Source organism: Phyllostomus discolor, chromosome 4 (assembly GCF_004126475.2).
Source record: "Phyllostomus discolor isolate MPI-MPIP mPhyDis1 chromosome 4, mPhyDis1.pri.v3, whole genome shotgun sequence".
Classification (NCBI taxonomy): Eukaryota; Metazoa; Chordata; class Mammalia; order Chiroptera; family Phyllostomidae; genus Phyllostomus; species Phyllostomus discolor.
This window is the reverse complement of record NC_040906.2, coordinates 124,891,685-124,963,773: the sequence shown is the minus strand read 5'-3', so window position 1 is coordinate 124,963,773 and position 72,089 is coordinate 124,891,685. Positions and strand designations below refer to the sequence as shown.

The 72,089-nt window shown below is 40.4% G+C and overlaps 1 protein-coding gene and 1 pseudogene across 1 annotated transcript; one reads left to right on the top strand and one right to left on the bottom strand.

Annotated features, from left to right (window-relative positions):
* Positions 1-20,871: 20,871 nt before the first annotated feature.
* On the bottom strand, positions 20,872-22,050 carry LOC114495252 (annotated as a pseudogene).
* A 20,598-nt stretch (positions 22,051-42,648) lies between these two features.
* KLHL31 (kelch like family member 31) lies at positions 42,649-60,477 on the top strand. Its single transcript, XM_028510713.2, has 3 exons — positions 42,649-42,876; positions 55,847-57,049; positions 59,016-60,477. The coding sequence occupies exons 2-3, from the start codon at positions 55,878-55,880 to the stop codon at positions 59,746-59,748; spliced, it is 1,905 nt and encodes a 634-aa protein (XP_028366514.1). The 5' UTR covers positions 42,649-42,876; positions 55,847-55,877; the 3' UTR covers positions 59,749-60,477.
* The last annotated feature ends 11,612 nt before the right edge of the window (positions 60,478-72,089 follow it).

Genomic DNA, 72,089 nt, shown 5'->3' with positions numbered 1-72,089 from the left:
CAAAAATTTGGGCAAAAAATTGTGCATTATACAAGGCAAAATATGGCATATTCTACTTTAAAGGAGCTAATGCATTGAGACACAGGGGCAAGTGATGAGTCTCGTATATGGACCCTAATATTTTTTGCGTGCTCACTATGCGCTCTCACTCTGCTAAGCAACTTAGCCTATTTTAGCCCAGCTTCCCAACCACCCTGTGAAGTGGGTTGCTGGGAAAACACACAAGGGCAGAGAGAATCAAGAGGTTACCAGTAATTAAGTGACTTTTACAAACATGAAGTTTTATTTCTTCATTCCCAAGTCATAGACTATGTGAACCAATTTCAAATATGAGCTAAATGGAAACTCCAGGGAAAGGGGGACATGTGCTCTACTTGCTGGGTGTTTGGTGACTGACCCTGCCCCTCTCTGCCACCTGTGGCAGTTCCAGTGGACCCCCGTGTCTCTGCAGTCTGCCCATAGCATATGAGACCATTCTGGCACTTGTCTCCAATGGCCAGAACCAGCAGTGCCAGTGTGAGTTTCTGAGATGAGGACAGAAGAAAAGGGCCAGTCTGGAGTCAGAAAGGCAGGTAGCCACTGGAGCTTGCTTCATAAGAGGTAAAATATTTGGCCCCAACTCAAGTCCTTGGTAAGCTATTTTTACTCTAGTTGCCTTAAAGGAACCTTATTTCTTCCCAGGGAGTAACTCAGGCATGGAGAAATTGGCTCACATAATTTGACTCACATTGTATTAAAATACTTTCAACTCACAAAAGGCTTTAGGTCGGAGAATTGTCAAATGATGAACCTACCCATATGCCTCCTTGTTGTGGGTGGTAATGTTCAGATCACAGAAGCCTGAGCAATAAAATAGGGGTAAAGACTCTGCCTTCAGTCCTCGGTATCCCTCAAAGCCCATGGCAGTGCCAGGACATGTGGCTCCAATTTAATACATCGATATATCTTGGCTGGATTTATCAAGGCATAAACACTAATTCACCACAGTGTGTCCTATGTTAAGTGGGGAATCAAAGACACCAGCGTAGAGGATGTATTCTATTTTCCTGGTTGGCAGAGAGTGAGGTTTTCCATTTATACTCCCCCTTCATACTTACCCCTCCCCCAGTGCCTGCCATCTGTTCTGGACTATCATTGTTCATGCAGGGTTGCCCCTCGCAAGTCATGTGAGACTGTGTTTTGTCATGAACTATAAGTAGCAATGATCCAAAGGACAAACTAGAGATGAATTTATTCATCCCCTTCTTCCTCCCTGAGCAGTACTGTAAGGGAGCACAGTACTTAGAGAGCTGAAGAACACCCAAAAGAAGTGCTTGCTAGAATCTGTTGTGTAAATACTTCCTTGACATGAGCTCACATCACTCTTTCAACCAGCTTATGGTCTTCACTCACAAGAAAAGCCACACACATCACTCATGAAGTGTTACTGAGTATCCTCTGTAGGCAAGTAATGGTGGGGGGTACAGGATGATAAAACACAGACACTTCCCCGCAGAATTTAGAAAACAATGTGGAAAATAACATATGAAATTATAATACAAGCAGGAAGTGATTAAGTGCAGAAAGAAAGATACACGTAAGTGATATGGGAGTTCTTCCAAGAAACTAATTTCCTGTGTTTGAGAGTTGGGGAAGAGAATGCCTTGAAGGCATTTGAGCCAGTCCTTGTGAAAAACGCCTAGCGTTTAGTCAGGCACATTAAGGACCTGGCAGGGAACAGCAGAAGCAGAGGTATGAAGGCAGGGAATTGCATGGACATGTTCAGGAAATAACGAGTGAGTAATTTGGTTTTATCATCGTGAGGATACATAGTAACTGGAGATAAAGCTTACATGCCTATTAGATCAGCAAATACATTCAATTACAGGCTACAAATATAGATTTCTTCCATGTCCCTGTTTTCATGCATACCAGTGACATTTTCATAGCTGTGTTTGAAGAAGTTTGACCCAACGTGTGGCCTCCCGCGAGTCAGATGTGTGAACTGACCACTGGGTGCTCCCATATGGAAACCAGAGGGCAAGGGTGCTTGTTGATGACTTTTGGGGCACAGAACAGGATGGAGAAGGGTAGAGCAGCATCTGTTGGAGCACATACAAGATGTCTAGCACAGCAGATATTGCTGCCTAATTTGACAGATGAGCAAACTGAGGCATGGAGAGACTATGTTGTGTAAGTTCATGTAAGCTGTCAAATACCAGGGCCAGGATTTGAACCCAGGTCCATGTGACTCCATAGCTGGTACTCTCAAATACTATTTATTAGCCTAACATCATTGCAGAAATGTTCATGTTCCGTTTGACAACGTAGACGTTCAGTTTAATTATCACGGCACCCATTTCAGCAGCTAACATTTGGATCATGGTGGCAGATTCCAGAGTGTTGGAAGATGTTACTGCAAAATCAAAGCCTGAATGCCAAGTTTGCCAAGGAGAAAAGAGAACCCAGACAGGTGCTGAGAATCTATAAAAATAGTGAAGGGTCTAGGTAATGAAGGATAAAGAAAGAAATAACATTATGAATAATAATAGTTAGCATTCTAATAAGTGCTAGTCAATGGTGAAATGCCTCATGTAAATTATCTCCTTTCACAGCAGCTAAATGGGGTAGATGTTATTAATATCACCCGTGACACAAATAGGTTAATTAAATTGCCAGAGATCACAGAACTAAGAGCATGGCAGAATCAGCCTACAAACCTAGGTAGGCATTTCGATCTCAGGGTCTGTGCACTGAACCTCCACAAACCACCCATTTGAAAGATGTCAAGTAACAACAGGGAAAAGACAGACCCACCAATACAGGCATCTCCCCTTATCTGCAATTTCACTTTTCATAGTTTTAGTTACCCAGGGTCAACCGTGGTCCAGAATATTAAGTGGAAAATTTCATAAATTAAAAATTTGTACATTTTAAATTTAACGCCATTCTGAGAAGCATGATGAACGCCTGTGCCATGCTTCCGGAGAGGTGGAGCTTCGTCCAGAGTCTCCACACTGTGTATGGTCACTCATCCCTCAGGCACCTAGTAACTCTCTTGGTTTTCTGGTCCACTGCCCCATCACCGTGCTTGTGTTCGAGTCAACCTGTTTTATTTAATAATGGCCCCAAGGGGCAAGAGCAGTGGTGCTGGTAGTTTGGATATACCAAAGACAAACCATAGAGGGCTCGTTGCACATCGTCAGAAGGTCAGCAGCAGCCCAACACTGCGTCACCATGGCCACGCCATTCACCTCACTTCACCCCATCACGTAGGCTTTGAGTCTCCTCGTAGCACCACAAGAGGGGTGAGCACAGTAATATAAGATATTCTGAGAGAGTGTGATCACATTCACTTAAATTTTATTACATTATAGTCACAATTATTTTATCATTAGTTATTGTTGTGAATCTCTTCCTGTGTCTAATTTATAAGTTAAAATTTCTCATAGGTATGTACGTACAGAAAAACTTGGTATATACAGGGTTGGGTACAATCCCCGACTTCGGGCACCCACTGAGGGTCCTGAAATGTGTTCCTTGTGGTTAAGGAGGGACTACGGTTCAGAAGAAGACTCTTCGGGATGTTGGAGGCCTGTGTTTACTGGAAAATCATGGAGCCTGGCGCTATCTAGGGATGACTTCTTCTGAGATAACCATTCATCATTGCTGTCTAGTCAAAGTTTGCCTCTCTCAAACGTGCCTTATAGGGCACAAACTGTCCCCTAGAGCCCCCGCACCAGAATGACATCGTTAGCCCTGGCCACCTCTCCTACCCCCGTGCCTTCCTGGCTTCCTCCTTCCTCTCAGGCCCCAACACCGGTTATTCTCTTTCTATCACTTTTTGGCTAGCAGCAAAAGGATCAGGTTGCTCAGAGCAGGTATTTCAAGCATACGCTTAGACACTTCTTAAATAACAACATTTTTCTCCCAGTGGATTCAAGACATTTTAATTTGGAAAAATTCATCTCTTATGGTGTCTCTCTAAGACTAGATAGAGACAGTCTTAGAGTGTCTAAGACCCTCTATGGTGTGGCTAGAGGCAGTTGGCATTGTTTGGGGCATGTGGTGCATTAGCTCATTTAATTTCCATAAATAACTTGATGGGAGAATACTATTATTATCTCCAATTTGCAGTTAAAAAAACAGATTCGGAGAAGTTAATTTATCTCTCGTCTCCTGGTTAGGTATGTCTTGGAAGCAGGCAGAATCCATGCTGTTCAATTCTGGGGTTGAGTTAGGGCTCATCTATGGTTTGCTGGCACCCTGTTGAGACCCACGATGCTGAATGTTAACATAACTGTATCTGCTCTTAGCCCCAGTTCTTCAGAACATTGCAAAAAGCATGGAGCCCATTTAATCATGTTTAAAAAGTCGTATTTGTAGACCTGAAGGCTTAGAATCCATCTTCCAAAAGCACCATATTGTATGAGGCAGGAATCCTGGCCACTGTCACTGGCAGACATAAGCAGTATAGTGTCCAAGCTGCTGTGTTCCAAAGTCACATTACTTAGACCGGTTGCCATGGACAGGCAGTGAATTTATCTCTCGTCCCCTGGACAGTCACCTAAAATAACAAGATCCACTGAGACATGTAGTTCAGATTCATTTTTTAAATAAACATGTGCATTCTTGACAAATGATCTTATTTTTGGCACCACCTTCCTCAAGGAAGCCAAATCGTTCAGCATTACCTTTCCACGGGCATGAGGTTATGATTCTTTGATAAAGTGCAGGGAATGTGCCGTCCCCGCTCCCATCCTCCCCCACCCCCCCAAAATTGTGAGACTACAATACTTTGTTATGAATTTGGGCAGAAAAAAAATACATCTATTCAAATAAATAAATTTATTTGCATACTCAGAAAAATTAAGAGAAACTCCTTTAGAATAGAAGTAACAACTTTCCATTAATGAAATTATCTTCCATGCAAAGTCTAAATAACCCTGTCTTTGTGCTCTGTCTGACGGATTATTCCCTTAGTATAAGTTCCTAGAAGTAGAGCTGCTGTGTCAAAGAGAAAGGGCTATAATACGCTTTGCCTCATTGTCCTCTGGAAAGGTGACTGTAGCTCCACGAACTCATGAATTTTTTGTTATTCATTGTATTCTCAGCCTAAAGGTGGCTAGGACTTGCTAGACATCCAATAAATAATGTTTGAAAAAATATATCAGTGAATATTGAGAAATAAATAGAACTTGCTTTCAAGTTGCTATTGACACAGAAAGAGAAACACAAAAAAATTGATAATCAATGTAATAAATATACTACAATAGAAACAAACACATTTCAGCTCAGAGAAGGGGAGGGGCAAGTGACTAACATTATCTGGAGCAATCCAAGAAGGCATCATGGGTAAGGTCACCTGAGCTGACATGTGAAGGGTATGCTGCTAATAAACAGTCAGGGGCAGGTGGGGCGAGCACTTGAGACAGGAGGAAGTAGAGCTGGGACACAGCGAGAGAGCATAGAACAGAATGCACCGGCACTGAGAAATTTTCTGTGAGTGCAGTGCAGGGGCCCGCTGAAAACTGAGAGGTGGGAGAGACTGCCAAAACTTTATTGTGTAGTTTGCACAAGACAGAGGAGACAGCAGGAGAATCTGCATTTTTAAAGATTGCTTTTGCACAGTGGAAAAAGCATTGAGGTGGAAGGGCTTCAAGACAGGAAGCAGAGAGATGGTGAGGAGGCTGTTGAAATTGCCCATGAGGTTAACTTTGGGCTGGGACCAGGGAAGAAGCTATGGGGTTGGAGAAGAAAAGGCCAGGCCAGGATAGGAAACATAATTTACAGGTTCCCTTTTTCAAGGGAAAGTGACATGAAAGATACATATAAAGCTTTTTCCTTTCTTCCACCATCCCAGCACTCCCCCACACTTCTCATCTTGTGGTAGTATTTTTTTATTTGTTATTTAAAGCTTCCTCAGCTTAGAAAAACTAAATTCTACATGTTAGAATAAATTTTATCCCTCATTTTTAGATTGCACAGTGCCAGTTTTAAATGCAAATATAAGCATTTAATTCATATGCAGAATCACCAAACTGACACAATTTGAATTTCATGGTTTATTCAGAGAGTGCCTCAACCTGGCCAGAAGACAAATACAAGTCAGACTCAGTAAGGTGGGGGAAGGAGAAGAGGCTCCTGGAGGCACAAGATGTTCTTGGGAGCCCAGATACTTTGCAGAGCGCAGAAGCCCCCAGGTGCCCAGGGCTTTCATCCTAGAGGTGGGGTGAATGTTCACTTGGATCCGATGGCTGCTGGGTTCCCTCTCCCACCAGCCTAGTCAGGGTAGGATCTGGAAAAATCAAAGCAGGTGCTTATACCCAGCCTGCAGTCCCAGCCTCTGCCAGACAAGTAACTCCCAGGGATCTTACACGTCAGCAACAGGAGGTGCTCAGACTGGATGGTATCGGCAAGAAGCTGCCCTTGCCAACAGGCCACCTACAGCTATTCAACCCCCAGCCACACACCAAAGCCTCCAGCCTGAGACAGGCAAACAGCCAACATGCCCACCTCACACCACACTTCCCAATCCCAGGTTCCACAGGGTGCAGGTGACTGCCCCCCACACTCCCTCCCTATAACCACATTCTTATTGCTGCCGTCACCCCCACATATGCTCCCTTCACCTGACCCTTGCTTCCACTCTCATGCCAGGTTCCAGTGGAGGGTGGGAGCTCTTCTCACTCCACCTGGGCTTTGGCAGCCTATCCTGAGCCACTCACTGCATGGACACTCTCCTAATGCAGCTTGGGTGCTAATGCCCTGAGCCCCCTGCTCTTCCACATGATGCTCTCCTCCCTCCGCTTGAGCTCTGAGTCCCCAGGGTTATGAACTCCACAACAGACTACCTCTCCACGTGGACAACCTCCTCCCTGGGCTTGAGAGCCTGCACTCTTACCTGCATTGTCAAATAGGCAATCAAAGGAGGAACAAAGACCACCAAGCTAGCCTATGTATCATTTAAGAGAGTACAGTGGGAGACAAAATGTTGGCATGAGCAGCTCTTTTTGCCATAAAAGCAGTTGTAAGTCTAACTCTTTTCCTTCCCAGTTTATTAAAAGACATTCTTCTTCTGTGAACTGAATTGAAATTTTGCTAACAGCAGTGGCCATGGTCAACCAGTGCAATGAGTCAGAGGAAGTTCTATTGTACTCCAAACATTTTCCCACCCGAAATAGGCCAAGTCTGAGAATCTTGTGCTGCTATTCAGAACTTTTCTCTGAGGTCAAGCTGACCTGCAAAGAAAGCAAGTACTGCCCCAGTGGGTCCCTAGACAAGGCTTTTTGTGGTTGGTTTTGATTTATTTTTTATCCAGAACACCGGCTATTTTTTAACAGAACACTGTTATTTAGGGAGAATAAGCTATATTCCATTAAAGTTGACTGATCAATGAATCCCTGAGTAGACTTCTCACCTTCCAAAGATTCTTTCATTTAGAGCAGGGTTCTCCCTTTAATTAGTTGCTACCAGTCTGAGTCCTCTCACTACATCCATTCTTGATATTAATGCCTAAAACCCTTCCCTGACTACTTTTATTGCCCTCACTCTCCAGCCCAATCCTGGATTTCCTCCCTAACCCAATGGCAAATTCTGGGATCCCACCCCAGGGACCAGGAATGACCTCTTTCCAAAGCAGTTGGCAGTCTTCGTGGCTCATAAGTAGTCTGTCAGAGCCTGGAGTTCACATAGAGAAAGAGCGGTCTATGTGTGTGGAGTGCAGAGTGCACAGTACCAGCCAACAAGCCGACTCCCTCTTCTCTTCGCCATTTCCTGAGTCATTTTCTGCCTGAACAGTCACTTATTTTGTCAAACCCTGGACATGGGTTTGGGAGAGAGAAAAGATGACTTAGATGTAGAAGCAACCCAGTGGCCTTTTCTATCATTTCTCCTATTAGAGTAGATCTGCTTAGCACTGGACTATGGTCGAAGTTCATTATGAATTTAGTAATACCCAAGGACCAACCAGATTCTGAGAATTTATTTCAGGGAACTCAAACTGACTGCCCCTTGGCTGAATCCAAATTCATAACTAGCTTATATTCACCCAGAGAAGAGTTTAAAAAGTGAATAAGAATGCTTGCAGGCAGGGCATGCTCTCCAGTCTGTCAACACTGTCTCGAGGCAGCCGCTGCACACACCTTGCCTGTCGTGGGGCCCCTGGTAAAGAGCCCAGCAGACTGTACTCATTGCATCCACCGCTGAAATGAATAACTGTCCTTCCCCCACACGTATTTTCCCTTACTTGTTAATATGGGATCTTGTTACCTATCCCTGTTATTTTAAAAGGTCTTACAATATTTTCTTCCCAAGCACTCCTTCTACCTTTGATAATACATTCTTTTTCCTATTCACTGAACCACAAAATCCAGTTGGTTTGGAGCCTGGCCCGTACACAGTTTTTGCAGAGAAGCACCAGACTGGGTCCTGGGCCCTGGCCTTGTTCTGGACTCTGTCCCCGAGAAGCTGTGCACTGTCGGGCACGTCACCTTGGAACTCTGGCCTCCCTGTTCTCATCCCGAAGTGAAGGAATAGAAGTAAATGATCTCAGATTTCTTTCAGCTGTCACATGTTACACTTTTGTGATTTTTTGGTAACAATCCAAATAGAAAAAAATGGCAGGGCAAAAGCGGCATCCATTTCATTCACTCAACAATAATTAGTGGAGACGTGTAGGTGCTAGGGATACGGGGGCCAATAAGACACTTCAGGTCACTGCCTCTGTTAGAGGGAGACCGTAAGCAGATAAACAAAGAATGTCAGATTATGATAACTCTTATAGTGGGAAAGTCAACACAGAGTAAATAGTGACAAACGAGGCCAGGGAGGGCATCTCAAAGGAGCTGACATTTGAGCTGTGACCTGAGTGAGAAGCAGCAGCAAGTTGTGCGAGGAACATTCAGGGCAGAGGGACCAGCAAGTACAGAGGCCATGCAGCTTGTCCGATAAACAAAAAGCAGGCTGATGTGCCTGAAGTGTTCTGAGCAAGGTGGTAGAAAGTACAAGAAGAGGCGAGAGGAAGACGCAGAGGTCAGATCATAGAGGGCTATGCGGACTCTGATGAGGGAAGCCTGCTGAAGCGTTGGAAGCAGAGAAGTGGCACACTGTTAATGCGGCTGCTGAGTTGGGTGTGAGTGCAAGCAGTCAGCGGGAGACCAGTTAACAGCTACTGGAGCAGTCTGGGGCGGTGGCAATGGAGAAAGCAACAAAGGTGGTTATATTCTGGAAGCTGACCCAGCAAGACTTGCTGATAGATTGAAAGGAGGGTGGATGGGGTAGGGAGCAGAAATACCTACAACAGGAATTTCTGATCCCAGGAATTACCTGATTACCATATCACGTTTGGGTTTTTGGGTTGAGGAACTGAACGGATGCCGTGTCACAAGTGCTGTTGTTAACAGACCCTCAAATCATAAGCATTAAATCCAAAGCTTCCGATCTTCTCCTTACATATCCCTGTTCACCTTACAAACACCAGTCAGCGCAGCTTTGTTCTTTCATTCAGCATAGGCTTATGGATGGCCCACTACATGTTACTTTTAAAGTAACATGACCATTTGGTTAATTTTAGTATGGTTGTTTTAAACAGCTTAAGTTGGAGCTTACTTAATCGGTAATCTAAGCTACTGATGAAATAAATTATTTTTTTTAGCACTGGCAGGCTATTAGCAACAAATGAAGATAACTTAGCTTCATGACAACCATGAGCAAATAGTTTGGCTTCTCAGTTTGTAATATCCTAGAAATTCATAGGAGGTCGCCAGGGTAAGGCTTGGGAATGGCATGCCCTTGTCTGTCTGCACAGCCTCAATGCTCAGCTTCTCTCAATTGCAAATCTCATTTGAGGAAAGGCACCCATCCAAAGGACCCTTCTGGTGTCTGTCCTAGTGTCTGTAAGCTGGAGATTTATTCAGTCTGGTCAGCTCCTTTGAAATAATTGCCCTCATTGCTGCTTTTGTGGGTACGGGTCTGAGTATGCTCCGCACAGTGTTTTTAAATGTCCAAACCTGCTACTGAGATCCCCGCCTAATAAATATCTAGTCATATGGAGTTTTGCTATGAATTAAGTATAATTTATAGCATTTGCCCTTTATAACTAAGGCAAAAGAAGAGTGAAGCCTGTTTAACTGGCTTAAAGGAAAATCAAAATGAAAGCTTGACCAACACCTGACCATTACTGGCTCTAAAACTCACACATTTGATTATTTTATTCCACCCGTGTATACTGACTTACTCAAGTGTACAAACATTTCTGCTCCCTGGGGGTTATCACTTTGAGATTCTTCAGATAAACAAGTACAAAGCCATTCATTGAATGTGCTTGGCTCACTACCAAATGGCAAAAGCCTCCTCTAGACTTTGAACATTTTCAATTGCCATTTACAGATATTGCGGCTCATTTCCATCTGAGCAAGGGCAGAAGCCCAAGCCCATGTCCCAGGTTCACTCCCAGCACCGATCACTTGAGTGACTGCAGGTACACTAGAAAGTCATTTACTTTTTACGGTTCGAGTGACTCACCAAAGCTTCCTCACACCTTAGATCTCACCCTGCAATACTCCCAAGATGATAGCTGTTATATCAGAGTGACGAGGTAACAGAAATGCTTTTTTCCTGTGGTAGAGGATTCTGCTGAGGCCTAAAGAAGTGGGGAAAAGGTCAGCAGCTGGAGCCAGCGACTCCCCACAGGATTGATGGAGGAGTGCCAATCCAAGAACCAGCAATTCTGCTTCCCTACTGCCCACCCTACTCCTAGGCATTATAAGGCAATGACCAGGTGGGAGAGGGGAAAGGTGGTTTCTTCTGCTCAGACTCTGGACAAGAAAGAGTCTTGTCTCTCTTTTTGTCTGTTTAAATAGATCTTCCCTGGGCTGATCCAGGGAAAGGAGAATTGAGAGAGATGGCAAGCTGGAGGGTTCAGCAGAGGAGCACCCTAGACACCCACTACTTGGCATAAATATCCCCTAAAGGGAGGGCAACATGGAAGGTCACTGGTGGGGCTCACTGTCTTCTGGCAGGCCTCCCAGGAGAGAGCTACCTGCTGGACGAGGGGTTGCTGCTCCCTCTGCCTGGACTACCCCTTTCCACTAGACTCCTTCTCGTCATTCATTAATCACTTCAAATGTCATCTCCTCAGAGAGACCTTTGCCCTCTGGATCTCATGCTCCAGAACAAGAATATTCATTCAACTGGGACGGGGGGTGGGAATGGAGGATCAGAAAGTGCACCGAGTTATTCCTTTTATCACCACAGAGGTAGTCCTCAATAGCCTCAGTTTTCAGGCCTAGAAAACACACTTAGAATATGAGGCTTCCTCTAGGAAGTCTGGGAAGTAGGAGGTTAGATAGTGACTAGCATAAAGGAAGAACTTAATGATATTTCAATTACATGGTTCAAATATTTAAATACTAAAAGTGGAGAGGATTATTAGACAATTCGCAGGTAAGAACATCTCCATTCCCACTGCCAGTGATTTTCTATATGGGAACAGGCAGGTACTACTAGATGGTAAAATTTTTTATTGCCAAGAAACTGAAGTCAATTTTACTGTGACAAAATACTTCTTGAAGCTTGATATTTTGTTTAAATAAGTGAAGCATCTAGTATTTTTCATCTGACTCTTTACAAACACTCCAGGGTTAAAATTTGCACCTGAAAGGTAGGCTTTTCTGATCCAACTTCCAGGTGACAACAGCCTTGTGCTATTGTAATTTTAATGTTTGACATTAATTTAAGAATGACAAGTCTTACCGAAAAAGATCTTTTCCATAAACTTTTTCACCTCCCAACCATATGCATACAACTCTGCGTACATGCTGGTATTTTTTAATAGATCTTATTTATTTTTAGAGAGAAAGGAAGGGAGAGAGAGAAGCATTGATGTGTGAGAGAAACAGCTGCCTCTTACAGGCTCCCTACTGGGGACCTAACCCACAACCAGGCACGTGCCCTGACCAGGAATCAAACTGGTGAACTTTCAGTTTATGGGATGACACCCAACCCACTGAGCCACATCAGTCAGGGCTACATGTTGGTATTTTTTAGTATCTTATCACTGCCATCACATTCTTATTGCATTCCTCACATGCTAGTCACATTCACAGCATGATTTCTATGGATTATTTTAAATGGTTTGGATATCACTTAAATTGTTTTGAGTTAAAGGTAGGAAAGCAAGCCATGCTCAATATATAAAAATTGTATATGTGTGTATAAAAGTTTTTTATATTAATAGATTTTCTATGTATGTGCAAATATAAATTTGAAAATAATGCATATCAAGATGTTCAAATGTGAATCTTTCAGATGGACTTTTTCAGAGTCCAATATGTTGTTTACCTTACATATATTCTTTTGTGCAGACTAAAAGGTAACCATCAATGCTTGTAAAAAGGGCAGGAGTTAGTCAGCTGCATGAGATACTTAGAAGAAATAATTAGAGTTAAGACTATCGAGTGTGCCTACTTAAGTTTTTCAATGACTGGTTTCTTGGTTTGGCTCTTCTTAATTCATGTTAATTCAAAATTTAGTTTTTATTGTGAGTGTGACAGTCAATTTGTTGAGTAGGCTATTATTTTGATGCTGGAATTTAGATTTTTATTTGTAATTCAAGGGAGAACAAAAGATTTGGACAGTACACACATAACTAATTTATTTAATATATATTTAGAATCTACTACATTCTTTAAAAGCATGCTTAACTTCATTGCAGGTGAGTGGGGAAAGTGCTAAGTATCGCACTTTTTGTTAGTTGCATGACACCCATACAAGCATTTGCAAACGACTAATCTGTCTGACATTCCACAGGTTTGAGTCCATGAAGCATTCTCCCTCAGTCATAGGCCTGATTAAATCCTCTCCTGCCTTGAGCTCCCTTAGCCCTTTTGCAGTTTTCTCTTTTTACACAGTATTGAGCCCCATCTGGTGTATGATTGACATGTGTTTGTTTAATGCTTACTGTCTTTCTCTCCCCGCATGGTCCCCAGGAGAGCAGTCACTTTTACCGGTCCTGTTCATTGCTCCCCCTGTTCCTAGGATAGAGCCTGGCATGCAGCGGCGCAGACAGCCAGTAAAGAGTTGTTCAATTCAAGAGAGAAAGAATGAACCTGGGCTTTATTACCAGAGATAGGTTCAAAACCAACTTACTCCTCTTACTGAGTGTGACCTGAAAAAATTCTTATTTGTGAGTGGGGAAAGTTTATTTGTTTGATCACAAAAAAAGATACTTGTTCATTATGAAATATTCAGGTAATATACAAAAGTATGGAAAATGGTAAAAAAAAAATTCCAAACCCCAAAAGTTAACACGTTTAGTATACACCCTCTAACCTCTGACCTTAATTTCCATGCATGAGAAATTGTGAGAGGAGCAGCCATTTTGTAGAACTACCATGGAGATGAGAGATAATGTGCAGCCAGGCCTGCTATTATTTATCTCTGTGGAAGACAACCATGTATTTACCTTCAGACACGTAGGAAATACTTCATAATTTTAAGACACATTCAAAAATGTAACTCCAGTTTCAAAGTTTTATAGGAATGAATATTGCAGAAAAATAGTCATCATCAGAGATCCCCTCCTAAGAAATAACACCTAATGCTGCTGGAAACATTGAGGTATGTTCAGCTATCATTTTAAGTGTATGTGCCAGGCTTTGTACTAAGCATTGTTTTCAGGTGGCTTCTCATTTAAAAGCCTTACAATAACAATTATGTGCAGCAGTTGCTATTATTAACCCCATTTTACAGAATGAGGAGACAGGTTTAAAGAGATTAGGCAGTAATTTGTCCAGGTCACAGGGCTAGAAAGTAAGGAATCCAAAACATAAACCCTGGATCTGACTCCAGAGTCCTCATTCACTGAGCGTTTAGAACAACACCCAACGTGAATGTGCTACAGAAGCGTGGGAGTTACATCCATTCTGGGAGGATGCAGAATAGGAATAATGTCCAGACAATCAGGAGGATATGGATTGTGATCAATAAGCATGAACATTCTGTTCTCTTCTGCTATACATTTGCATAGGTCTAATCTGTCAGCTGGCTTTCATTAATATGAATCTGCCCATTAAATCCTAGTGATCACCACTAGGTAAACTCATGAAAATAGCATTCCTCAGACTCTGAAGTTCAGTTTCAGACCTTGCATTCATACTGACTTTATTTTTTAGAAGATTTTATGTATGTATGTATGTATGTATGTATGTGTTTTTATTATTTTGGGTAAAGTCATTTTATTATTATATCTATAGAATCAGTATACTTTTTTCTATTCATAACAATTTTATATTACAAAATTTCATTATAAATATTTTTTCTGGCTTAACCTATAAACACACACACACACACACCACACACACACACACACACACACACACACACACACACCTGAAAAGAAAATTCAGTTAGTTCCCTACCACCAAAAGAAAAACAATTTCATCATTGTATACACATATGAAGCTATTAAAATATATTATATGAAATGTGTGTCATAATCTATACAGAGTTTTAGATCACATCTTTTTACTTAATATTACATGCTAATATCTGAGCATTACTTATCTGCTATCAATGAAAGCATAAAAGGGCAATTCCTTCAGTAAGATGATTTGGGTGTTTGTTTTATTGAGAGCTTTAAAATATGTAGTTTCTGCTGTTCAAATAATTTTTATATGAGAATTTATCTTCTAAAAGCATTAGACATACTCAGAATATTTTATGTATTCAAATTTTGAGAGAAGAAAATGTTAAAGTATAACATAACTGTTAAAGTCATGGTTTTATTTATTTATTTTAATAAGAGAGGGGAAGGGAGGGAGAAAGATAGGGAGAGAAACATCAATGTGTGGTTGCCTCTCACTAGCCCCCCACTGGGGACCTGGCCTGCAACACAGTCATGTGCACTGACTGGGAATCGAACCAGTGACCCTTTGATTTGCAGGCCTGTGCTCATTCTACTGACTCACACCAGCTAGGGCTCATAGTGACTTTATTAAGAAAAAGGTCCACATTGTGGCCAAGACAGAGCAGTTGCCCTGTCTCAGCAGCAGTGTTAGTGACAATGATACCACTTCCCATATTGTCTAGCTGGTTGGCTTTTGCTATCTGAGTGAAAGCAAGAAAAGTGATTTGAAAATACATAGCTATGGTCAAAAAAACGTTTTTATGCAGTGTTTAGAATTGAATTCCTGACATGTCAATTCCCCCTTACAGCCTAATGGAAGGATCCTTTGGACCTGCAGAGGTCATATTGATGAACTGTCTGGTTAGAAGCTGGAATATCCCAAGAGAGCTTCCAGTATCCTCTGCCTGCCATGCACCCTCAGGCCCCTGAACTCACATCCTATTGATTGCCTCCTGCTTTCCAAGATTCTAGAATCCTTATTTCTGACATCGGTCCAAGACCTTGTCTTCAATTCTTCATGGCTCTCTTTGCTTGAATGCTTGCTATTCATGTTCTTAAGCTTGGCTACACATCTCATTGTACATAAACACAGAAATTTGACTCTATTTTTTTTGCATAGCACACCCACAAGGATGATATGTAGCTGAAAGAAATAAAAGAACTTTGGCATGAGACTGACTTGGACTGTAATTCAAGCCCCATATTGACTAGCCATGTAAGCGTGACCTAGTCTTGAAAAACAATTTTTTTCCTGCATGCATACTTATTGGAGTGAATGAAATGATGAATCAGCAAGGGTCTGTGGCAGTGCTGAGACATTTTAGGCCCTCAATAATCTGAGCCTTTTTTTCAGAGCTTCCTGCATGAGTTTCTAGACCAGGGGCCAGCAGCTGATTTCAGTGAGGGATCAGCGGGTAAAGAGTTTTTCTGTGCAGACTCTGTCATAGCTACTCACTCACACCACTAAAGCGCATTGGCTATGGAAATTTGGACCAGAGTTGTACGTGGATACTGCATTCCAAATCATATTGCAACCCCATACTAGAGTTCCTATAATTCAGCCACTAAGAAGGTCTTAAATCATTCTGTCTCTCCTGTAAGTTCTATGTACAAATGTAATTTAAGCAGTTCCCTTCTACCTTACTCTGCTTTTAATTTAGAGGAAAATCCACGATGGCTCTGGGATAGCATCAACTTTCCTCAACTCTACCCAGCTTTACAGTCTTAGGACTGAATTGCTGACATGTACTAGTTTTCTACTACTCACAGAATAACTCTGCTTTGTTGCATCATGGGGGAAAAACTTACCGTAGGCATATTTTAGCTATGAATTCAAACTAACCAGAAAAGTAATCAGAGAAGGGAAAGCCTGTCTACATGCCTTAAAAAATTTGTATACAGGCTTTTACAAAAAAAATAGAGATCACAGGTGTGTCACTTGACTTGCACCCTTACAGAGGCTGCACACAGCAAAGCGTGGTTACACGGAGCCTCCGCAGTGCTCAGCTGCAGGGCAGTCCCAGCTGACCCGAGGTCAGCAGCAGCCACTGCCGCATCCCTTCTTCTTCCTTGGTGACACAGTTTGCCATGGCTACTGGCTAGTCCTGGAGATACGACTGCAGAAAGAAAAAACAAATGTATTAAGTTTAATATAATTCTAAACAAGAAGCAGTGCAATCAATCTCATGAAAACTCTACCACATACTCAGTGCCAATTAAGCTATAAAAGAATCCTTTAAGGTAGTCTGTCCCCAGTTCATGTTTAAAGATACCAAGGCTCAGAGAGTTTAGGCATCTGTCCACATTTGTTTAAATGGCAGTTAATCAAGCTGGACTTAAAATCATGGACTTCTCAGCTCTTAATGATCATTCTGCTTATACCACACTAAGATGACCCCTTCAAAGACCAGGAAAATAATTATATTGTGAAGTACCTTGGAAAACTCAACTCTCTTTACCCCTTCGCTTTTTCATTAAAACTGCTTTTACTTTATCATCAGCCTTCAAGAAAACAAACCATGTCTTTAATTCAATTGTGTCTAATAAGTTCTGTTTAAATAAACCTTTCAGCTCCATTGTGATTACATAGGCTTTCCCAGACTAGCCTGAAAAATCTACGCTCCTTTTAAATTTCTTTTCCCGATGATAAATTGGCCAAATTCCTGAGGAAATGGACATAAATATACATTTAGAATAACATTCAGTTACATATTATAGATTTCCAATGTCAGTGAGTAAATATTGCCAGACAATTACATAAAGTATTAAAAGTCTACATTACATTTACATCCATTCACTTTTATTATACTTTTAGCAGTTCTGAACAGCTGCAGTTTATGGTTAGGAGAGATGGGACAGAGAGTTAAAATCAATTTGAATCTCAATCTTGGCTGTACCTTGGAATCACCTGGGAGCTTTAAAATACCTGCTGTCTGGGTCACACGCCTGGGGATTCTGACATAATTGGTATGGGCCGGAGTCATGGCATCAGGTATCAGGCTTCCCAGGTAATTCTAAAGAGTAGCCAGGAGGAATAAAAAAGAAACAAAAATTCCACAGAGTGTACACCACCAAGAGTGAACCCTGGTGTAAACTATGGATTCTGGTGATTACATGTCCATGTAGATTCCTCATTTGTTAACAAGTGAACCAATATTCTGTTGTGGAATATTGATAATGGGGGAGGGTAAGGATGTGGGGGAGGGGAAATGTGGACAATCTCTATACCTCACTCTTGATTTTGCTTTGAATGTAAAGCTGCTCTAGAAAATCAAAGTCTTCAATGATAAAAATAAAGCATATAAAATAAATAAATAAATATTAGGAAAAAAGAAAATGTCTTCTTTAATTTGGTAATAAGAAAAGTAAATATGGAAATGTCACTAGGAAAATGTTTAGTCAAGGTAATATTAATTTAAGCAGTTCTTTTAATTTTAAAGACTTTTGTATGACATATGCATGCACACTTTATAAAGGGGGTACCTCTATGTGCCAGGACTTTTCTAAGAGCTTTACATCTTCTATCTTACATAGCCAAAGTCATACTTAAACTATAAGCTTTAACTGTGTATACTGGAAAATAAGAAAAACTGAAAATAAATTAATCCAGCACCCAAATTCAAGAAACTAAAAAACAACAATAAAATCAAAGAAAGAAGATAATGAAGGAAGGAAAAAATTAAAGGCAGAAACAAACCAAGTGGGAAATCAAAAGAAAAAATTAAGACCACTTAACAATCAAATGTTGAAAAGAGAAATAAAATAGACAAACGTAATCTGGCAAACGATCTAAACAAAAAAAAGAGAGAGATAATGTATAAACAACATTGGGAATAGAAAGGAGTGTAGCTACAGGAAAAAACAATTACAAGAGCATGCTACAGCCGTTAACTTAAAAAACTGTATAATTTTAAAGACAACTTTCTAGAAAAACATAAATAAAGACTGATTCAAAAAATTCTCAGAATACCTGACTAGAGAAAGCTAGTCTTCAGCAGAGAAAACAAGGTAGTTCATCGTTTACCTCCAGCAAGGGCATTCTCTTCAAAATGAAATGTGTTCCCTCCCTCTTTCCCTTTTAGGAAGGAGACTTCCTTGAAGTCCCACATCAAACATCCACTGCTGTCTCATCGGCCAGAACTTACTCATGTGGCCAAGGAATCTTGGAAAAAGTAATCTTTCAGCTGGAAAGGAAAAAAAGTGTGGAAAGGAAGAATGATGAGATATTGGGAGGTGACTAGAAATATCTATTACAACCGGTAATAATCACCTAGATAAAGTAATGGAAAATAAATCATTTAGTTTTTTTAAAAGCCACAAAAATAACACCCCCAGGATATCAGTGTATACAATTTTTTTAAATTATTGAAAGATAGAAAGGAGACCTAAGTGAACGCATTGAATGACTCACACGTATGTGCATGAAGCCCTGCTGGGCCTTTTAAATACTTGGACACACGAATGGGCCTCCATTCACACTCTTGCCCCAGCCCTGCATGTGTTAGGGGCACGTATGGCGGGGGAATAGGGTGGGGATTCCTGTTTTATGTAAGTAGGCCAAGGAAATCCTCTTTGGTAAGGTGAGTTAGTAGACAACTGAAGAAATGAAAGAGCAGTCCTTACAGGTAACAAAATAAACAAGTTCCTCAGATTTAAAGTCATGCAAAAGAAAATGCAAATCAGCCTGTCTAAACTCAAACCATACACACATTTCCTTGACTGAGAGCCACATGAAAAATGTCTTTTTAAAAATGTTTTTGAAAATTATGTCGATTGTACTCTAGTCAGCCTTTTAAATGGAGTGATAAACCAGCAACCTCTGCATCACCTGTGTGCTGCAAGAGTGACTCCAGGCAAGGCCTGAAAAGGAATGGCTGAGTGTGCAGTGAGGTCAGTAGCTGTGTGTGGTGCGAAGGCAGCAGGCTTTGTGACGCTGAACTATAATTGGGTGGTATAAAGGCCAACAAGTCAGGCTGGCTGCCGAAGAAGGGGCCGAACTGAACTCAATAATCTCAGCAACTGAGGTTATGTTAGCATTTCTGCCCATTGGTGAGAAGCACAGTGTTCCTTATCAAACACATAAACCTCAAGCAAAATGGTTTTGGCATATTGCATGCATCTATTACTTTAAAAAATACACTTAGCTAATCATACTGTGTGATTAACGTTATGTAGAAGAAGCTATGTAAATATAAAAAGAATGAAAACAGATATAAATAAAATGATTATAGTGGTTCTTGGTTGTTGATGTCATTTTTTCCTACATTTCTATTGAGTACTTACTAGTTTCATAGCTGAAAAAAGAAACTTTAAAATGCATTTTGTCAAATCAAAACTTTATAGCTTTATAGAAAATCAATTAAATTATTAGATCTTATAAGCTGGATAACTAGAAGGTAAATATATTTAAATCAGTAGCTGTTATATGTTGTTGGTAATCTATTAGAATGATGAGATTTGGAAAGATATGTACATATTACTCAGGAATAAACTTAACAAGAAATGTACCAGATTTATATCTGTGGTAGAGATATAAAATATATATCAATAAGTGAAGAGATAATACCTTGCTTCTGCATGGAACACTCAATACTATAAAAATGTCAACTCTTCCAATATCAGTGAACCATTAAAATAAAATTTCAGTAAAAATTCCAGTGATATTTGTTTTAGAACATGAAATGGGAATTCCAAATCCATCTGGAAAAAAAGTAGAGAAGAAATTTGTTTTGAAGAAGACGAAAAACTCAATAATGAGGAAATATTTGTCTTTCTAGAATTTCAATAAAACTGCAGCTATTGTAACAGCTTTAGACAGTCACAGATGAAAAAAAGAAAGATTAAAGGAGGCCAGGCTATATATGTATAATTGACTATATAATAAAGGAGGTATTTCAAATCCCAGAATAATAATGCTTGTTCAATAAGTAGTGCTGAGAATGGTATTTGGAAATAAAAGAAAAAAAAGAACTTCAATTAATAAATTAAATATATACTTTGCATATGGACTAATGATCATGTGTATTAATGAATGACAAATCCATATAAGCACTAGGTAGAAAAACCAGAGATATAATCTTGAGATGAGGAAGTCTTTCTTATATATGAAGTACAATTCCAAAATTGTGAATGAATACTGATAGCCTGAACTCTATAAAAATTGAAAACTTCTGTGAAATAAATTGAAAAATATAAAACAAATTGAAAAAATGAACAATAGGCTGGAAGGAAAACATTTGTAGCATATATAATTGATGAAAGATTAATACAAAAAGATAAGCAACCAAAAATGGCAAAGGATATAGACAGGCAGTCCATAAAAGAAGGAATACTTGTGTCTCACTAACAGGTAGGTCAGTCATCCTCATGCGTTCATCGTGACATGCAAACTATGACATCTATGAGAGCCGGTTTTTATACATTGGATGGGTGAATGTCAAAAAGGTTGATAATATGCAATAGTTGCAAGGTGTGGGAGAAAAATATTTTTTATGGACAACTCCCAGAGAATTCCTTTATTGAAACTTTCACTAAGTTTTATCATGAAATGTTACATACATGATGGAAAATGGAAGACATACCAATTACATGTCAGGAAAAAATACTTTAATGGTATTTTTATATAGTGTGTTGGCTAATTCCAGTGGATCCTCATCTCTTACTGCTGACATTATCTCCGGTATTTGAATTATACTGCAGGGTTCATTTCTGTCTTTCAAACAGTGTCCGTTTTCCCATTTCTTTTTGGTAGGAAATGAAGTTTTTACATATTTTGAACCAGCATGTGTATTTTGATTCCACACCAAGGTCCATCCATCTCAATCATTAATTCTTCTCTAGGTATTGACTTCAAAACTTCCAAATTAGCCTCAGTTTTCACCAAGCAGCCATTAAATCCTATATAGAGACCCAAGTCAATCAAAGCAGCTGCTGCTTCCTTGGTACCATCAAACAAATGCACTACTCCATCTACACACCAATGTCTATTTCTTTTCATTATATCCAAAAATTCAACATTTGCATTTTGACAGTGAAGAAACATGAGTTATTTTGTCTGTTCTGACAATTCAAATTGTTTTTCAAAATATTTGGGCTGAGTATCTTTGGGACAAAACTGTAGTTGGTCAAAATCAAGACCATATTCCCCTATTGTTACAACTTTCCCCTTGTTATTTTCAGCAAGATTTAGCAGTTCCATGAAGTAAAGATTGGGGTTATTCTTTTCAAAGTCATCACATCTTGTAGGATGACATCCAAATGTACTGAAAAACGTATCATTTGTTTGTGCTGAATGCAGTGCATTTTCACTGTCTTGTAGATTTCCACCTGTAATCATAAACTTTTTGACACCAGTTTGGACAGTTCTCTGTATTACATCTTGAAAGTTATCTTGATTCTTTTGAACGCCCCTATAAATTCCTCTGAACATAGGATCTGTCAAGTTGATACCAATACCTGTCTTTAAAATATCAGATGCAACAAGAAGCACTGATGGCTTTTAAGCAGAGGAGTAAGATTTGCAATCTGGACATCTCACTCTAGAGTCTTTGTGGAGGGTAGAATTTGAAGGGAGCAACTGGAGTCAGGATATTTCCTTTGGAAACAGGCAAGAGCTCACATCCACGAACTTGAAGCAATTCATGACTGCGGTGCCGGTCTACCTCGAGAAAGAAACATTTTTAAATGTGATGGTAGCAGTGTCAGTAATTTAGTGAGCCCTTTGGAGGGGAATTTGAGAATGGTTATTTAAATAACCTAGCAATCCCACATCTAGAAGTCTATCCTACAGGGCAATCTGTGCTCACACCCATGGGATGTGCACAAAATATTATTTGTAAACCAAAAATTAGAGTGGACTGAAGGTCCACCTATGAGGGACCGGTGAAGTAAATTACGGTTTAGCTGCACCATGGAATACAGTGTGGTGTCAACAAGGACACAGGTGAACTGTATGTGCTGACAGTGAAAGTTCACGCTGCATCATTAAGTTAGAATGTTGTTGTGTACAGGGACAGCTTGATCTGAATTTTTAAAATTCTTCATAAAATGAGAAGAATGGAAGATTTTTACCTTTTATTTTATAAACTTCTGTATTGTTTTAAATTGTATTAGTCCTGTGTCTTTAAAACATTTGTTTTAGCTTAAGTATTCAAAACCAAGTATCTAGCCCTGGCCAGTGTGACTCAATTGGCTGGAGTGTTATCCAGTAACTGAAAGGCTGTAGGTTCAATTCCCAGTCAGGGCACATACCTAGGTTGCAGGTTTGGTCCCCAGTCTGGATGGTTACAGGAGTCAATCAATCAATGTTCAATGTTTCTCTCTTTCCCCTCCTCTCTTTCTTCCTCTCTCTACACGCAATGAAAAAAACGTCCTCAGGCAAGGATTTAGAAAACCAAACAACTAAGTATCTATATATCAGTCTACTTCTCAACTTTCCTGCCCTCAATGGGGGCCAATCTACTCACCATCTCTCAGTTTATAAAAGATCCCTGGAGAACGTTTAGAAAACAGCAATGCCTGGGCTCCATCTCAGAACAAGTCAGATTCCCAGGCGGAGGCGGCCTCATCAGCATCAGAGGGCTTGTTAGAAATTCAGAATCTCAGGCCCCACCCCACACCCACTCCATCAAAATATGCCTTTTAAATCATATTCCCCATGTGGTTCATTCACACATTAGAGACTGAGAAGCACTGACTGTTTCACTTACTGACCTAGTGTAAGTTAACCTTGGCTTTACCCAACTGTGAAACAGGGAGCAGTATCTGTGAAAGCCAACTGACCTTATGTGTGTGTAGTGCCCAGTGTCCCACATGACACATAGTAGGTACTCAGTAAGTGACTCGGACACTGGCCTACAATGTCCAAGGCATTATGGATGAGATATGAGATAAATTCACATGGAGTACTGAGTCCTGTGGAGGAAAAGGGACGGCAGGGCTACTCTCTCAAGGGGAGAACATGCGTGCCCTTGCCTAGGTAGGCTTTTATTGGGTTTAATTTGCGCAGGAATATAGGTAAAGCTCATTAATCATTGTCAGGCAGTAAGTATCAAATGATAGATAGCATACAAAGAACTATTAGGACTCATTCTGAGTCAGGGTCTCTTAGCTAAAGGGCTACAAAAATTTGGGAAACAAACTCATTTCCTGCTTGGGCCTTTATCATTTAATTAAGAGCATTCTTAGCAAAGCAGGTTTCACAGGAATTTATGTATTCTTTCTTAGGCTTGATCACCAGGGAGACCTCCCCTTTCCAGCACTGGGCTGCACCACCCTCTGTCATTGTTTCAGACTTAAGTCAGGCAGAGGAGGCAAGATAGCCAAGAAATTAGGAGCCTTCTTGCAGACAGAATGAGGACTCAGACTTTGTCAAAGCCGAGGGGCGAGGGTCCATCACCCCCTTTCTCCATAGCCCCCCAAGTCCTTCCCTGGGGCCTCCACATGATCATGCCTGTCTTAGATCCCCCTTGGGGAATCTTCCCATCATTGGCTAACTGACCAAGCATTGGGAGGCAGTTATGGAAAAAGGAGCGGAAGTGGCGCTCCTGCCAGGGAGATAAGCTTTGTCTCCTTAGTGGCTTCTGGTCTGAAGGTCTCTCACTCAGCCTTAGCCATGGTGGGGTTATAGCTCCTGAAACCAGGCATGACAGTTCCCAACAAGTAAGTAGTAGCTTTTTCATGCTGGCTACTTTGAGCTTTACACCTCAAAAGTGGAGACTCACTTGAATGACCTCCACATACCAATTGCCAGAGAATCCCATGCTCTCCATTCTCTCTGAGAGATGTACAGACCGACAGACGCTTGTTATCTTTAAAGTCCCAGTGGTGGCTACTATCCCATACACCCATGGGCTTTAGCCCCCCAAAGTCCAACTGTGTGTTTACCCAGTGGGGTGTGTTCCAAATCTGTTTATGACAGTAGTAGTTGTACTTGTTGCTGAATTACATGATTTAATCAAATATTATGTAAACCAATGAAATAGGAGCACAAAAAGAAAGTTATTTGTATGAAACGCTGAATTGAATTCTATGAAAAGACACGATAAATACAAGTTTCTGAAAATGGGTGTGGGTGAAACAACTGTAAAACACAAGAAAAAAAGAAATCATATACATTTACAACTATATTCAGTTTGCTTTGCAAGTTCCTTAACATTTTTACTCTAATGCAAGAAAACCCAAATTGGAACTCATACTTGATGTTTCGTGGATGAGTTTAAGACAGACCCATTCACCTAGTTCACACAGAAGGCCATGGCTCTACATCGAAATAGTGGGGATGCACATACATTTGCATGTTTCAGGTCAAAGTAAAATGTTTCGGGTATGGATAGGTATTTCTTTCACAGATTTCCCATGTGGTCTGGTCACCGAAGCCTGGGCGCTCAATGGGCACAAAGAGAAGCTTGATCATCTTCTTTCCAACCGCTCCTCCTGTGCACCCACTGAGTGGGCTGATTCCTTCCCTGCCCCTCTGTGAAGTCTCAAATGGCTCCCCTAGTCACTCTTATTTGTGAAATGTTTTGAGCTCACCTTGGTCTTAAGGAAGTCGTGTTTTAGTAATTAAAATGTTCCATGTAGTGCAATCAACAAATTCCAATTTTCCCCCCTTTTCTGAGCGGAGGCCTCGTTCAGGCCTGGGAGGGGTTTGGGGAGTCAGAGGCTCAGGGGCCGTTAGAGCAGGTTGGCATCTTTCCTCTCCCAACACCTTCCCTCACTAGTTGCCTCTCCAACCCCTCCAGGGTTGGGCCCAGGGCAAGGGGGTTAGGACAAAGGGCACAGTCTTCCATGGATGGCTCCTCTGTGATCTGGCATTGCTGCTCATTGGACTTGGTGGGTGTTCAGAATTGACTTTCTCATGAGATATGGTTTCCCATTGAGAAGCCCCACTTCAAGCACGATCGGATGAGGGCAATTACTTCTCTCCTTGTTCACTTTCACTTCGAGTGCTCAACCCTCAGTCTTCAGCTTAAGGAACCCTCTAGAAGGCCCTTTTGCGGGGAGGTCCTTCTTAAGAAAGCTCCAAGCCAGCTCTTCCTCATGGACCCACACAACCACCAGAAACACCCTCAACTCCCTGTCCCGTTGCTCCGTGGCTATTATGTAACTGCAGCTCCAGCCACAGTCGATTGCTTGTTCGAGTCAGACACCCAGGGTCCCCAAATACAGTTGTTCAGACTGTAAACATTGCTGTCAATGTGAACATTGCCCTCTAGAGGTGTGCAGTGTGCAACCTGAACAGCCATCCTCAGAGTCCAGACACGGGACGGCTGAATTCCAGAGAACCCGGATCGAGCTCCTCAAGTGACCTCCTCAAAGCCTTTCACACTTGGGTTGAGAAGGGTCGAATCACCCCTTTCCACCAATGAAAATAAAAGTGGGAAATGCCATGGCTCTCCAAGAACTTTCTCCATATGAATCCTGTCTCTTTGATTTCTAGCCTTCTTCGCAACCTCCTAGCTCCATCTTAAATTACTTCTAAGGGTCACAAAAACAAGTTTTTGGCCATCTGATTTACCTAGGACACTTGAATTTATAGTTTGTTCTTATACCTCTTTCCAAATGAGACAGAAGCTGCTCCTGTTACACCTTGAAGTGACTTTACAATTAATTGACGAACAGTGGCCCCTGTTGCTACTGTACATGGGAACGTTGTATGTAGGAGGATGAACCATCAGAAGGAAGCCGTCCATGCAGATGTGTTTCATGGGAGTGCTATTTTCCGTCAACACAGTTGCAATTAGCCTTGAAACATCTGTCAGGACAAGTCTCAGTGGATGGATAAGGGAGCCAGACTGGGGGTCCTATTGGTGTAGAGAGTGACTTTGAATGTCCATATTCACTCAAATTGTTACCATGTCTATATAAACTTGGTCTGGCAAACATGGAAAAGACATAAGAATGGAATAGTATTAGCTTTTCTTACTGCTCTATATTTAGAGCAAGTGTTTAAGAGGTGTCAGGGCAAATATTTACTAATTTATGTCATGTAACAGCTTTGCACACTATCAGAGGGCCATGGCTGTTAAACCACTTAACATGTGGTGGCACACATTTTCAATCTTATGACTCCTGTCTCTTCAGGAGATTTTATACCATAATTAAAAATGCTTTTGATAAGATATAAAACAAATAGTAACTTCTTTATTCAGAGAAGAGAGAAAAGGAACGTATTACCTGCTCTATTATTTTTGCAAATCCCACACTGCAGGAAATGTTGACTCTGTTGCTCTACTGTTCTAGTTTTGGAGAGTACCTAGTTAATTTCCTTTGAGGTTTCACACTGATTGTTGACTTAAAATATAAATAGATAAAAACTATCAGCACCACTGAATTTTTTTAAGAAGTCAGTTTTCTCTGCCCTTTAAATGACACTTAGTTGCACAATGCACTTAGCTGCAAAGAAGCTGGGAAATGGAAACTTTATTCTAGGTGGCAGTGTCTACTTACAGGTTGGATATGTTACTACCAAGGAAAAGAAGGAAAACAGATGTTAAGGGAAGTAAGGAGTAGCCTCTGCTACAACCTAATTTCTCTCCCGTTAGTTTTCTCCTCATCCAAATTCCCAGATTTTCCAAATCCAGAGGGTTTTGTCACTCGTAAAGGCATCACTCCTACAAACTGGCAGAGAAAACTAGAAATTCCAGTCCACCACCATCACTGCCTTGGCTGTGGCCATGTGCTGTAGTGGAGCACATTCTGACGACATGCTGCTTAAGAATGCCCTGCTGGAGCCGTGAGGAGGTTGCTGTCTAGGTCCACACTCCCAGGCTCAGCCACAACTCCAAGGCAGAGCAAGCACCATATTGGCGTGGCTGGGTCCCAGTGCTGTCACCCCCAGGCCCACACTTCTCCAGAGCCAGCCTCCCCTGTCTAACCTGAGGTCAGCGGCCAGACCACCTCTTCTTCCTGTTGAGTTCCTCTTGGGCCCTAGTGGTTCTGTTTGGTCAGCTTTTTATGTTAGGATTGGCTTTGCAAGAAGCATATTTTCCTTTAAGCCCTGCCACCTGAAGTGGAACTATGTGGCCATTAGGTGGATACCTCATTAATGGCCCGAGGTCCAAAGATACTAGAGAGTAAGGAGTTGCAAACCTGTGGCCTATATTTTTGTTTTGGTGACATGGACAAGGTTAAAAAAAAAGCTTCCAACATTTAAATATTAGAATATTTCATGTGACAACTGAATTATCTACTTGTCTCAAAATTAGAACCCAGACATTAGTTGACTCTCTCCACACACTAGGCCCGAGTTCCTGCATTGCAACAGATAGTTGAATGCTGTTTCTTGGTGCCCTGTGATAAGAAACACATTTGAAAATGTAGGCCCTGAAATTGCACAGCGTGTCTATTGATAAGGCGGGTGGTGCAGATAATCCAGGTATGTTTAACTGACTTTAAAAAGGTTATTCTAAAAGTAAAAGGTAAATTACAATTCCCATGGACTCCCAAAAAATGCATTGCAATCTCCTCTGCTTATTAGAGAAACACTCACTAACAGTGTCCTTACCTGATTCACCTGGCTCAGTCCTCCCAAGGCTTCAGGACCTTCCCAAACGTTATCTCCTGAGTGGAAACATCTCTAGCATCCTCAGGCCAAGCCCCTGTGTTTGCACTGTACCTAATACTACTTAGCCTTTTTCTAATTACAAGGGGGGACCCCCAAATCCCAGAATTTATTTATTAAAAATATGCCTTTATTCTTATGTTTAAACTTCAGTCACCTTCAAAGTACTTGCCATTCGATGCCATATACCTATCGAGACAGTTTTTCCACTGCTCAAAACAGTTTTTGAACTTGTCTATTTTGATGCCTTTTAGTGCTTCAGCCATTTGTTGTTTCACCTATTCCACATCAGCAAAACGTTTCCCTTTGAGGACTTTTTCCATCCAGGAAAACAAAAAAAGCTGGGGATGACATCAGATGAACAGGGAGGGTGGGCACGGGGGTCTCAGTGATTTTTGGTCAAAACCCGTTGAACGCTCAGTGTGGTGTGGGCAGGTGTTCTTGTAAATTACTCATCAGGAAATGGGCAAATGGGTTGAGTCTTCAAAAAATTCACTGATGCTGAATGCAGCCTGTCACAACAATGCCAGCTGGTACACTGATACAGATGGGTCCCTAGAACACTCACCTAGCAGGGGAAGCCTGTACTACAAGGTGCCTGCCCTTCAGAATATAATTTCTGTTGTTTGGGAGTCATCCTCATATGTAGTAGTCATCATTCATTTGTCTACACAATTGAACTGTGAGTAATTTGAAGGGAAAAGATTATAATTAATAGTGTATTCCTAGTATCTGAGCCATAATAGCTGACTAATGCTTATTTTATAGCATATTATCCTTCGTGTCTCAGATTAAATATCATTTCTCTAAAGAAATGTTTCCTGACTAATTTGATTTACCAGAACCCCTCTCATGGCTTCCAAAAGATGGTGAACTTCCCATTCTCAGCACACATGTCAATGGTAGTTATTTGGGGGGGGGGGATTGTTTATCATTGCCTTTCCTGCCAGATCCATGAGGCCATGGTCTTTATCTTCCTGTTCCCCTATGTATTCCTCCATCTGTCTCCCTAGTACCAGTGCCCAGAAGCTACTCTCAAGTGGTTGGACTGCTCAATCATAACAGCCTGGGGTCCTGAGTTTCCAGCATAAACCCCTGTGATTCTCTTCTCCATCACCTATCTGTAAGTTCCATGAGGAGTGGCCTGTGCTCCTTTTGCTCACCACTGTGGGTCCTGTCCAGTGCCTAGTTCAGTGCCTTGTGATCACATCCTCTCAGCCCACCCCCCTACCCAAGCCACTTCCTCTGCCCCCAGTTCCGTGCAAACTTCCACCCGCTCTGTGCAGTACAATCTGTCAGTACCTTATCTGGGCCCAGGCCACTTAGCTCTCCCTTCCTGCCCTGGGGCTTCTTTGGCCCAAGGTGTGGATTCTTGGGAGAACCCACTTGACACACAAGCATGCACAAGCCGGAGTGCAGGATGTTGATGCTTGGGGGGAGAGGGAGTGCCCGGGGCCAATGTGGACAATTATAAGATCCACTTCAGAAAGCTTCTTAGGAGGTCCAGGGGGTTGGTGCACAGTAACACACTGTGCTGGCCAACACCCTAATGCATCCTTGAATTGTCTTTCCCTCTTTCCTTTTTCAGTCTGGCCTCCCATTCCTGACCCCTGGGATCACTTCCCCAATCAACTACTTGTCTCAAGCTCTGCTTTCAGGGAAATCCAGGCTAAAATATGATGCAATAATTTTTTGGCTGAATGAATGAATAAGTGAATGAATAAAACTTGAACTATTTTGGATACATGAGTATAATTGAGTCACCAAAAGCATCATAAATAATTACTTGCATTTGATTTAGCTTCTAAGAACAGAATTATCCTCAATAGGTAAAAGATTTTTATCCCAAAGGACACCTTTAAAAGAACTCACTTATTAAGTAAAGTGGTGGTTGTCAGGGGCAGTGGGGAGGAGGGATGGGGCGTTGTTCTTTAATGAGGACAGAGCTGCGGTTGGGGAAGATGTACAAGTTCTGAAGATGGATGGTGGTGATGGTTGCACACTGTGAATGTACTACATGCCACTAAAATGTGTACTTAAAAATGGTTAAAATGGTGAAAGTAACAAATTTGATGTTATGTGTATTTTAACAACAGTAAAGAATTATAAGTATAACATGATTAAAATGATAACAAACACAATAGACAAATATTGAGAAGAAATATAAATTTTGATAATACCTGTGGTATGAGGGTAAGATTTTGGAAAAATGCGCTTCCAAACTTTCTCTATCCCTGTTGTATTACATTCCTCACCTGATAGTGGTGATAACAATGCTATTGTTCTTGAGACAGACCCAAACATTAATATACATATGTAGTTAGAAATCCCCACTAGCACATGTACTCAGTACACATACAACATACATATTTTAATATTAAACTCTCAGCAGAAAAGGAGGCTTATTAACTATCCAGTTTGTCTTTAATAATGCATTAATGATGATATTAGAGAATTTTGTTTTGTTCTATTCAATTTTCCATTAATTAGGACTTAACTTTGACAGGAGGTAGAAATCAGACTACAACCATTGTATGGCCCGTTCATATAAAGGGTCTACTTATAACATACATTATACTCTGATATAAAAATGTGAATATTAAAAGCAGTGCTTTCACTTTTTATGAAAATAAATCTCATCCCCATCAATTTCCCCCTTAATCTCCTTGTCACCTCCTGTTTTAATGACTGTTATGTATTTTGTTGTTATTGAGTCTATGCTAAGGTTGCTGTTTCTTTCTTAAGGGGATGATACTTTCTTCCTCCACTACTGTGATTTAACTAAGACTATTTATCTTTGAATATTTCCAAAAATTTAGTGATCCATGCATGATATACACTCTGAAATTGTCTACGCACATCCTGCTACTACTGGAAGACAGAAATCTGGGATTCCAACCCTATTTCATCACGGCCGCAATTTCTGTGTCTGGGGCAGGTTGCTTTACTTTGCTTATGAGTGACTTTTCAGAAATAGTACAAGAAAAAATAATAAAGTTAGAAATCCCTAAGAATTCCTACCGGCATTTTTCAAGGTTATTCTGTAGAACACTTGTATCAAGGGATAATCCCATAAAAATAGATTTGCAGTCAAATATATAGAAAAAAAGACTGCATATTAATCCTCCTCTGAGAGAGTAGTAATGCACAATAGTGTTTTAAAGGCTCTTCACTAAAAACAAAACAAAACAAAACAAAACAAAAAAACAATAGTTAATCTTTGTTGATAAACACATATATAACTGACTACTAAATCTTTAATTTATTTTTAATTTTTCTGAGTACTGAATTTTTTTAAATAATGATGTTAACATTTCTTGTAACAAAGGTACCACAGAACATACTTTTGGAGACACTGGGTTTTACATTTAAAAAAGTTGCCAGCTCTGGGGTCAGGGTTGGGGAAGCAAGACAGTCTTGGTGCTGCAGAGAATCCCTTATTACTACAAAACCAGAACTGCTAGGCAACTGCTTCCTGAGGAGGCTCTAGTCCAATCTTCTAATGAAAGCAGCCACTTTTATAAAGCTGCTTCTGATTTCAAAATGATATGGCAACTAGGAAATGGACCCTGATGTGAAGTTCTTCATGGCAAGCTCAGTTGCCTCTAGTGACTAGATAAAAATGAGCAAAGCCATTTAGGGGTAGATGTGGGGCAAACCACGTGTGGGCAGTGGCAGCTGCACAGTGGGGAGACACGCGTATGCTCTATTTAAAGGGTGCAGTTACACTCAGCTTCAGCTGTAGTACCTATGTAGATACACAGCCTGGTGTTGCTAGGTCATATGTTTGTTCATGAAAAGCTAAACACATATACTTCTATAGGAACTCCCTTATTTTAAAATATTAGCTTAATAAAATAATTTTAAAAAACACTGTAAAGGCCTAACAAAATACTTGGGTAGGCCAAATTCAGCCCACTGGACAATAGTTTTGAGTTGTCTGGTGTCCAGAAATGTGGACCCCTAACCTAAATAGCCTAAGACTGAGAGAGTTGTGAATTCTTGTGCCTCATTTTCATCAGCTGGCCTCCAGCCTAATCAATGGGTCACCTCTTACTGTGCCTGTCATCTTGACCACTTGAGACCCTGCCTGATTGGAATATGTGAAAAAAAAGAGGAAAAAATACATTTTCCAAGGACATGAAAGGGCCATCTCTGTAGAAAGAGCATGGAGTTTAGAATAAGGAACCTGCAATATTGGCTTTTTGCTCATTATATTCTGTCCAGCTGTTTTCCAGAGTCTCTGTGTTGCCTGAGAGAACTAATAGACAGCCATCAGGCTTTCAGAACATAATTTAAAATTTTTTCCTGTTTAGAAATAACTTGTGTGACTTAAAGCTAATTTAAGACAACACAAAATTAATCCCAACTTACCTAAACACAAGCTACTGTGGTTTCAAGGTTTTGTGATTTGCAGGCCTCCTTCAAAAAGAAGTAAAAGGAGCAGGAATATAAATGATTGCTAAAACTTTACCAAAGAGGATCACACCTTTCCTTTCAGCTTCTGCAAATCTTCCATAATGATAGTAGCTCTTGACTATGGTGAGGCAAAGGAGAAATATTTTAATGCAGTCAGAGCTCAGACAAATAACTGGGAGTGGGAGAAGGGAAAGTGTGGCAGGCGACACAGAATGGGACCATCGCTTATCTAGGGCAACCAGAGAAAGTGAATTTTTTAGTCTTTTAATTAACTTTTTAAGGTAATTTGACAATGCAACTAATGAGAAAGATGAGGAACTAATCTTTGGAGTCTTGTTTAATCTTGTTTCAATCTTGTTTAATTCCAAAGTTAGTGTCATTAATGCAAGCAAATGGGTCATTGGGAGAGTGACACAACCTCTTGAGCACCGCCCACACACAGTAGGCACCCTGTGTGTGTAGAATTTTTTTAAAGAACACTGCAAGGACTTTGTTTTCCAGGATCTCACAGGCCAGAGAGGAGAAGACCATGTTATTATGTGGTAAGTGCCATGAGAGACAGCTATACCCACAGCATTATAGGAACATGGGTACTTAACACAGTCTGGGAGGGGGGTGGGACAAGGGGAGGCCAAGAGGTCGGGAAAGGAACCTATGAGAAGCAGGTAATCGATGAAGAAGATGCATTGTTCAAAACCTGTCTATAAAGAAGGTTACATTATTTTAATTCAGTATGATCACATAAGCCAGTCTCTAATTTTTATTAAGCCAACCACTTTGCCAAGAAAGCAAGTCCTCCAAATAATAGGTTTCTGCATTTTAGAAAGGTTGACTTTGCGATGGTGCCACAGCAAATGAGAGTTAGTCCTCAGGTTTCATATGTGGATTGCTCTTATTTGATATCTAACTGCAACATTCAGTGAGTATACTCTCACAATCCACTGGAGAACCATGCTCTGTGTGTTGAAAACTGCATCATACTTTTCGACGTGCTTGCAATGAACATGTTTTCTCTTTTACAAGTGTATGTCTTATCCAAAACAGTATTGCCACCTTTAAAAGTCACAGCAGAGCATGTGGCTTTCAAGTATGCTCATACGTCAAGAACCTCTTAACTATGTTGAGCACAGCCCAAGCACAGTTGGCAGTTCTAGATGCTGTTGGAAGAGGCTGTATGGGTTCACTGAATTCACTGCAGTTTCCATGAGGTTTTTACTTCATTGATTGATCTCATTGTTTATTTTCCAAAAGTAAGAGTTTGGTGGGATCTTTGAACACATCTGTGCCATTGGGTTAGTCTTATCATTGTCAATCCTTCCTGTTTAAAATCTGTGCGTTTGAATAATAAAACATGTGTTTTTGCTTCACCTTGAAAAGGAAATGCTTCCAGTTTATCATCTGAAAATTCTTGGCACAGGGACTCTCCTAGCTCTGCCCATCCCATTTGTTCTGTGGAGTCACTAACAGTTCCACTCACAGGTGAAGATTACTACTTCCACAGTAAAGATGGAAACAACATTCATTGTCCCCTGTGACCAATCCCTGAGCCCACCCTGCTGAGTGAAGACAAAGAGATAATACTGGCATGACCCACGTGCCAGCTGTGGTCTCCAAGCCTTTTTGGATATTTAAAGAAAACAGGCTTGACCTTTCTAAGTCACAGCCATTGGGAAGCTTGATGCCCTCACCAAGATTTCAGGAAATTGTCCAGGGCTTTAGACCATAGCTGTCACCTCTGACTCCAAGTTACTATTTTGTTGAACTCTCTCTCACAGCCCATCTCTGTAGCTCTCCTGTCATCTCTATTCTGCACCAATCTGGGTAGCTTCATCGATTTCCACTCATAACACCTGTGTAGGGCATTTACATACAACAGACTTGACTGAAACTTTGTGCCATGAGAGGATTTACAGTGCAGAAATGCAAACAGATGAAAATGAATCACTAGGAACCTGTGTTATTACAAGTCCTCCAGACACCCAGCCATCAGAAATTCCTCACTAGCTCCTTTTTTAACATGGGCCACAGTTTCGTATCATGTAGGGAAGCCCTCTGTTTCCCTCAAGAACTCCACCATGTTTGTACTTCCCTATAATCCAGGCTGCCTCCTCCCAGCTTCTCTCCCTCAGTTCCTCTTATTTTGTTATGCAGAAGAGCTGAGCTCCAGAGCTACTCAACTGAGTAACTAAAGAGGAAAGGAACCTACTGAAAGGATACTGGCAGCTCACAGAACCATTACTAGGTGACCAAAGAAACATTCCAGGGGAACTTCAGTCAAGACGGTAGCATAGGTAAACATGGCTTACCTCCTTACACAACCACATCAAAATTACAGCTAAAATATAGAAACCATCAGAAATAGAGTTAAATGGAAATCTGACAACTACAGAATTAAAGAAACCACATCCATCCAGATTAGTAGGAGGGGAGGAGATGCAGAACAGGCTGGCCCATATCCACATGTGGTAGATAAAAAATTGGTAGGGATATCTCAGGAGTGAGGAGTCCCAGCCCCACACCAGGCTCCACAGCCCAGCGTTCTAGTGCCAGGAAGATAAGTCCCCACAACTTCCAGTTGCAAGAACCAGTGGGAATTGAGTCAGTGGAAGAAATTTTTGGAGCCCCAAGCAGTTCCTCTTAAAGAACGCACACATGAATTTACTCAGATTCACTCCCTCTGAGCTCCAGCACCAGGGAAGTAGCTTGAAAGGCATCAGTGGAGGAACTGAACTGTCTGGCATCAAGGCGAGAGGTGGGGAACATCTTTCTCCCAAACAGAAAGGTAGGCAGAGGCCATTGTCCTTTTTCTGAACCCTTCCCCATAGAGCCACAGAGCTGGCAGGCTGGTGCCATATCTGAGGCCTATCAGCCTGGCTAATACTGTTTGCCCAACCCTGTAGATCCCTTGAGGCTCTGTCCCACCCAAAGTTCAATAGTTAACAGTGGTATTTCCAGGTAAATGTCTGGTCTTAGCTCATGCTTCACAACTTCCTAAATTCTTTCAAACAAGCAACAGCCAGCCTCAGAGAGTCCCCAGCCCCTGTACCTCTTGCTAAATGGCCCCAGGCAATGGCACTAGCAGCAGTCAGCCTAGATTCACAGCTTGGCTTTGCCTGGGAATCTCTGAACCCAGCATAAGTAGTAGCCACCTCATATGGCTTTGTAGCTCAGGCAGGTAGCTCTGGGGAATGCAAAAATGGGTGCTGAGCTTGGCCTGCACCACCTGGGAAACCCCGGGGCCTATGTACCTAGTGGACAGCTACAGACCACATGAGTGCACCACCACCTTACCCATGCATAGCTGATCCTCCATGGAGGGCAGACATTGGTGGTTAGTGGTCACAGCCAGTCCTTGCAGCTGACTGGCTTGGGTAAATACCTCCCATTGACCTGCCAACAGTAATCAAAGCTCAACTAAAAGAGGAGGGTGTACTCAGCTCACACAAAGGCACACCTTAAGTATCCAGCTTGGGTGATAAGAAAAGTTGTGCCACTGGACCCTAAAGGACACTTATTACATTAGGCTACACTACTAAGATGGGGAGTCATAGCAGGTCTACCTAATACATAGAAACAAACACAGGCAGGCTTTTTTTTAAAGGGACAAACAAAATGAGGAGACAAAGAAACATGGCCCAAGTGAGAGAACAGATCAAAACTCCAGAAAAAATACAACTAAGCAATGAAGAGATAGCCAACCTATTAGATGCAGAGTTCAAAACACTGGTAATCAGGATGCCCACAGAAATGGTTGAGTATGACCACAAAACAGAGGAAGAAATGAAGGTTGTATAAAGTGAAATAAAGGAAAATACATAGGGAACCAACAGTGATGGGAAGGAAATTGGGACTCAAATCAATGGTTTGGATCGGAAGGAAGAAATAAACATTCAACTGGAATAGAATGAAGAAACAATAATTCAAAAAAGTGAGGAGAGGCTTAGGAAGCATTGGAACAACTTTAAATGTTCCAACATCTGAATCATAGGGGTGCCATAAGAAGAAGAAGAAGACCAAGAAATTGAAAACTTATTTGAAAACATAATGAAGGAGAACTTCCCCAATCTGGCAAAGGAAATAGATTTTCAGGAAATCCAGGAAGCTCAGAGAGTCCCAAATAAGTTGGGCCCAAAGAGGAACACACCAAGACACATCATAATTACATTAGCCAAGATTAAAGATAAGGAAGGAATCTAAAAGCAGCAAGAGAAAAGAAGGTAGTTACCAAACTACAAAGGAGTTCCCATAAGACAACCAGCTTATTTCTCGAAAGAGACCTTACAAGCAAGAAGGGGCTGGAAAGAAGTATTCCAAGTCATGAAAGGCAAGGACCTCCATCCAAGATTACTCTGTCCAGCAAAGCTCTCATTTAAAATGGAAGGGCAGATACAGTGCTTCCCAGATAAGGTCAAGTTAAAGGAGTTCATCATCATCAAGCCCCCTTTTTTTTTAGTTTATTTTTATTTATTTATTTTTTTAGAGAGAGTGGAAGGGAAGGAGAAAGAGAGGGAGACAAACATCAATGTATTGTTGCCTCTCACATGCCCCCAACTAGGGACCTGACCCAGAACTCTAGCATGTGCCCTGACTGGGAATTGAGCTGGCAACCCTATGGTTCACAGGCCTGCACTCAGTCCACTGAGCTACACCAGCCAGGGCAAACCCTTATTATATGAAATGCTAAAAGGACTTGTCTAAGAAAAAAAAAGAAGATCGAAAACTATGAACAGTAAAATGACAACAAACTCACAACTATAAACAACCGAACCTAAAAACACAAAAACAAAAATAAATTAAGCAAACAACTAGAACAGGAATAGAATCACAGAAATGAAGATCACATGGAGGATTATCAGTGTGGAGCAGGGGAGGGATAATGGGGGAAAAGGTACAGGGAACAAGAAACGTAATTGGTAGGAACAAAATAGACAGGGAGAGGTTAAGAATAGTATAGGAAATGTAGAAGTCAAAGAACTTATATGTATGACCCATGGACATGAACTAAGGGGAAAGAATGCAGGTAGGAGAAGGGTGGAGGGTGGAGGGGAATAAAAGGGGAAAATGGGACAATTGTAATAATATAATCAATAAAATATTTTTCAAAAAAAGAAGAAAAAAGCTCATAGAAGGGTATTATATTAGTTACCTATTGTTGTATAACTTAGTAGCTCAAAACAACATACACTTATTATCTCACAGTTTCTATGGGTCAGGCATCCAGGCAGAGCTTGACCAGGTCCTGTGCTGTAAGGCCTTTCACAAGGCTGCAATCAAGATGCTGGCTAGGGCTGACATTTTATCAGGGAGCTCATATGAGGAAGGCTCCATTTGCAAGTTCATGAAGTGGTGGTTGGAAGGATTCAGATCTTTGAAGGATTTTGGACTAAGGGCTTCATTTTTCTAGCTGACTTTTCCTTGCCTGGGCATCTCCAGCATGGCACTGGATTTCATCAAAGTCAATAAGGAAGAAAGTCTACTATGAAGATGGAAGTCAGAATCTTTTGTAATCTAACCCAGAAATCACATCCCCTCAACTTTGAGGTATTCTATCATTGAGAAACAAGTTACTGCCTATGACAAGATTATATAAAGTTATGAATCTCAGGAAGCAAAGATCATTTGGAGTCATCTTAGAAGTTACCTACCACAGGGACCTGGTACAGAATAAGTACCAATACATGCTAGCTTGTGTTATTTATGTCACTTATTGTCCAATGAGGAGTTGTTGAATTGTACCATGGAAAGGGAAACAGGAGGCACTCTGGAAGCACAGAACCTGGTATGAAAATTTAAGCAAGGACTTCTTGAGTAAGTGATATGTAAGCTAAGATTCAAAAGATGAGTGAGGAATCATTAAGCAAAATGAGGGAAAACACTACTCAGGCAGATGGAAGAGCAAGCATGAAGACCTTAAGGCAGAACAGTGAGGTTGGTATATTTGAAGCTCTTGGAGACAACTGTTTTTGCTAGACCATGAAGAGATCACACATAGACAAGGATCAGGTTGCTGAAAGTCACTGTAAGCCGGACAGGGTTTGGGGATCTTATCCTGAGGAAATGGAAAGCTTTTGAATTTCCTGGAGGAGACTTACATGATCCCATTTGAAAATATCAGTCTGGTTATACTGTGTAGAAAATGGACTACAGACAGGTAGGAGTGGACACGGAAGACCATTTAGGATGATTTCACACTGGTCCTGGTGAGAGGTGGTGATGTGTTGGGCCAGAATGATAGCAGTGGGAGAGAAACTACAGATTTGTAATAACAGAATGTGGTGATTAAGCAGATGTGGAGATGGGAGTACAGGGTAGTGAGGAAGAAGTAAATGATGGTCCCAGATTTACCCTTTAAGGAACGGGGTAAGTGATGGTTTATTTATTATCAAGGGGATTATTATGGGAAGACCATGTTTTGGGGGAAAGGATGCCTTTAATCTTGGAAATAAGGAGTTTAAGGAGCCTGTGAGACATTTAAGAGTGTATGAGTTCATCTGCCAGATGCAGTGTTGAGGACAGAAGAGAGTTTAGGACAGCTCTGAAGCATTTGATATTCAAGAGCTGGCTAGAAGGCTTTCCTTTAGAAAAGAGAATGAGGTGACACAACCAGGGCATCTGGAGAAAAATCAAAACCAGTGGGAAAAGAACATTTTTAGTAGGAGTGATTGGTCAGCTATGTGGAACACTTCTGAAAGGTCAAGCACTGGCACGTGACCAAAAAAAAAAAAACCCTAGTGACTCTGGGTTATTTATGACTTAGATCAACCCACTTTGGTTAAAGGGCAGAAAGGGAAGCCTGGCTGGGTTAAACTGAAGGGGAAATGGGAAGCAACAGGACAGAAGTAGCAAGAGTAGATACATATAACACATCTGAGCAGTTTCCCTACATATATGCGAGATATGTAGGCGAGATATATGACATTAACTAAATCAAAACTTTTGTTTATTGTATTTGTTTTAAATAGGATATTTTGAGTACCATCAATGGTGGAATTTGGCTGGCAGATATGGAGGGGTAGACACAGTGAGTGGGAAGAATTGATAAAGAAAGTTTCCTGAACTGTTTCTGTAATCAAAAGCACTAGTAGAAGGGCTAGGTTTAGAAGGAGGGCTGTTCCATTTTAACAACTCAAAGAAGAACAGTTGGAAACTTCTTCCAGTTAAATTTGAAGATTTGTGGTTGGAATATTGAGTGCATTCTGATGGAATGGCTTCTACTGCCTTTTTAATAAACCTTTTTCCTTCAAATGTTTAGTAGCCAAGCACTCTAAATTCAAGCACTCTAAGTGTGCTTTTAGACCAGCAATGCCAGCATTACCCGTGAGTTTATTAGAAGATCAGATCTTGGGCCCCCTCCAGACATACCTCATCAGAATTGATTTTGAACAAGGTCCAGAGGTAATTCCTGCGTACACTGAAGTTTGAGGAGCAGTATTCTAATTGGCTTTCTTGTGGTTGTATGAACTGAGAAACTGCTAGATTATCAGAGCTATCATCTATAGCAGATGGGTGTGTTTTGAGGACCATGGATTATTGTCCAACTGTTCTTTCAGCTATAGAAGCTTTTTGAAAAGACACTTGTTTTTGCTAGAGAATCCAGGTGAATTGCTATAAGAAACAACTAGAATAAACAAAAAGCAAAATATCACAATATTTTCCATCTTTGTATTTTACTGTATTGTTTTTTATTCAACAAATATTTATTGAGTACTTACTATATGCTAGGCATTGTCTTGGTTCTGGGGTTTCAGTCATTAACAAGAAGTTCCTGCCCTCAGGACCTCATTTCCCTTATTTACCTCACTTTTCTGCCTTCCACATAATACTTCTTGGTATACATCCTCAACTCGCTTGTCCCCTAACTTCATCTTATTCAGTAGTCATCCATTCATTCACTCATTTACTTGTCCAGTTAGTAACCAATTATTTATCATCTACTATGTGCCAGGCACTGTTTTGGGCATTTGGGATCCATCAGTGATCAAAATAGATAAAGATCCCTGTCCTCATGGAGCTGATATTTGAGCTGATCTCTGGCAGAGGGTAGGAGGATGCTGTTGAAGGAGAGATGGACGCTAACAATAAAAACAAATAAATTGCCCACCTTGCAAATCCCTTCTCCAGTTAAATCCAACTCTCTGGTTTCTCTGCAGCTGAGTTTGGCTTCAGAGAAACATACCAGCATGCTGACAGTTCTCAGACCAACATGGCCATTATCCTCAAGTGAGCCTCCTATCCTGCCTTGTAATTCAGGCCATGTTCTCCTTCACTCTTCCAGCCAATTTGATACATTTTCCTCCTCAAACCATTGATACCACCTACTCAACCCTAGATTTTGCTAATAACTCATCTAATATTTTAAACCGTTTTATGAAACTCTAAATTCTGCTGAGGTTATACTCCCCAAGTTCCAGAACATTCTTTCTAAAATGTCAATTTCATCATGGCACACTTTTTAAAAACATAAACTTAATAAGTATGCCCCCATTGCTTTAAGGATAAGAATGAAATTTCTTACTGTACATTATAGCCTATTGTCTGGGCTCCTTTTCTGCCCATGTTTCATAACCCCTGTATTTCCAGCATATTGACCATAGCAGTAGTTGAATGCTTGCATAGGGGAGCTACTCTGTAAATGTGTTTTTGATTGAAGTATTTCTTAGATTTTCCATTTTTGCCATTTATTCCTCCAATTGTGTTCATAACATTGCCTCAAATAATATTTTATTGAAAGGAGTTATCAGTGTCATTCCAGTAAAACTGACATTAATAATCTTGAACCCTTCAAGGCAATGGTGTTGGGTCTAACACCTACTTTTTTGAAGGCCCTTTCCATCGTCATTTATCATTTTCATAAACACTGAGATAAGGCTGATTTCTATCGTAGTAAGAATAGAGTTGAATGCTCTGGGCTTTCACTGGAGTGGAGGAGGTGGAACAAGAAGGATCACTGGGGAGTCACCCTTCATTAGCTTTATATAAACCATATAATTAAAACTCCTCTGATTTACTTCTGACACATTCTGGGCTGGAGATCCATGGGTAAAAGCAAAGAACTTAAAAAAAAAGGTTTTCCCTTCTAAAAAGCTGGTTGTAATTCAAATAGAAGTGGTAACTAAGATCCTATCCAATGAACTGAGAGGTGTCAGGGGAACTAGAAGCCAATACATAGTCTCAGAGTTGGAAAAATATCAGAGATGATCCAGTGTAACTGTCCAGGACAGAGCAAGAGTTTCTTTAATGTCACCTGAGTCCCATGGCTTCTTTTACTTCCATCCCTGGCTCCTTTTCATCATTAGAACCCACTTGTCATCAGTTTTCCTTCTTTTTTTTTTTAAATTAGTTCCCTGGAATTTCTACCCATTGGGCTAAATTTTTGACACCTTAAGATACAAAAATGTTAAATGAATTTCCTTGCTGCACTATAGCCTCCAAGACACTAGCACCCAGGAGTCTCATGTGTTCTAATTCCTCTCTTAGTCCTACCGTTCTGCAGGTGGTCCCAATATGCACAGCTCTGAAGTTCTCTTCAATCCAGCCACCCCCTTCAGGGTGCAGGGTAAGTTCTCAGTGTGCCACGGCATCAAAGAAATGCTTAACATGTGATCTGACTAATGAAGAATAACCAGAACATTCATTTTCCATGATCTATGTTTCTATTATTGCAGCCTAATATCAGGTTGACTTGTTCAGCAGCCATTTTGCACTCTTGGTGCCTATTAAAAGCTTGTGGTAAATTATAATCCTCTGAATTTTTTTTCACATGAGTGTTGCCAAAATAGGTAGTATCCCAGCCTGCATGTGTACTAGAGTATGTATTAATCCTAGACCTCCCTATGAATCACTGGATAATCAAGGACTGGCCATGAACTTCACTCTACTGAACTAGACGTTGACTTTAATAATGCTAGCGCCATATGTGAGGTGCTGTAGAAAGCACGTTGTTGTCCTAAACACCTGCTCTTCTATTTATAAACTTAGCCTTCCCAAAGGGCCTGGGGGACCAGGCTCTTTACCTTTCTAGAGGCTAATTTTTACCCACAACCTTCTCTTCCTTTTGCCAAGTACATGCATTCTAATCCCCACTCCCAACAATTTAACACCCACCTAATTAATTTTCTTTCCTCACATCCAGGTTGACTGAGCTCTTGATTTAAAAAAAATAAAAAATTTTTAAAAAGCAAAAAAAAAAAACTAGGCAGGTCAAGAAACCCAACCCCTCTCCTCTAACCAGAGCTCCTCCTTCTGCCCTGGGGTGTCCTGGAACTGAAGGCCAAAGAGGGAGAGGAGGGCTCACACTGCTTCTGGGCGACAGTGCAGGCTCAGCTGCTCTAGCCAGTGGGACTGCAAAGGGTCACTCTAAAAATTGCTGCTGGGACTTGTCAGGTGGCTGCTGGTGGCTCCCCACAGGATTTTCCTTCTCCCTCTCCTCTCTACAGATTGCTTCCCAAGAGGAGTCTGCTGCTGCCACTTCATCATCGCAAGTCGGGGACACACTCAACACAGAAGGGTAAGGAGCTTGGGCCACACTCTGCAATTCCTGTCTTCTAGATCCTGGGGTGTGTATGGCTCTGTGGGAGGGAGAGGGCGGCGAGTCTGAGTGTTCGCAGAGCCATTTCACTGAAGGCATGTGCAGCGGGGTCAGATTGCTCCTGCCCTTGATCTGAATTGGGGAGCCAGAATCATTTTCTTGAAATCAAAGGAAGGTGATGTGATTAGGTGAATATTATACATTGTCATAGAAATTCATGAGTGGATGCTTTAAAAAAGTAAAATTACTTGTAATTGCTAACAGTGATTTTAAGTCTCCAAAGTTTAATGTACACCTTTCTTCCTCTATTTTGTAGCAAAGAGAGGGGAATTCCTTCTCTATTGTGATCAGGAACCATACAAACATTTGGTACCCAATAACTTTAGATAAGATGTAATTAGCTTTAATGAAATTGGTAGAAACAAAAAAGCAGAGAACTCTTTAAATTCCCAGAAATACAACCTATTGACAAAACAGAAAACTCCCCTTTGTAATTTACAAACTATAAAACAAGTTTTTATTCTAAATGTGTACATATGTTTATAGGGACATAATATTTTATATTAGAAATCGTGTTGGAAAAGAAACAGTAAAGTGGACCCCCCCTTACACTGGACTTAACTTAAAATGGCAAGCTGCAGAGCGGAGCGTTTCTATTCTGGGAGTCAGAGCTGATGAGCCCTGACAGATGCAGTGCCTGGAATGTGGCAGGGACAGGGAGCGCGAGCAGCTGATTTGCCCCTTTGGCAGGAAGACATTCTGGGATCCCAGCTCATTCTGGCATGGAAGTGACAGTGACACTTCAGCACACATGGCTTTTCAGCTTGCCCTGTGTAGTGTCTCCCAGGAGGCAAGGGTGGACAGCAGCGGGAGAAAGAATGTTCTTAAATATAAAGGGGCAATTCTTCTCTATAATCAGTCCTAGGAGCTTTTCACCTGAGATCTGTTTCAGGCCTGGAGGAACTTGATGTAAGCGTGATGCTTTCTCACGGACTTGCCCACTCATAGAAGAGGGTAGAATTATGCTACTGTTTCAGTCCAATGGTTCTGGATCTGTTTAGGGTTATGGACCTTTGAGAACCTCATGAAAGCTCTGGGTCCACTCTATAAAAATGCACATAAACACACATGCACAACATGTTTCACAGTATTCCAGAAAATGTCATGAAATTCATGAATTTTCCAACCCAGAAGAAGTTTGCTAGATTAAATACAGGACACCCAGGTACATTTGAATTTCAGATGAATCACAAACCAGTCTTTAGTATAAGTATATCCCAAATATTGCATGGGATATACTGATACTAAAATATGATTTGTGGTTTATCTGAAATTCAAATTTAACTGGATATCTTGTACTTTTATTTGCTAAATCTGGCAACCCAGACTCAGGAGCATAACTTTCCTGTCTCAGATGGTTTATCCATGTCTGGTCATGAGTTGATTCCTGGGTTCTAAAAGGCTGCATTGCGGGGGAAAGTGATACAGGACCAGACTTTGACAGTTCTGATAGAAAAAACCAGCTGTTTGTTCTGAACTCTGTATAAAATTTTAGTACTGAAAGGTACACATCTCCTCATTTGACAAGTGATAATCCTAAAAAATTGGATGTTTTACTACAGGTCCATCAGCTGGTTAGAGCAAAAGAAAACTAAAGCCCAATTGCCAGTTCTATGACAACCAAGGAGATGGTAGTCTTAAAATCTAGATTTCCAATCCTCCTTCCCACCTACCCCCAACCCGCTAACCACCCCCCACCTTAACACACACAGCAGACTAGGAAAGAGAATGCTATTTTAGTAAAATTTTCAACTAAACCAAAACCAAAACCAAAAATTTTTAGCAGTGGGTCCTTGCCTCCTGTATCCAGGGTTGGGAAACAGACGTTAACTCAATGTATAGTCTGTATACTTTACTGATAAAAGTCAGGCACTGGCCTCTAGCTAAGTTGAAGCATAAGAAATGGGTAACAGTTGTCTTTAAACAAAAATTGATAATTACATATCCAGCCTAGCACTTACAAGGAAGTATTTGATTCTCTGGTCAACAAACTCAAGCAAGACCTCCTTGAACCCATTTCTATTTTTGGCTTACTGATCTATTAGAGTTTCATACCTTTACTGTCCTAATTGGATCAAGAAAGCCATGAACTCTGTTTATCCCCAAATAAATTATCTTACATTTAAAAGATCAACTCTTTCCTCTCAAATTTTACAAATTTTAAAACTGATACAAATGTTTAACCTACCCTGGATTTAAAGGAGACCATATAGGAGGTGGAGATTCATTCTGGGTTTGATTATGACCTTGTATGAACTTGGTTAAGTTTTTAAAACTTCCCCTGAATCTTAATTTCTCCATTTGTAAAATGAACTTAATATAACCTACATTTTAGGATGTTAGTGACGCTTAATTTTTTTAACAAATCATGTAAAATACTTACCCAGGGCTTAGCACACAGTAAGACCACAATTAATAAATGCTAGCCATATAATTATTATTTTAGGTAGAAATTTATATTTGATACATAATATAGACTCATGCTTGGTGTATTATATTTAAGAATTATTTATTAAAATTATTAAATTTTATAAATTATATTAAATTATTTACTGTATGCTTAAATTTGGAAAATACAAAGTATGATGAAAAATGTGATGAATCACATAACTGCCTAGCTGTTTATTAGGCATTGAATACATGACACTGTTGCCATAGAAACAACACAAAAGCCAAGATCTGCAGTAGGCAGTGGGAGGAGAGCATGGAATTGCATCTCTGTAACTTTCTGCTCAGTTTCTAATGGAGGAGACCCAAGGAGCTGCTTTGGGTGGTAGTGGATAGAACAGAGACGGGAGGAGGCTGTGGTGTCCATGACCAGAGAAGGAGAATTCTCTGGGTGACCACCACAGAATGAAGGAGTAGCTCTGGTAGCATAGGGAGCCTTCTACCACCCACTGCACCCTGTGTAAAGTCTCTTCTTTCACCCAAAAAAGGGAAGGGGCAGGAAGGGACTGGAAATATCTCCAAATGGCTGCTTATCCCGTTACACAATCTCAGCTGCTATGGCTAGACCTCCTCTTTCCACCATGCCCTACTATGGTAGGGGCCCTGTGAAAAGTGCAAACTGCTAATAGTCTGGGGTGGGGAAGGGGGAGAGGAGAGCTCTGCAGAGATATTCTCTTTGACCTCAAGGGACAACTCATTAAAGCCCCCATGGGTTAGGAAGGAAAATCAAGCCCTTTGTGCTTTAAATTTGGAAAATACAAAGCACAAAGTGCTTTGTGCTTTGTGCTTCAGAAAAAAACAGAGAAACAATCTTAAAACCCTCCCAACCACAGGCAGCTCAGCAAGGCTGTAAAGCTGTGCTCCATACTATCTGGACCAATCATAACTCCAGTCACAGCCAGTTCTTGCTGTATGATAACCATGGTGATTGCTTCCCCTCCACCAAGCCTGGCCATGAGTCACTCACTTGTAAATAAATAAATAAATAAATAAATAAATAAGCAAGCTTTAAAAAAAAAACAGTGTTAATTAAAACTTCCAACTTTGAGTTAATATATCATTGAATCAATAAGAATGGAATGCTTTCAAATTTTATTACTCAGTGTCTAAGCTATACTCTAAAAATTATATAAAAACATATACGCAACTCATTTTTGTAACCTATTTCTTCCAGCCACATTTTGACTGTCATTGTGACCACATCATTAGTGATCACTAATAATATGACCCTTGGGTACATAATGAGCATTTGTATAATTGTAGGAAAAACAGTGAGAGTTCCTGTACAAATTGCTTTTGACTACATGCTCACATATAACTTAATGACTGAGTAATACATTTTTGTAAATACTCATTTTTTTCTAATTGCCCTCTATTAGCCCATACAGTCAGCCTCAAAGCCCAGCACCATCACCAAATGGGTAAATGGAAATTAATTAAACTTAACTCCTTATTCTCCTTAACTTTTACACATCTACTTTTAGGCTGCCCTTTTCCAAGTTCTTCCTTTTAAGGTTGCCCTTGTTCTGCATTTAAATATGATTGTAGGAAAATGGTGGTTGATCAAGTGACATGGTGAATGTAAACGTGCATGCATGCGTGCATCCATGAGTGTGTGTGTGTACTGAGTGTGACATGCCTGTATGTGTACTCTCCAAAAAGATCCCAGTGTGAGAGGCCCAGAGAACTGTTGAAGGCTTCCCTGTGTGCTAGTGAGAATAGAGCCTTGGGTTTATGATCCCCCATAATAAAGAAGCTAGTCTTCTCTGCAATAGGGCCCAGAGCACACAAGGTAGCTGCCCTTATCATTCTTACTGGCTGGCTTGCAGTCCTCTTTCAACTGAGAAAAGCAGTGGCAGGATCCCCAAGCAGGGCTGGTGGAAACCGAAGAGCAGGGCCAGTGGTAGAGCACTGACTGGGCTGTCAGAGCCAGTGAACATCTCTGCAGCCTAGAGGACATTAGAGCTTTGCCCAGCTTCGAAGAAGGGGCCCCGATCCTCAGACTCCTCTGAGGAGTCTGCAGTGACCTTTTTGGAGAAACATGGCACAGACTGAGAACACCTGGGCAGGTGGATGAACAGCCTCGCCTTCAAGGTGCAAGCCTAGGACTGGAATGTCATGGCAGCTCTAGTAAAGAAAGACAATTTCTGAGCCTATCTGGGAAAATAGCCACTGGGAAAGGAAGTTGTCCTCAGGCTGTGATTTCAGTAGTCTCTCTAGTTTTTATTGTCGTACTTCAAATAAATTTATTTTACAAAGTGTTTGAGATCATACCTCACTTCTACTTACGGTGATTAATTAAAAATTAATCTAGAATCTGAAGTTGGTTAGGTTAGAACCTCACATCCTACTTACTCCTTTTATGTTTTATTTTTATGGTGATAGAGCAAGGTCTTTTCATGGTTTAATTGAATTTACTGGGGTTACATTGGTCAATAAAATTATATAGTTTCAGGTGTACCATTCTGTAACACCTCATCTCTACATTACACTGTGTGTCCACCATCCCAAGTCCAGTCTCCTTCTGGCACAACATTCTCCTGCCAATTTTCCTCCCTCCACCTCCCCTAGGGAGGGCTAAAGAAACCAGTTACTCCTATAAAGACATTTTGAGGGCTCTAAAAGCCCTCTCTTACTTTTAATAAATCGATATTAAAAATACTATTATAATATTAATTCATAATATTAGTAAAATTAAATATTATTTAAGAATAAAAAATACATGGGTATGGACAAAAGTAGGTTTACAGCTGTACATGAAATTATGATTCTTGTATTATTAATTATTATATTATTTACTATATGAACAACTGTAAACCTACTTTTGCCCGTGTGTGTGTGCGTGTGTGTGTGTGTTCCACAGTAGCTACTCTTAGAAATTTGTATGTGACTCATAGAAAGACACTGATAAAACATTAAAATATTCACCAAAAATCATGTATATCTGGGAGGAAGAGTATATATGCTCATTAACTACTTAGCTTGGATCAGTTGTCAGACTAGCTAATGTATTACTCAGCAGGGCCCTGGAGAAATGGGACACAGGCAAGAGAATTCAGATAGAGAGGGTCATGAGGGTTTCCATGGGAATGCCAAGGTCAGCTTGAAGGCCAGACAATACAGGAAAGAGAAGGTGGCAACAGGAAATAAGAGAAGGAATGCCATGAAAGAACTTGTACTGATTTCACTCAGGTTGCCCTCTTCCTTCCTGGAGATTTCTAAATCCTTCTCCATTACACACTGACACATCAAGTTCAATGCTTCCTGGCATACAACAAATAGCCTTTATATTAGCATTGGGCTAATATTATGTGCCCAATTGTCTTCCTCATGACTTCAGCCATCTCAGTCAGCACGTGTTATGCTGAGCCATGCCTTCCTGCTTCCAGGTGAGGTATTTTCTCCTCTTTTAAGGGCCTTCTGCTTCCTGTACCTATTCCCCTTAAAAACCCTTTGGTACCGTGACCAACAAGATTCTTGTTGTCTGCAAACCTTCCCATCCTAACACCACTCCATCAAAATAATTTCTTTAATTTGAATGAAGTTCAGGCTCATATATTCAGTCTTCCATGTAATCTGTTGTTTTGCTTATATGTATAACCTATAACCAAATGTCCTAGATTTTTCCACACTTCCAGGATTACTCTTATCATTTATATCAAAATAAAAACTATCTGTCCCTCATCTTATATAATTGCACAAATTCCATTTCTCTCCCTGGTATTTTAAAAAATCTCTTAGAAATGTTTACATATTCCAGAAATCTCCCCTCGTTGCTGTTTGCCAGTTCTCAGCCAGGGTCACTCTGCATGCTTGTCCCATATCATCTCCTGCTGTCCGTGACTGCTTCTCTATGATATGGTAACTTTCTCTGATTTGTTTCATCCCAAATTTTCAACAGGTTACCTAACTTCACTCCCAAAGTAACAGCTAATAAGAGTTGTTGATTTTAATGAAAATGATTCAAGTTTGTGTTTTTTAAATATTCACCTGAGGATATGTTTATTGATCCTAGAGAGAGAGAAAGGTGTCAGAGGGTGAGGTGGGGAGAGAGATAGACAGATAGACAGAAACATCAATGTGAGAAACATTGATCAGTTACCTCCCATTCACACCCAGACTGGGGATTGAACATGCAACCTAGATATGGACCCTGACTGGGGATGGAACCCCTGCAACCATTTTGGTTGGGATCACACTCCAACCAAATGAGCCACCCAGCAAGGGTTCAAGTTGTTTTGAACACTCACTTTTTGCCACATACTCTGCCAAATGCTGTACATGGATTTCCTCACTGAGCTTTCAGTGACAATCCTGTAGGTAGGCACTATTATTATCTTTCTTCATTATATTTTATTGGTCATGCTACTACAGTTGTCCCAATTTCTCTCCTTTTGCCTCCCTCCACCCAGCACCTCCCACTCCCTCCTCACCCTTGTTCATGTCCATGGTTCATACATAGGTTCCTTGGCTACTCCATTTCCTATACTGTAATTATTTTTACTTCTTAATCCCCTCACCTCTTCACCCATTCCCCCACACCACCCTCCCATCTGGCAACCATCAAAACCCTCTTGGTATTCATGATTATGTCTCTGTTCTTCTTGTTTGCTTAGTTTGTTTATTAGATTCAGTTGTTGATAGATATGTATTTATTGCCATTTTAGTAATCTTCTTAGTTTAATAGTTTTAATCTTCTTTTTCTTAAATAAGTCCCTTTAATTTATCATATAATAATGATTTGGTGATGATGAACTCCTTTAGGTTTTTCTTGTCTAGGAAGTTAGCTTTCTGCCTTTTGTTTCTAAATGACAGCTTTGCTGGGTAGGGCAATCTTGACCATAGGTCACTGCTTTTTATGAATTTGAATATTTCTTGCCAATCCCTTCTAGCCTGCAAAGTTTCTTCTGAAAAATCAGCAGTCTTATGGGAGCTCCCCTGTAGGTAACTGTTTTTCTCTTGCTGCTCTTAAAATAGTCTCTTTATCTTTAAACTTTGGCATTTTAATTATGATATGTCTGGGAGTGGGGCTCTTTGCATCCATCTTGTTTGGGACTTTCTGTGCTTCCTGGACTTGAATGTCTGTTTCCTTCACCAAATTAGGGAAGTTTTCTTTCATTATTTTTTTTCAAGTAGATTTCCAATTTCTTGTTCACTTCTCTTTCTGGTACCCCTAGATGCAAATGTTGGAATGCTTGAACTTGTCCCAGAGGCTACCTACATTATGCTTGTCTTTTTTGGATTCTTCTTTTCTTCATATTGTTATGATTGATTGTGTTTTGCTTCTTTATGTTCCAAATCACTGATTTGATTCTTGGTTTCATCCATTCTACTGTTGTTTCCCTGTAAATTGTTCTTTATTTCAATTAGTGTATCCTTCATTTCCAACTGGATCTTTTTCATGCTGTTGAGGTCCTCACTAAGTTCCTTGAGTATCCTTATAACGAGTGCTTTGAACTCTGCATCTGACGGATTGCTTATCTCCATGTTGTTTAGTTTTTTTCTGGATTTTTGATCTGTTCTTTCATTTGGACCATGTTTCTTTGTCTCCTTGTTTTGGCAGCCTCCCTGTGTTTGTTTCTATGTATTAGGTAGAGTTGCTATCTTCACTTTAGAGACAAGTCAATGGAGACTCTAAGAGGTTAGATTATCTATGGCAAAGTCACACTTCAGATAAGTAGGGGAACTGGTATTCATGTTGAAATTTCTTGATCATTCAGTCTCAAATATTATCTAATTTACCTTGTGATTTATTCTTTGACTCATGGATTATTTAGAAGTATATTGTTTAATTTGACTATCTTGGTGGTTTTCCTAGATAGTTTATTGTTATTAATTTTTAATTTAATTACCTATGATCAGAGAACAAACTCTGTATGACTTCAATCTTTTAAATTTACCAAGACATGTTTTGAGGTCCAGCACAGAATGTGTCTTGGTGAGTGTGCTACATAAACTTGAGAAGAATTTGTGTTCTGTAGTTGTTATGTGTGATGGTCTAGAAATATCAGTTAAGTTAGGGTGATCAATAATGTTGTTCAGCACTTGTTGGTGTGGCTCAGTGGACTGAGTGCCAGCCTGTGAACCAAAGGGTCGCTGTTTTGGTTCCCTGTTGGGGCATGTGCCTGGGTGCATGTGGCTGGGTCCCTGGTGGGGGACACATGGAAGGCAGCCACACATTGGTCTTTCTCTCCCTTTCTTTCTCCCTCTCTTCCCCTCTGTCTGAAGGTAAATAAAATCTAAACAAACAAACAAACAAACTAAGATCCATACTTGGAATCAGAGGAATACATCAATGGTGGCTTTAAAAAAAATAATGTTCAGATAATGTATCTTCTTACTGATTTTTTTCTAGTTATTCTATCAGTTGCTGAGGAGTTATTAACATTTCAAATATAACTGAGGAATTACCTATTTCTCCCTGCACATATGTTGAAGTTCTGTTATTTGCATATATATATATATATATATATATATATATATATATTAGGATTGTTATAAATTCTCTTTTTATCACAGGTAGTTGTTTTTTTCTTGACGTGTATTTTATCTGATATTAATATAGTCACTCCAGTTTTATTATCTCTACTATTTCTGTGGTAAGTCTTTTTCTACCCATGTATTTTTTACTTATCTGTGCCTTTCTATTTAAAGTGAGTCTCTTGTAGATAGTATGTATTTTGAGTTTGCTTTTCTTATCTGGTCTGACAATCTGTGCCTTTTAATTAGAATTTTTTTCAATTAACATTTAATATAATTATTAATATAATTGGATTTAGGCTTACCATTATTCTTCTGTTTCCTCCAATTTTGATTCCTCTGTTGCAACTTTCCTATACTCTTCAATTCCATCTAAATTTATCTATTGGTTTTTCAGATACACTTTGTATTCCCTAAGTGGTTGTTCTAGGGCCCTTTCATCCAATACCATGGTTGTTGGTCATTTGTGGCTATTAAACACTTGAAGTGTGGCTAGTCCCTTTGCCTCTTTGCCCACGCACTGTCTTGTTGAGGCTGCATTCTCTCTTTCTCCCAGAAACCTCCATTTTCACTAGAAGAAAAAAAACCTCTTAAAATCAAAATAATCTGAGAGGAATTGTACCCTATCCCTAGGACAACTTGTTTCAGTATAGTGTCAGTTGTTGAAATACTGAGATCCTTCTGTAATGAGTTGGTAAATAGCCATATGGTGGCTTATCTGATCCCCCACCCCCAAATACCTCACACCCCTGCAGCCCTCTCCTAGGACCCCCTCACTGTAATCCGGAAACTAAGGACTTACACAAGGTACGAAGGGGACCCTCTGGAACTCAGCTGTAGGACTGTGAATCCATACTAGTTAGTTAGTAGGTGTCCTCTTTTACCAGTTGTTGAAATACCCACTCCATAGGCTACCATTGAAATAATCAATTAATGATAGATAAACAGAATATTGAACATTTCGATCTGAAGCACTCAGGTTACTCTCTGGGTTCCAGACTTTTTCCAAAATAATGAGTAGTTATCAGCCCTACATCTACATGAATAGAAAAATGGCTAAAGGGATTCTTCCAGGGAAATATATAAGACTTCCCCAAAGATACATTTCTGCTTCTACTCTAGATGGTAGAAACTGCTGTTTGAAAAAAAATTACTCTGCTGTGCTTACTTATCTTTTTACTATCTTTTTGTCCTTGTCATTTTTGTGTCTCTAACATAAATTACTCCATCAGGCCCAGCACAGTGCCGCCAACACAGCAGTAGGTGTTTGATAAGTGCTTGCTGAACAACATTTTAAAAAATTTCCCCAGAGAACTCCAACATGGGGACACTTACCACATAAGTCAGGTACCTTTGAAGACTAAAATGATAGTGCGCTAAAAGTCTATTTTACAAGGTAAAGATGAATTTGGCACTGCTTGCAAGAAAGAATGAGGAAAGACAGATGTGCTCCAGTCTTACAAATAAATATAAAGGTGAATTTTGACAATTTGAGCTAAATGATGAAGACTAAAGCCCTGGCAAAGACAGGGACCTCCTCTGTTTCCCACCCACTCACTGCTCCTCTCCCACATAGAAAGGAACAGGACCAGACACAATAAAAAGGTCATAGAATGTATTAAATTGAAGTTTTAACCCTCAGAATGAACTCAACAGTAAGACTTAAAACACACACACACACACACACACACCCCAAGAAACTATAAAACACCTAAATACCTAAATGGCCAGGAACAGGAGAATAACTAACTTTTATATATTCTTACTATGGATCACTGTAGCTATTAGAGAGAATGGGGTAAATTTGTGTGTATACTGATACAGAAAGATATGCACGAGTTACTGCTGGGTGAAAAGAGCCAACTGCTGAATAATACGGTATAAACTTGTTCCGATATATGTTCTCTTATAGTGCTGTGCTGGAGCTTTTACTGGCTCTCAAGAACAAAATGTTACATTTTCAAGAACTGGGCAAGCTGGCTGTTAAACAGTGTGATATTTTAAAACCAGCCACAATGAGTGTATGTACAGTCCAGGGGTGTCAAACTCATTTTCACCAAGAGCCACATGAGCCTCATGGTTGCCTTCAAACAGCTGAATGTAGAGCTCCTTGCCCCTAGTTAAGGAGTAGTTACATTTATACAGTCCTGAAATTACATTCAGCCCTTTGAGGGCAACCACAAGGTTGATGTGGCCCCCGGTGAAAATGAGTTTGGCACCAAATAAATCAGCACCTTACAAATAAAGTCTTTTCCTCTCTAGAGACTTAGTTTACTAGCACATGGCTGCTCAAAAATATGCAGTTATAAGTTTGTGTAAGCATATACAATTATCTGGAATGGTATATAACAAAACTGTGAATTATTAATTTCACATTCTGATTTTGCAATTAAAAAAAAGCTAGGCCACACCAGTAATCTCACAAAAACGTGAATGCCACCGTGATGTAAGTGAAGTGCATGTAAAAGTCCAAGTACAGCATCTTCTGATGATTATCCTCATTTCTTTCCAAATAGGCTCAAGTAATTTAATCTATTTGGTAAACTTATTATTTCAAGGCTACGTTTATTACTAAAGCTGTCAGAGCTACATTATGGTGCTAAACCCACACTTCATACAGGTTTAACAACTGGTTCAAATATTTATAACATTGATAATGAAAAAAATAGTTACTATTCTTAATATGTGAGCATCCATACAAATATATCTCTGTGTGGATATATCTCATGTCTGAATTTAGAATTTTAGTGTTAAAACATAAATATAGTTTTTATTTCAGATAGACTCCCAAATTATCATTCAAAAGACTGTATTAATTCTACTTCCATTCACAGTGTCTAGAGACCACCACACTAATATTTGATACTATGAATATTTTAAAATATTTCGGCCATTGAACAAAATTTGACCCCCCAAAATAAAAAGGATCTCTGGATTTCAGTTGACAGTTTTCTGATCATTATTAGTGTACTTTTAAAAAATATTTATTAACTATCTGTGTTTTATCTTCTTTGAATGACCTAGTTACCTAAATCATAATCTTTGTCCATTTTTAATTGAATTTTACCTTTTTCTCATTGACTTTTACCTTTTTCTCATTGACTTTTAAGTGTTCTTTAAGTATTGTGCTAATTGACCATTTATCTATCAAAAATGTCACCAGTGTTTGTTTTCACAGTCTGTTCCTTATCTTTTAAACAGCTGGTAGTGTTTTGGAGAAGTTTTTTTTTATATATATTCATATATTTCAGTCTTTTCTTTTATGGCTTCTGAATTTTGTGTTATACTTAACAGGGCCTTTCTCACTCTAAGATGAAGGGAAAAAAGCTACTTTGCCCTAGTTCTTGTATAAATTTTGTATGTGTGAAGGAGAGAGATATTTGGATATATAATTCATCTGGGTATTATCTTAGTGAATTTGTACAGTAGAAATCAATTGAAGTAATGCAACCATTATAAGCCCTTACCCATTGATTTTTAAATGCCATATTTATTTATTTATATACACATAAACACACATATATACTTTATATTTTACATGGATTCCTGAATTTATATTATTGAGGAAAACTTCAGAATAGTTACAACTCATTTTTTCATGCAAGTGAACTAAGTCCTTCAAATGATGTTTAACTACTATTCCATAAATTTTTCAACTAAATCAGAGAATATTTGGTCATTTCCACAGCCAAAAATTACTTGGCCATACAGCTATGGAGTGGTCTCATTTGATAATATAAATCTCCTTAGAATTGTCTTCAATGCTTAATGCTGAAGTAAATTGGCAACAAAATGTGCATCTAAAAATATGTCCATTGTGATATAAATTTTTAAATATACTTTTGAGGATTAATCTACATTATGCCATTAAAAAATTATAAAATAGAAGTGCTTCTCAATGGAGCAGTTCAAAGAGCAAGGAACAATTAAGATAATACCATGCCTTTCTTTCTCTTTCTAGCAAGCTCTTACCTGTGACGGTGTTTGCCAACATGGCCCCCAAAAAGAAGACTGTCAGAAAAAACAAAGGAGATATCAATGAGATGACCATAATTGTAGAAGACAGCCCCCTAAACAAACTAAATGCTTTGAATGGGATCCTAGAGGGAGGCAATGGCCTTAGCTGCATTTCTTCTGAATTAACAGATGCCTCTTATGGCCCCAACCTCTTGGAAGGTTTAAGTAAAATGCGGCAAGAAAGCTTCCTTTGTGACTTAGTCATTGGCACCAAAACCAAATCCTTTGATGTTCACAAGTCAGTGATGGCTTCATGCAGTGAGTACTTTTACAACATCTTAAAAAAAGACCCATCTACTCAAAGGGTGGATCTCAATGATATCTCACCGCTGGGCCTGGCCACTGTCATTGCATATGCCTACACCGGAAAGCTGACCCTCTCCTTGTATACAATAGGAAGTATTATTTCTGCTGCTGTTTATCTTCAGATCCATACCCTTGTAAAGATGTGCAGTGATTTTTTGATACGAGAGATGAATGTTGAGAATTGCATGTACATTGTTAACATTGCTGAAACGTACTCTCTGAAAAATGCAAAAGCAGCGACCCAAAAATTTATCCGGGATAACTTTCTTGAATTTGCAGAGTCAGACCAGTTTATGAAACTTACATTTGAGCAAATTAATGAACTTCTTATAGATGATGACTTACAGTTGCCTTCTGAAATAGTAGCATTCCAGATTGCTATGAAATGGCTAGAATTTGACCAAAAGAGAATGAAATATGCTGCAGATCTGTTGAGCAATATTCGCTTTGGTACTATCTCTGCACAAGACCTGGTCAATTATGTTCAGTCTGTGCCAAGAATGATGCAAGATGCTGATTGTCACAAACTTCTTGTGGATGCTATGAACTACCATTTACTTCCATATCATCAAAACATACTGCAGTCTAGGCGTACAAGAATTCGAGGGGGCTGTCGAGTCCTCGTCACTGTTGGGGGGAGACCAGGCCTTACAGAGAAGTCCCTTAGTAGAGACATCTTGTATAGAGATCCTGAAAATGGATGGAGCAAGCTTACAGAAATGCCAGCCAAGAGTTTTAATCAGTGCGTGGCTGTGATGGATGGATTTCTTTACGTGGCTGGTGGTGAAGACCAGAATGATGCAAGAAATCAGGCCAAGCATGCAGTCAGCAATTTCTGCAGGTACTTGATCCTCTATTGGAAATGGTTCAATGTTATGAGGAAATTGCCCTGACAGAGAAGCAAATTAGTCATGCCTATTAGCTTAGTTCATTAGCTCAGTAAATTAATAATTATAATAATAATATATACAGGGTCTGGCAGAAGTAACACCTGCTTGAGTGTGGTTGGTAGGGTAATAATATGAGTGTAATCATTTATAGTTTTAATTTGAACATTTCACCTAAAATGTCATATGGTATGCTTGAGTGTGATATTGTTAAGCATGTAATCAGAATTACATGCTTATGATTTTATAATAAAAGATTTTGTAATAAAAAGGGCTGTTATTTGTACCAGACCCTGTATAATAATGCCCATAAATATGTATACAGAACACTTCACCTTATATAAAGTGCATTCACATAGTCTAGATTTCTAGATAAGTCTGTGAAGTGAGCAAGGAAAACAGGATTATTCTGATTTTACGTGTGAGAAATCTGATACCCAGAGAAGTTACACCACTAGTAAGTGGCAATTCACATTTTCTCATTTCTAGTCAGGTGCTCTTCACAACGTACAGCTTTTCTGAAAGACACCGGGAACAAATTTAGTTTCTAATACTAAGTGTAAGAAAAATGAAAATAATATAAAGTTTCTTTTAAGTGGCTTATTGATGACTGTCAGATTTATAGTTGGCAAATAAAATGAGATCATTAAAAATGTGGAAGCTAATTAATTTTAAGTACTTATTTGAAGACTAAATACCAGGGAAAATGTCAATATTTTTGAAGCATAAAGAAAAAAGTAAAAGACATAATAAATCCTTCAGAAAATGGAATCTAAGTACCATAATATTTTTGTATACTTATGATAAAAAATTAAGTTTCCATATATATGGAATGTTCAGAAAGCCATGCTTACAGAGTCAAACATACCATAACTAGTGAGCAAGATCTGAAAATGTGTACAGTATATGATAAAATATATTCTTAATTTCATTGTGTGTGTTATTTAAATGAATTCAAACAATTCATTGATTTTTAATAATTTATGACCTTAGTTAAGTTTTGACTTAGAGGTTAAATAGGACAAAGATGAATGAACATCATCAAACTGATGGAGCGAGTTCTGTGTTTATAATGCTTAAGAACTATGTAAACAGGAAAGCATATTTTACTATTACTGCTTGTTTTCCTCCCCTAATAAGTCAGCCATTAATACTCAAATCACTGTTTTTGCTATATTGATTTCAATGCCTATGATATAATTACTTATGGTAATATTGAACACTGAAAAATATATCCCTAAACTTAAAAAAAAATACCTGCTAAAAAGTGCTAGAAAATAGAGAAGTATAAGAAGTTAAAGCTTTGTTGATGCTTTTGGACATGAGTCTCATTGACCACATTCTAAACAGATGACAGAAGACTTAGTCGAGTAACTTAGCTTCGCTGTTGGCAATGGCCAGGATAGGTGTATGACTAAGACCAGAGTTATGAGAAATTAGGAAATCCAATTAGCCAACTGCTATCTTAATTAAGGAGTGAGAATGAGCTGGTGTCTGAGGATAAGTGGGATTGACTTTAATGTGGCAGTATTCCCTTTTCTGAGTGCCACAAATACACTGCTTCTGCCCCCTCCCCTGCACACAGTCTCATAGATCCTAACGGATGATGGATATCTGAATATGACACAAAGGGGCCTGGCAGACGTGTCTCTGTAGGGTCTTCTCTAAGTGGCCTGATAAAGGAAGTGAATTTATAAATAGGAAGAGGGGAGTCACCAATCAATACCTGCCTTGCTTTTTTCCAAGTGTCACACTTTTTTACTGGTTGAAAGAAAAACACCAACCTCCAAGTGAGGAGCTGTGCTGTCAGTAGCCTACTTGCGTGAACAGTGTTAACATTTTCTCGTTAGTGTTTGTGGAGTAACATGGGTTCCCTGGATGCCACCAACAAAGCTATCACACTTCCTCTGCCATTCCCAGATACGATCCCCGTTTCAACACCTGGATACACCTGGCTAGCATGAACCAGAAACGCACGCACTTCAGTCTGAGCGTGTTCAACGGGCTCCTTTATGCCGTGGGCGGCCGCAATACGGAAGGGAGCCTTGCCTCGTTGGAGTGCTACGTGCCTTCCACCAATCAGTGGCAGCCGAAGACACCCCTGGAAGTGGCGCGCTGCTGCCATGCCAGCGCGGTCACCGATGGCCAAGTGCTGGTGACCGGCGGCTACATCAGCAGTGGGTACTCACGCTCGGTGTGCGCGTACAACCCGGCCAGCGACTCCTGGCAGGAGCTGCCGGGGTTGAGCACGCCGCGAGGCTGGCACTGCGCCGTCACGCTGGGCGACAGGGTGTATGTGATGGGGGGTAGCCAGGTGGGGCCGCGCGGGGAGCGCGTTGATGTGCTGACCGTGGAGTGCTACAGCCCCGCTACCCGCCAGTGGAGCTACGCGGCGCCCCTGCTGGTGGGCGTGAGCACCGCAGGCGCCTCGGCGCTGCACGGCCGCGCCTACCTGGTGGGTGGCTGGAACGAGGGCGAGAAGAAGTACAAGAAGTGCATCCAGTGCTTCAACCCCGAGCTCAATGAGTGGACGGAGGAGGACGAGCTGCCCGAGGCCACCGTGGGCGTGTCGTGCTGTACCCTCTCGATGCCCAACAACGTGACCCGGGAGTCCCGAGCCAGCTCCGTGTCCTCTGTGCCAGTCAGTATCTGAACCCAGGTAGATGCAAAGACAAAGGAAGAACAAATATTTATTTGTGGTTAACCTTTGAGTTAGCGCAGAGGAAAATATATAACATTTACTACAATGATTGCATTTTAAAATATATCGAGACAAACGTCTTGATGGTTTTAAATTACTGGTATGGCATTATCTACCTCTGTCTTTAATTTTGTTTTGAAAAAACAAAGGGCCATAGGCAACAAAGAAAACTAGAATTTACTTCAGCGGCCACTGGGTGGCAGAGAGAAATCGTTGTAGGCACTCTCGTCACAGCAAGAATCCTAATTGTACAGCGGTTACACCCACATTTGAGACTTTCCCTCTACACGTTAGTCACATGACACTTATGTAAATGATTTCACATACAAAAGGTTTTCTCTCTTTTTTCTTTGGGAAGTTGAAAATGTTCATTGATAGGTTTTATTTTTAAATGGAACTCTATATCTATAAAGACTTAAGATTTAATTCTATTTTCCAATGCAGTTTCTTTTCCTGTGTAAAGGATTTTAAAGGGCAGCCCATGACACCGTTCTGAATCTTAAAACAAAGCCTGATGGGACAGCAGTGGGGATTCCACCAGGGGCTGTCCTTGGTTTATCCCGGAGCACTTCTTCCTCCCTACCTTAAGACCCACTGTATTTCCATCATAAAAATCTACTCTCAAAGAAGAAACTGATCTTAGTCATTTGGTTTATAGTGTAAGTTTAAATCATTTCTTCATTTCTCCTAGAAGGATTTGCACTTTAATCCATGTTCCCTATTACAGGAATTGCAAGTATCTTGAGAGCCTTGCTCTCACCCTAAAAAACTATACCAGGATTAAAAGCAACCTTGACCCTAATGGGAGCCCCAGGAAGAACACCAAATAAAACTATGTCCTCAAGGATCATTAACTTAAAGCTTATATAGCCTGAAGGTTATATAGCCAATAGCTATAATTTCATTTCTCCCATTCTCATATGGGTGAAATTGAAGGAAACATTTGAAATTCTTGGTTTGGAGATAATAGGATGAATGGGTTCTCCTATTGGCAAATGCCATTGTTTCCCATTTCACAGCAGTCCTCCTGAGCTCTCAATTAAATTCTAATACATTCATTTCACTTGGAAACATTAAAATAATATGTGCCTATTCTGGTACATATTTTTAACCTCATCTGCTCCAAATTAACTTTGCAAATTAATGTGTATCCACTTGATATCATTCTTTTACTTGTTTGTCAAGTTATGGAGCAAGGGAACAGTTGTAGTAAATGATACATATTTTCCTTTCTTATAATTTATCACTTTATTCTTTGACAGTTTGTTTTGAAGAGGAAGTTGCCCATCAATCATGGGTTATGTGTAATTGGATTTTGAAAATTAAAACAAACTAATTAAATGGTTAAACATGAGATACATGGAAATATAACTGGGTTTTCATTAATCTCATCCTCTCCCACCTTTTGTAGATAGTTTGTTGCTAGAGGTACAATATTTATATTTAAACTATTTTACTTGAACTGTGAAAAGTGGTTCATATAGTACACTGTGTGGAACAATTTTATATCATTGCCCCTTATGATAAGTTCAAACTCTGTGTATTAAATGGTAACACTCAGGTAAAGGCTAAAACACTAAGTACAAGACATTATTAATAAAAAAGAAAAACACTAGACTTTTCTTCACCCTACACAGAGCACGAGGAACTTCCCCAAGTGCAGGGCAGGTCTGTAGACGCCTGCTCCCATGACTTCTTGTCCACCTGGGCCAGAAAATGCACTGTGTGAGAAACTAATGTATGGAGCAAGTTAAATCACTGAGCCCTTAAATTATCAATGCACAAATATAGATAATCTTTTATCCTTGCAGCATCATTGGTAACATAAATTTTGTATTTAATAAATTATTTTGGCCACAACTTACAAAACTCATGTGAGGGTGACTGTAACATCTTTTAGTTAAGTATAAATATATATTCTTACAAAATTGAGAAGCCTATAGTATATTGTTAATTTTAAAAGGGGAAAAAGGTGACTTATTATGGATTACAGATTATAAGTGGCAAATAGATGTAATTCTCTGATGCACAATAATAGCTGTGTCTCCCACTGAGATCCTAGAAGTATTGTAAAGTGGAGGACCTAAGGCTTAGAATTAAGTAAGAATCAAGAAACTGTAACATTTTATCACAGAAGAATGAAAAGAGATGCTGAACATAGAGGATTTTTAATCTGTTGGATCTTGATAAGATAGCTTGTGCAAAAACTTGGCAGTGGCTTTCTGGATATGAAACTGGAGACATGTTAGAGCTGGAAAAATCATTTCAAATGATCATTTAATGTATTTTCTACATTGCTCATCTGAAGACTCAGAAAATACACATATCTGGGTTTACCAGGGGCTTGGGTACATGGCAGTTCTATCTTTTGCTTCAACAATTGTGTCAAATAAAGACCAATATGAATTTGGCATGCCAGAATTTCTGACACAACCAATTGGAATATAAGGAGCGTGGGACATAAGAGTTGATGAGTTTCCATCACCGACCACTGCAAGATGTGAAAGTATACAGAATCAAAATCTTTCATGTCACCTTTCATGTGTAAGTGAAATATACTCTGATCCAACTTCAAAAGGCAGTTGCTCCTAAAATCTTGACAGTTTCTCCATGTTGCCCAACTGGAGATTACTTCATTTTTATTATGTTTTAAGCTTACATTCAAGTATATTCCCCCGTTTTAGGCTCTAACCCTGTATCTCCTTTTATTTTTCTCAAAGAAAAAGACTTCTTATTTTGTAATGCCAGAGCCCTGTGATTAAATAAAAGCATCAGTTCAGTGTATCAGAAAAACGGCCTGTTACCCAGCTGCTGACATAATGAAACTCAAACTCTCATTTTCTGAATGGGCCAGAGACCTGATGTGAACGTCTCTGGGAAGCCAGAGCTTAATGTAGCCCATCGAGTCTTAGTTAGACCCTTAGTGCCGAGTTGTCATCCCTGCTGCCCTACTTGCGTTCAGTAGCATTGAGTGAGTTTTAGTTTCACTTCCTATGTTGTAAGAATGGTTATAAATAGAAAGTCAGTGATGGTACAGATTAATATAATTTTAAACAGTGATTTGATGGCAGTGGAGTGTTGAGTGAGGAGGTGTGTTTGAGCAATAAGGAGGTGACATTGTACTGAATGGCTCTATGATTTCAGGCAGAGAAGCAACTATAGTAAGTGTATTTCATAAACATGTGTGTAAGTAGAGGTTTTCCTGAAAATTCGTGTTACAAGGTCAATTTTTTGCGGTTATCCTGACCAAATATCTTCAGAATTCATTCAAGTTGCTAGACAAAACAAACTAAAATCACTTCATTCAATTAATTTTTCCCTGAGTTTCACATACATGAATTTCTCTAATTTCTCTGAATTCTTCTCTGAAGGAATTAGCTCCCCACCCTGGCCACAGATGGCTGTGTTCTCTAGCACAGCGCAGCATTGAAAGAAATTATTTTTCAGTATCTCTTTTCACACCAATAAAAACTATAGCATAGTGTCTGAAATGCTCCTCCATGGTAATTATGAGAAGTAAAGATTTTAAATATTAAAAACTTACCCTCCAGTATATTCAGAGGGTAAAGATCATTTCAATTCCCCTCTCAGGGAATTTGAAATAAAATGTTTGTCTTAGACACCCCTAAAAATGTTTTTATTCATCAAATTTTGAGAAAATTTTCTTTGTTTGCTTACAACATTCTGGTACTATATAAGAAACAACAAATTAAAATGTATGTAGTATTTATAAGCTCATCACTATCAATAAAGCTGCATTCAAAAAGAACTTATCGGTGATCAAATATGGGCATTTTCGAAGTGTCTTTTAGTGATGATCGGGGTGGGTTTTTTCTCCTCTATTTAGTTTTTATGGTGAGTCACCCCTACAAAATACAACGACAATAACAACAACAAAGACAAAACTGAAAATCTGTTTCAATATCTTGAAGAAAATGAAAGAAAAAGATGTAAAACATCAACAGAGACTTGTGGTTTCTAGTCTCATGTCCACCCTGACCACAGCCAGCCTGGCACAGACACGGGTTCAGCAACATTTGCCAGGAGACTACTTTTTAGGAGATGAAATTGTACAGACAAACCTTCACAGTCCTTCTCTTCTATCTCGCCTTCCAAATGAGCAAATGACAGGTAACCAAGGTAAAATTCTCAACTTTTGATCTTATTTAGTAGTTCAATAATAACATTTAGTTAAGGCCATCTTAGTCATTTCTAGAAAATCTTAAATGGCAGCCATACATTTTGGTAAACAACTTCAAGTCTTGTAACTATTGAAAGAGACAAGATTGTCCCCCAAACAGAAACTGGGGTGAGGGGCCACATTCCCAGTTTTGAGCATGCCTGCCAGCTACTCCAAAGACTCTGAGTTTTCTTTGAACTCCCACTAACTCCAAGCTTTGCTACAGGTTTGAATTCCCTCCCACACTGACACATAATCCATCCGTTCAATTCACAACATGTGAAATTACTTAATAACGCTAATTATACCCATGGCACTCTAGTATGTATCAAAGGAATAACCGTTTTGAACATCCTATATTTGGCAAAAGCTGGTGGAAAGGCTAGAGACTGAAGGATATTCAAACCCACCTCTAGGCTTTCCTCTCCTCAGAGTGGCAAGTGCACATGAAGGTCCATTTCGGGAGGAACAGGCCTTGGTGGAAAAAGGAAGTTCAACACATGGCACCTAGAACCACCCTAGTCAGCCCCTTTGTTTTCCTTTGTAGCCTCATTCACAGGTTGGTTTATGAACCTGGGCATAAGCTGTGTTACTTCTTTCACTAGTTTCAGACCAGACATGCCCCTTACGGAGTGGTGTGGGAGGAAAGCACTTTCCCCCGACATTTGGAGAAATGCATTAGCCTCTGATTAGCCTAAAGAGCCTATATGGCTTCTTTTCTCATATTTTTCAGGGAAGTGCCTTAAGAAGTCAGGCTGACTCATCCTGGAGAAACTACCATTCAGATTTTGCCTTGACATTCAACCATAGCTGTAGAAGTGATTGCAATTTTCAAACAAGAAAGCCTTTGAAGATTACTATTATTTAGTCTAGAAGGTATAGTATATTAAAATGGAAGAGGCAAGACCTTGATTATAGGAACAAACAATTCTCTTCACTCCACCCTCATCCCCACCGTAGCAACATGTACCCAGAGAAAGGGTGCGCCTGGTGATATGAATGAAGAACTTAGGCCTTTTTATCTGGCTGTTTCTTCTTGGTGCTCACATTTAGGTTATCGCCATAGGCTCTACATTCAGGAATTCTCTTTCAATGGAAATCGAAATGGGGGATATCTCTACCCTCAAGTAGAGGGGAACCTGAGCAGGATCTATTTTTGGTGGGCCAGGGACAGAAGCAGTCTATGTCAGCTCCCCTGACAACACTTTGACAAGCACTGGGCATAAGGTCTTACCTAGATGCAGAGGAGCTGGAGGAAAAAAGAAAAGTTTTCTGTTAGCATTTTCTCTGCACATGGGAAACCATGGCTTTCATCTTCCTCTCTGGTTCTCCAGGGAGCAAGGAGCTTCCCAGGCAAATAGCCTCCTCCCAGCCACACGGTCTGGATGCCCCCCATGCCACAGCAAGTGCTTTCCTTTCCTTCCTTTGCTGAGTCATAAGACTTGCACTCAGCTCCCTGTTGTATCTTGCCTTCTCCCTTCTGAAGGACAAGTCCAGACAACTCCTGCAGCCTTTTCTCAATTCAGAGCCCTTACGGTCTACAGCATACACTCAATGTGTTCTGCAAGCCTTGAGTGTTTGTATAAATCTGATTCCAACACACCATCAAGGAAGTCCATCTAATATCAGAATCACCCCTTCATTCCACCCTTCCTGGATTTCTTGTCCCTCTACTTCTAAAATGTTCTAAACTCTTCTTGATTTTACCTCATCTAAACAATACTGACTATAAATTGTACATCTGTGACTAAATTCCTCTCTAGTTTTATGAGGAGGTTCCCAGGACATGATGGTTTTGGAAGAAGAGAACACATTATATAGAGTTTATATATTAGAAGAGGAAATACATGCATCTGTTCTTAATCACCACAGGAAAGGACGCTTCCTCCAGAAGAAAGGGAGAAGGAAATTGAAATGGTTGTAATCTGTCCCCTGTCTTCTTCCTCAACCTTTATGAAGTCTTTCCATTTATAGCAGAGTTCCAAGTTGAGAAATGTTTTAATTTATCACAGTTCTGCGTGTGGGTAACAAAGAAAATTCTGCATTCAGAAAGAATTCTTCCTTTATTTAGCAAATGATCATTGGATATAACCATGCACCTAGCATCCTGCTGGAATACCATGGGGACAGTGAAGAACCAGAACACACACCCCCCCCCCCCACACCTGACACTCTGGGGAGACTCTGGTGCCTGATGCACATTCATTTATCATTTAGACCTGGCAGAGACAACTCTACAAAGTGCAATTAAATTAACAAGCATTTACTTCTTGCCAAATTTTGGCCCCCTGGGTCCTGTTGGGCAGAGAAAGGTAAACCCAACTTAGAGCTGGCCCTCTGAGAGCTCAGAAGTGGTCAGTGTTTTCTACTTACTGTAATTGGAGATTATTCTCTTATTTTTCAGTCCCATGCCCCTGATCATGCGCTGTCTTTCTCTGCGCTGCTCTGTGCTCCGGGAGGCTGGACCCCAAGGATTGCATCCTCCAAACTCAGACTCTTTGGCCCATAGGTTGTACTTATCTAATGGGAGGCATCAGAGAAGATCAGAGGGCAGAAGAGAGTGGTTGGGGTATTTCTTTCCTGTCTTTTCAGGGTTCAACACTGTGCTTCTGGCCGTGGCTGCAACTCTCTGCAACCACAGCACCTTCCAGGCAGCCCCTGCTCCCTGGCTCCCACTCATTCACATCCTCACAGCATAGCTTCCCACCTCTGGATATCTTCTTGTCAGTTTGTCTATGTTCTGCCATCCATTCAGAATCAGTTCCTTAAAAGTGAAGACCTTATCTGTCTTGTTCACTGCTATACCTCCCATGTTTGGAACACCTGGTCTATGGTATCTTGTTACAGCAGCCCCAGCCTGAGCAGACTCAGAGAGATATAAAGAGACAGAGACATACATATAGGTGGATTTCCCTTCCTTCCTTCCTTCCTTCCTTCCTTCCTTCCTTCCTTCCTTCCTTCCTTCCTTCCTCTCTTCCTCTCTCCCCCGCCCTCTCTCTTTCCCTCCACTTTTCCAAAAAGTATTCATTATTAGTTAAGCCATGATTCAGGATCCCAGGGGTGGGATGTACCCATGTCCTCCTTCACATCCCTGGGAGAAGGGTGGAGCCAATTTAGATCTTTCCAGGAAACGTGCCTTCTGCCTCACGGTCATCCTCGGCCGACAGACACCCAGGACACAGGGCAGAGGGACTTGTATACATGCTGGTACCATGTGCACATGGAGACCTCGCTGTCTTCAGTGGTCACTGCCTTCTCACAGCGGTGGAACTTACAGTAGTCTGCCAGCACTTCCTGGTCTGGTTCTGGTTGGGGAAGCTGCTGTCAAAAGGGTCTGGTGCTTCTTGATTGGGATCTTGATGTCTTCTGCCATGTGTTGACTTCTAAAAATACCCTCTGAAGCAGCTCACAGTTCATGTGACCCTCAGCAAAAACCATATACAATCACATTTATGTATCTCTATCTTATGTTGCCAAATGATTGCATTCTGATATTAATAGCCATTCTTATTCCATCATCTTACCTGACATGGTTGCTAAATAAGTTAATAACTAGGATTCATTTCTCTAAAAACTTCTTGAGGGTAGCTATGGTCCAAGCCACATGAAGAAACCTGAGAAAGTTAGAGTCTACCTATTGGCACCCAGAGCCTTTTACTGATTCAGGAATAAGAGACAGAGGGACTTCTGGGAGTAGGGTACCTGCAGCTAGAACCCCATTATGCTTCAGAACCCCTAGACCAGCCTCCATCGATGGTTCTTTCATTTCCTTTGTGGGTAAAGATACCGAGGACAAGTCTCTCATGGCAGAGTCCTGGGTAATGGACAGCAAAGATCCGGGCCTAAGTCTGCTGGAGATACTAGGAGAGTGAAGTGTTGTAGAAAAGAAAAAAGAAAAGAAAAGAAAAGAAAAGAAAAGAAAAGAAAAGAAAAGAAAAGAAAAGAAAAGAAAAGAAAAGAAAAGGAAAGGAAAGGAAAGAAAAGGAGGGGGAAAGAAGAGAGGAAAGAAAGAAAAGAAAGGAAGAGAGAAAGAAAGAAAGAGCAAATTCAGCTGAAAGAAGGATCTGCCCACATGCCAGAGGTGCCCCACAGAGGCACATTTCTCAAGGTGATGCTGTGGGTGGACTGGAGACCAGCCCCAGGGAACCTGGGGAGCCCTGTGCTGAATCAGCTTGAGGGCCATGAACCAGGTAGCAGGGAGATTGGAGGAGCATCTGCCCTTCACAGAATGGTTGGATTGCATGGGGATAAACTGGCTTCACTGAAAATCCATGAAATATTAAGACATTGTCAGTTCTCCTTGATTTCTCCTGAGTTCTTCTAGTTGAAATCCAGCTCAGCAAGTCAGTGCCTTTGATGAAGCTCTTCAGTCTCCTGTCCTTGCCTGGAGGTGAGGTTCAAGAGCTTCAACTGAAACTTCAACTATTACCTGGACTTGTATCAAAAATATGTGGTGAAACTTTACAGAAATCCAATTGAGGAGGTGAGTTACCTTTTAGAAATAGAGGGAAAACTTCCTAAAATGCAGGAACATTGGAAGCACCACTCCACCAAGAAGATGGCTAAAGACCTGGAAAAAGAATTGCTACGAACAACTTCCCCTGCAGAAGCTGGACTGATGATCTCCTGAGAAGAAAAAGCTCAGGAAACTTGGTTGGCACCTTTGTCAACTGAGAGAAAGCTCAACAAGCTAAAAAAAAAAGTGACCACAACAGGCCAAAATTGGCCATAGCAGAGTTTAAATTTCAGTTTTTCCAAGCAGCCCCATAATCGGCTGATCAGTGTTTACAGCACAGGTGGCAAACCCAAGGCCCACGGGCAGAATGCGGCCCTCCCCCGGTTTTATCTGACCTGGCACCTTGTTTCTACCCAGCGGCAGTGAGTAGTTACATTCATACTAGTTACAGTAACTCATTTTAGTAGTTACAGTCCTAAAACTACATTCAGCCCTTTGAAGGCAACTGCGAGGCTGATGTGACCCCCCGGTGAAAATGAGTTTGACACCCCTGGTTTACACCCTAATGTCTAGATCCCATGCATGTGTTATGTTACATGGCAAAGGGGCTCTCACACATGTAATTAAGGTCATGGATCTTGAGGTGAGGAGAGTGTCCTGGATTAACCAATCTAATCACTTGATCCTTTAAAAGCAAAGAAACTTTTCCAGCTGAAGACAGAGACAGCAGAACACAAATGAGCTTCCAAGGGTGAGAAGGATTCACTGCACTATTGCTGGCTCTGAGGTGCAGGTGTCCATAAGCAAAGACCAAAGAATGGCCTCTAGAAGCTACAGCCGGCCCCAGTTGGCAGTTAGCAAGGAAACATGGACCTCAGTCCCACGACTGCTTTTGCTAACAACAATCTAAAGGAGCAGGGAGTGAGCCTCCCCCGCCCCCCCACCCCGCCCCCACCGAGCTCAACCAGTCAACACTTGGATGACAGCCTTGTGAAATCTGGAGCGTTGAAACCAGCCAAGCTCACCCAGACTTCTAACCTACAGAACTACAGGATTATAAATGTGTGTTGTTTAAAGGCACTCAGTTGGGGAAATTTGTCCAACAGCACCAGGAAGCTAACGCCCCTGCTATTCAACAAGCAGCCCTGGTCTCAGACCCCAGAGAATGGGAGCGCGCCTGTATCATCAGGACCCCAGGGCAGCAGGAGGGTTGAGCTGTGAGGACTTGCTGTCCAAGGGTCACATGAGCTTTGATTCTGCTTTCAAAGCACCTGACCCCTGCATATTCGTGCTGTGGATGACTTATTGTTTTTTACTTTAACTACTACTATTTAATTGATGCTACATTTGCTCTGATAGAATTTAATTCCTAAGGCAGTATTTCTCAAATACAGGGGTAGGCAAAAGTAGGTTTACAGTTGTATCATATTAATAATAAATAAATAATACAGGAATCAACTGTTTCACATGCTCACAACTATAAACCTACTTTTGCCTACCCCCATAAAGATGGTGGTTATAATTCTTATGCATGCATTGTTTCCACTTCAGTGGACCCTGTAGAACATAGATTATATAAATACTGTATTTTGCTTGAAGTTAAAGGCCCATTATTACTAAGCTATTAATGAATTTTGACATGACCAGGTGGAGACATTCACAAGGATAAACACCATTTTTGTACCCTAAGAGCTGTTACTAGAAATTGTAATAATAGGGTAATACTTACCTCAAAATTTTTTCATTGGTTTTTAAAACAACAGACACACAGTTATGTATGCACATGCACATACACTACTACCAGCAAAACTTAGTAATATCTTTATTATTACTAACTCATAGATTACATGAGAAGGTTTGATATTTTGCAACCATTTATTTTTTTTCAATTTCTTTTTAACCTTTATTTCATTGAGGATATATTTTCCTCTTTAAATGCTGCTAAATTTTGAAAGTTTCCTAATAAGTTCTCCTTTTATGAAAAAAAATAAAGAGACTTGTAGAGCTTTCGTTATGTCTAGCAACCTGCTAGGTGCTGCAGACCCAAGATGACCATGGGTGGGGGGTCAGGGGCAGGGAGAAGAGTCTGGGAACAGACCTGTAAACTAATGATTGCTGGATGATGCGATACATGTAATCACAGGGGCATGCGCAGGGCCTCATGGGATTGCTGCCAGAGTGGCAAACCTTGTCTGAGGACTCAAAGCAGAAGAGGCAAACATTCAGCTCATTTTTTTTTAAAAGATTGTATTTATTCATTTTTAGAGAGGGAAGGGAGGGAGAAAGAGAGAGAGAGAGCAACACCAATGTGCGGTTGCTGGGGGCCATGGCCTGCAACCCAGGCATGTGCCCTGACTGGGAATCGAACCTGCCATGCTTTGGTTTGCAGCCCACACTCAATCCACTGAGCTATGCCATACAGGGCTCAGCTCAATTTTTAAAAAGATTGAGAAAGTCATTGTTACTGTGGATTATGCACTGTGCTCAATGAGCATTATAAAGTCTATACATGTTTGCCTGTCTTGATTTTTGCCCAGAAATTTAGTTAGGATGGTCACTTAATTGCCTCTTTATGGTCCTTGGATTCTAAACTGGACCTTAGACTCCACGGACCTTGGATATGGTCCGTGGAGTCTAAACTGAGGGTCAGAAGACTGGGATTGTATACCTTAGCCCAGCAGTTTCTAAACAAATGGTTTGGGCCTTGGTTTCTGTAAAAATGTCAATTAATCACAACCTTCACAGGATGATTGTAACGATTAAATCAGATCATGATGTGAAAACACCAGGGCGCTCTATAAATTAATCTGGCCTCAACATATGTATACTGAATTGCCTAAGGCCAATAATGTTCAATAACTAATATGTATTAAATGAGCAGATGAATCAAAGTAATAAAAATATTTGATTCCTTGGAGTTTCATAGCACCTTTCTTCTGAAGTTTTGCACATCTGTTCCTTCTTTGGCCTCATAATGTCTTCCCAGGATAAGCTGGGGCATGCACTATTACCCCACACTGGCAGGAGAATGAGGAAGATAAAATAATAAAGCCAAAGATCCACAGGGCGGAATCAGGATGAGCTCCAGCTCCTAATTCAGACCACTCCTTTTACACACACAGTGCGCACACAGCCAAGTAGGAATGACATCGGGGCTTTTAAACAAATTTTAACAAACTTAAACAGCCACCTACAACAGATAAACATATTTATTCTAATTACAAATGCTCAATGGTAATTTTCTTTAAAATCCAAATGAGAAAAAAATCCAGAATTTAAAAGCAGAAAGAATTTAAAAGCAGAAAGTACTACGGGACCGACCACCTCTCCTCCTTGTGCCCCGGGCTCCCATCTCCTGCCCAAGGGTCTGCACACCAGTAGGGGCTTTCATGCTGCTCTTCTGCTTCTGCAATTCCAGCCACAGAATATCCTTCCCCATCTCCACCACTGGCAATTCCTCCCATCCGTAAGCTCAGCTCAAATGCCTGTGCTCCCTGATCTAATCTTCCAGAAATTTCTCCCTCTACTGAAGTCCCTCAGCTTAGACTAGTAGGTAAGGACCCAGGCCACAAGACAGACTTCCTGCATCTGAATATCAGCCCTGCTATTTCCTAGCAACTTCTTTGCCTCTTGTCCCTTACTTGTAAGTGGGAGGCT

Bases quoted from the DNA above. Each gene is read 5' to 3' on its own strand.
- KLHL31 (XM_028510713.2), top strand. From the start codon at position 55,878: ATGGCCCCCAAAAAGAAGACTGTCAGAAAAAACAAAGGAGATATCAAT. The intron at 57,050-59,015 runs GTACTTGATCCT...TGCCATTCCCAG, and splicing joins GCAGTCAGCAATTTCTGCAG to ATACGATCCCCGTTTCAACA.